At 32.0% G+C, this 72,089-nt stretch overlaps 4 protein-coding genes across 12 annotated transcripts; 2 read left to right on the top strand and 2 right to left on the bottom strand.

The window, feature by feature from the left end:
* Positions 1 to 19,482: 19,482 nt before the first annotated feature.
* On the bottom strand, positions 19,483 to 20,781 carry LOC110648997 (18.1 kDa class I heat shock protein). Of its 2 annotated transcripts, none has more exons than XM_021803392.2 (2): positions 20,226 to 20,781; positions 19,483 to 19,726 (listed from the first exon to the last, which is right to left on the bottom strand). In XM_021803392.2, the coding sequence occupies exons 1-2, from the start codon at positions 20,733 to 20,735 to the stop codon at positions 19,685 to 19,687; spliced, it is 552 nt and encodes a 183-aa protein (XP_021659084.2). In that variant the 5' UTR covers positions 20,736 to 20,781; the 3' UTR covers positions 19,483 to 19,684. The 2 variants fall into 2 exon arrangements, with proteins under 2 accessions (XP_021659084.2, XP_021659085.2); XM_021803393.2 differs by having other exon boundaries at positions 19,483 to 19,717; positions 20,226 to 20,762.
* A 22,919-nt stretch (positions 20,782 to 43,700) lies between these two features.
* Positions 43,701 to 48,236, top strand: LOC110642359 (uncharacterized). 4 transcript variants are annotated; one of them, XM_058147071.1, is made up of 4 exons: positions 43,701 to 43,803; positions 43,942 to 44,060; positions 45,117 to 47,698; positions 47,780 to 48,236. In XM_058147071.1, exons 3-4 carry the CDS (start codon positions 45,152 to 45,154, stop codon positions 48,074 to 48,076), a joined length of 2,844 nt encoding a protein of 947 aa, XP_058003054.1. In that variant the 5' UTR covers positions 43,701 to 43,803; positions 43,942 to 44,060; positions 45,117 to 45,151; the 3' UTR covers positions 48,077 to 48,236. The 4 variants fall into 4 exon arrangements, with proteins under 4 accessions (XP_058003054.1, XP_021650061.2, XP_021650062.2 ...); XM_021794369.2 differs by having other exon boundaries at positions 43,703 to 44,060; XM_021794370.2 differs by having other exon boundaries at positions 43,703 to 44,060; positions 45,114 to 47,698.
* On the bottom strand, positions 48,123 to 49,337 carry LOC110642360 (uncharacterized). 4 transcript variants are annotated; one of them, XM_021794371.2, is made up of 3 exons: positions 49,077 to 49,327; positions 48,556 to 48,768; positions 48,123 to 48,482 (listed from the first exon to the last, which is right to left on the bottom strand). In XM_021794371.2, exons 1-3 carry the CDS (start codon positions 49,107 to 49,109, stop codon positions 48,228 to 48,230), a joined length of 501 nt encoding a protein of 166 aa, XP_021650063.2. In that variant the 5' UTR covers positions 49,110 to 49,327; the 3' UTR covers positions 48,123 to 48,227. The 4 variants fall into 4 exon arrangements, 1 of the variants encoding a protein (XP_021650063.2); XR_009148868.1 differs by having other exon boundaries at positions 48,123 to 48,976; positions 49,077 to 49,337; XR_009148869.1 differs by having other exon boundaries at positions 48,123 to 48,786; positions 49,077 to 49,337.
* A 4,561-nt stretch (positions 49,338 to 53,898) lies between these two features.
* LOC110642354 (phosphatidylinositol:ceramide inositolphosphotransferase 1) lies at positions 53,899 to 59,994 on the top strand. Of its 2 annotated transcripts, none has more exons than XM_021794363.2 (12): positions 53,899 to 54,444; positions 54,599 to 54,688; positions 55,617 to 55,703; positions 55,787 to 55,855; positions 56,675 to 56,755; positions 58,338 to 58,409; positions 58,572 to 58,632; positions 58,718 to 58,820; positions 59,149 to 59,244; positions 59,334 to 59,380; positions 59,481 to 59,608; positions 59,701 to 59,994. In XM_021794363.2, the coding sequence occupies exons 1-12, from the start codon at positions 54,412 to 54,414 to the stop codon at positions 59,776 to 59,778; spliced, it is 945 nt and encodes a 314-aa protein (XP_021650055.1). In that variant the 5' UTR covers positions 53,899 to 54,411; the 3' UTR covers positions 59,779 to 59,994. The 2 variants fall into 2 exon arrangements, with proteins under 2 accessions (XP_021650055.1, XP_021650054.1); XM_021794362.2 differs by having other exon boundaries at positions 59,695 to 59,994.
* Positions 59,995 to 72,089: the final 12,095 nt, after the last annotated feature.

The following is a 72,089-nucleotide window of genomic DNA, read 5'->3' as shown; positions in this document are numbered from 1 at the left end:
GTGAAACAAGGTAGGAATTTGAGCTTGCTTATTTGAACTTCAATGGAGGTTTCTAGGTGTGTTTCGGCTGGGTAGGGAATGAAGAGGGGTTGCTGCAAATTTTGGTAAATTTAGTATTCATTTAGTCTTTTATTTAGTTAGTCAAAGGGTGGTTAAATTGTGATTGGTCCAAATAACCTTAATGACATCACCATGATGCCATAATTAAGCTTTTTTCCTCATTTTCTTTCCTTTTCTCCACTACTCATTTTCAATTTGATTTCTAGTAATGTTTATTCATATTTTATGTTATATTAATTATTTACTCAACTGGACAAGTCGGCCAAAAATCACATCGGAAGGCGAAATGACCAAAATGCCCTCCGTTTGGCTTAACGGGTCAAAATTGTCTGTACCGATTGAAAAATTTTTCTAGGTATTTTCTTGGCATTCTAATGCCATGGGAACCTCAATTACCCTTCTCTGGAGTCCCAAAAATTATTTTATAATTTTTCCCCCGGGTCTAGGGCTCTTCGTTGCGAGAACCGCAACTTCCCTCCGGTTACCCATCGCTAGGGCACCGGCTCATTTGACTTGGTTGTATTTTATTTCTAAAATTTTTACTAAATTTTTCTTATTAATATTTGAGTTAATTAGGGTTCCTGACTTTAGTTTAAATATTTTTCCGGACGTTCTAGCTGTCCGGACCGACACCGGTCACCGAAACAGTAGGATGTACGGAGTGGTTATCGGGAGGGTGTTACAATAATGGCTGATCATTTTATTTATCTTGTTAATTAATTTTAATTAATTTGGAAGATACCCAAATTAATCAAAGCCCATTTCTTATTTTAATTATTCTATCTGCATTTGGCTTGGAGGTGAGGCCTAGTGTACTTAGTCATTAATCAAGCCTAGTCCACTGCTTCCTTGGCCCTTTAGAGACCTTCGAGACTTTGGACCATGACCTGATCAAATGGCTCAAGTTTTAGATTTTGATCTAAGCCAATTTTTTTTCTTTCTTTAAAGCACTCTAACCCTTTTTCCTACTCTATTAATTTTTAAATAATTTTCAACCATTCTAAATGTCCTTGAAGTGTCTCAAAATGCCTCTAAATCCTTTAATTCATCATCATAGTACTTATCACTACCTCTACATTGCATGTATTCAAAGGAATAACAAAAAAAAAAAAATAATAAATAGGTGTCTATACTCATTATAAGCTGATGCTGGGGAGTGAGGCAGAGGAAGATATGAAAGATGCTTTTATATGTAAAAAAAAAAAAAAAAAGTGATGAATGGGAAATTTTTAAAATACAATTATTATATGTACAATATTTATATTATGACCATTAATCATAGTGGGTTTCATTATAATTAATAATTAGAATGGATTTGTTGTATATATTACTATTGTACCAAATAAATTTTCAGGATTTTTGGAGTGAGGAATCCTCTTTTGTGGTAGGGTTGAAGGGAATATGGAATCATACTGTTGGGAGTTGAGAGAGAAGATTATCAGCTTCAACTTATTCCCTGCAATTACATAATAGAAAAATGAATTAATTATGATTGCACATATAACGATTGTATTCTAAAATTTCTTCCATGTATTATTTAAGGACACCCTCATATTTCTGCATAAATTGCGAGTCCTTGTCAGAGTAAGAAGGTTGAACATGTGTTGAAATTAAACAGCTACGAAAACTGAAGGACAAGAAATATCATGACAAATTTGAGAATTTTTTTATTTTTCTTAATATTTGCATTTCAACCATAACCCCTTTACTTTTATTTTTTAAATCATCTTAGAAGTTATTAAAAATGGTTTTAAGGTAATATATTCTAAATATAATTACATTTAAACAATTAAATAACAATTGAAATTATTTAATTTTTACAATAATATTTAAAATGTCAAAAAAAAAAACCTCAATGCCAATTATTATAATTAAATGTCATATATTAAATGTTAATATTTAAAACTATATACTATGTTGAAAATTTGGGAATTGAACATGTCCCTCTAAGTATTGAGTATAATTAATGACAACATTTTCTAGTTAATAGAAAATATGTAAATTAGATTATTGTGATGATTAAAATTTCAATATTAAATGTTAATGGTCAATATACATACTTATATCTCTTAATATTTAGGATTAACCCATTGAATACTTAAATTAAAATTATAATTTATTAAACACCTAAACTTATAAAAATTATAATAATTAAATACAAATTAACTATATCATTGATGACTTCTTAAGAAAGTCAAAAATAATTCCACTTATTGCTAGCTGATTTTGCTAATTGTGCCCTAAATTTTTATTTGTAATAGTTATTTTACTGATGGTAAATTTTCACTCCTATGTCATATATAGTTACTTTGATGTCGTTCTCAATATGATGTCTTAAATGTATTTGTGCTGTTTTTAACAATAAATCTGTTGCTCATATCTTCTTAAGGGTAAACTACAATTTAATTTCTAAAATTCGATAAAACTTACAACTTAATTTGTATATTTTCAAAATCAAGCAATCTAGTTCTTAAGATTTTACAAAATCTATAATTTAGTCCATGGTGTTAGAATTTCATAAAGTTATTATTAATTTTAGTAAAAATGACTAAAATGTCCTTATTTTTATTTTTAATTTGAAAACAATTTTGTCCCTAAAGTTTTATTTTTTTAATAATTTAGTCCTTGAAGTTTTGTTTTATTAATAATTTAGTCCTTATATTCCACTAACTTAGAAATGTTAAATTTAAATTATTAAAATATAGATTAATTACTTTAAAATCCTTAAAAATTTTGATTAGTTACAAAATTATCCACATAAATTTTACAAATTGATCCTTATATATTATAAATATTTATAAATAAACCCTTACAATTTTGTAAAATTCTATTTATGTTATTATTTTAATTATATATATATATATATATCAATTTATAATATTTTCATATATTAGATTATACTGTGGTATATATAAAAGAAAAAAAAATTTAAATATGGAAGCAAATTGTTATTAAAATAAAACTTTAAGGACGAAATTGTTTTCAGATTGAAAATAGAGTTGAACATATTTTGGTATCTTTGCTAAATTTAATGGGAACTAACCATGATTCCAACGATAGAGACTAATTTGATGTTTATTAAAATGTTAATAACTAGATTGCTTGGTTTTAAAATTACAAGAACTAATTTATAGGTTAACTAAATTTCAAATTACTAATAAAATAAAATTTGAGAGACTAAACTATTTTCAAATTTAAAATAGAGTTAAAGGGCGTTTAGTAAAGACTCAATCATTTAGCAGCAGTGTTCTGGTAGCCGCATATATGTTGATGTGAAAACCCAAGTCTAGCTCTCCACTTTCCCTGCATATATAATTTGAAAAATAAAACTCAATCATTTACCACTCATAACACGCCTCCACCAAATCTAGCATTTCAAACTAATAGGATGAACATTCAGCTTCTTCTCAGAATTTTTAGAAATCCGACTCCCAAAAAGCACGAACCCAACGGCGTGACTGCCGATGGCAACATGAAAAAAGTCATTGTTAAAGGACAAAACTGCAAGCATCACCAAGTAAGACAGTCCAGAACGCATCGTGTACATGCCAGTCCAAAAGAACCCTGCAACGACCTTATTCGTCCCAAGCTTGATGATGATACAAAAGTTAAACCACTCCACGATCACTGCGAGAGTGAAGATGAAGATCAAGGCCAAGGAGTACACGCCAAAGCTCGAATCAAGCCAACCATTGAAAAGAATTTCAGTTTTGTGGCGCTACTAAAAGGTCATGTCCTTGATCGCTTTATAGTGGACGTGAATGCTGGTGGTGTTCCAAGCCTTTATCACTGAAGATACAGTGGTGCCATGGTGTGGCATCGTCATCTCATCTCCCATTTTTGTGAACATGTTGGTATGCTTCGGGTTGGCGAAGTGGAGGGTATAAATCAATAGCTAAAGAGTGGAAATTCTAAGGATGGTGCAACAGTGATTTGGTGAAATTCCTTGCTTGATACTAACACTTTTGCGACTTTCTTTGTACAGTCAAAGAGAAAGGCTTGTAAGGTCCTGAAGTACATTGCCTTTTTACGTGTGATAAAAAGAAAAAAGAATTAATAAGAAAGGGGTACGTATGAACTTAGTTACCAAAGGGGTGAAAAGCTACTGAGGTGGAAATTCTTGGAGATGGGATGCTAGTATGACTAGTGTTCAGCAGTGGACGCTATTATAAATAACGCAAAATGGGGTGTAGAAATCTCTATAATGTGACATCCATCAATGCCTTGTCGGTGCCATCAATCAAGCGAGATTCTCTGTGGCAGAAGTACTTGGATGCTAATATTAGTAGCGTGCCATCAATGAATCAAGAGAATATTTTCTTGGCACTTTAGTATTAATAGCGTATAGCAACAAGTATATCACTCTTATTAAGGCCCAAAAAAGAGCATATTTTCCTTTCAAGATGTTGGATTTAGGTGTTTTAATCCATATTTTAATAATAATAAATAATTAGTATGCTACTAATTATATGGAAAATGTTTGTGTTAAGATTATAGGTCCCAAATTTGAAATTGTAAAATTGGTTCAAATCAAGGATGGATACAAATAAGAAAAGGAAGCAAAGCTCTATGTGATCATACAATGTAATTTTTATTTGCTTCATTCTTTGTGAATCTCTTATGATTATTTGTATTGGATCAAGTTTATGTGCTACTTGGAAATTTCTATTTGACTTGGCTTTTTACCTAATTCTTAACAAGGGGGAGTTAAACTAAATTTTCATTTTTCAATGATGCAAAGTTAGTTTTGAAAAGTGTTTTAGTTAAAAATATATTGAATTAGCTTTCCAACTCTTCAACATATCAAAAATCTAAGTTCTAGGTCAAAAGTTAAGTTTTTTTCAAGTCTTTTGAAAAACAGGGCAGAATGAACTTCGGTAGCCAAAGTCAACTTTTCAAAAGTGATATTTTGGCATAATGAACTTCGGCAGCCAAAGTATGAAACCTCAATAGCCGAACTTGGGTTTCTAAAAGTCGAAATAATGGGTTTTAAGTAGTTAAACGACTATTTTAGTATTAAATGCACCTCCAACAGTCATTGTTTTACTCAAACTATAAATTGAACACAAAGCTATTTAATCTCTTTCTCTCTCTAGAACTTGAGCCATATCAATTAATTGTTTAAGAGTTTGTCTTTGAGTTGTGCATTCAATATTCACAGGAGAAGATAATTTGGAGCTATGCATGTGCCCAATGTATTACATCAATAAATAAATATAGAAGCTAATTCCCTATACAACTATCTCAATATCAATAAATAAATATAGAAGCTAATCCCCTATACAACTCTCTCAATCCAAATCTCACTAGCGAGACACCTCTCAAGCCAAACTTTCGCTTAAATCCAAGTGCAGGGGTCAGCAAGATCAGCTAAAAATCATTCCATACCCTGATCTTTCATATCCATAAAGGCCAGGTTCTAACGAGATTAGCTCAAGTCGTGATTACCTGTCCAATCCATATCCATCATATGCTATATATAACACACACAGTGCATCCTCATCCATGTTTTGATGATAATAAGCAATTAGTGTACTACTAATCTACCATGAAAGTATTTGTATTAAGATTGTAGGTCTCAAAATTGTGATATTACTTCAAAATCAAGATTAAAAGAGTGCAAGAAATTGAAGCAAAGATCCTGAGAGACTCTACAATGTAATTTTTAATTTCTTTATACTTTGTGAATCTCAATTAATTGTCTTTTTTTTTTAATCTATTTCTTGACCTAGAGGGAGTAAAATGAAATTTTTGTTTTTGAGAAATACAAAATTTTTTTTTCTGAAAATGTTTTTGATGGAAAATATATTGAATTAATTTTTCAACAGTTCAAACAGATCGAAAATTGGGTTTCGGGATCAAAAGTTATGCATATTTTAAATATTTTTACCTTTTAGTCCAGAAAGGACTTTGGCAGTCAAAGTGAGAGACTTTGGTAGCTGAAGTCATGAATTTAAACTTAAGATTTTGGCGCCCCAACTTTCGACAGCTGAACCTAGATTTTTGCAACTCGAAATAACGAGGTTTTAAGTGGTTGAATAGCGATAATTACATATAATGCACCCCCAATGTCATTTTCTTGCCAAAACTATAAATAAATACCATTTATGATTGGATAAAAATTATAACAATTGATTATTTGAGATTTTATTGAGTTTTAAATCTTTTCCTAATTTTCTCTCTCTAAAACTTGAGCTATTTCAATTAATTTCTTGAGAGCTTGTTGTTGAGTTGTATTTATTTTGTTATGAGAGTGAGATTGAAGTTGTTGAGTGTATTTATTGTATCTTAAGTGTATTGATTGTATTTTGAGTTTATTAGAGCATTAAGTTGCTCTTGTGTAAAAAAAGTTTGTTCTTCACTCAAAGAAGAAAGATTAATGGAGTTAACTCCCAAGGAGGGCCTTCAGGAAAAGACGTACGCTTGGGATAGCCGAACCTCTATAAATCCTTGTGTTCACCTTCTTTCCTTTCTCTCTTTCTTGTGTTCATTTTTTAATAATTTCTCTTAGCCACAAAAAATTTCAATTAGAACCCAATTCACTCTCCCTCTTGAGTTATTATAAGAGACAACAAGTGGTATCAGAGCTAGTCTCTATTAAACAAAGATTTAACCATCTTGGAGTAAAGATTAATGGCAATCCTCAATACACAAGAAAGACAATCAATGGTAAGACCTTGCCTCTTTGATGGCAATGACTTTCTTTTTTGGAAAAATAGGATGTGTTATTTTCTTAAATCAGAAGGAGTACATTTGTGGGATGTTATTGAAAATAGACCATTCACCCCAACCAAAGTGGTAAAAGATGTACATGCAGCAAAACTAAAGGATGAATGGAGTGAGCAAGAAAAGAGAAGTGTAGTTTTAAATGACAAAGCAATTCATGCTTTGTTTTGTACTCTAAGTAGAAGTGAGTATAACAAAGTGAGTATAAAGTCTACCGCGAAGGAGATTTGGGATGCTTTGGTGATTACTCATGAGGGCACTAGTCAAGTAAAGGAGAATAAGATGGATTCCCTAATCTATCGGTATGAGTTGTTCAAGATGAAATCAGATAAGACAATAAGTCAAGTGTATGATAGATTTGTGGAGGTCATTAGAGGAATTAATTCCTTTGGAAAGACATTTACAAATAAGGAGCTAGTAAAAAAGATTCTAAGAAGTCTTCCTTAGGAGTGGCTACCAAAAGTAACTTCACTTAAGGATTCCAAAGACTTGATTAAGGTATAACTTGATGAACTTTTGGGAAATCTCATTGATTATGAGATGACTCTCAAAATAGAACAAGTGGAGGAATCAAGGAAAGCCAAGAAGAACATCACCTTTAAGTTGTCTTTCAAAAACTCAAGTGAAAAAGATGAAGAGTTTGATGAGGAAGAGTTGGCCTTAGTAACAAGAAGAATAAAGAAGATGCTTTTACAAAATAAGAAGTTCATTCCAAATAAGAATTACAAGAAGGACAAAGATGAGAGTAGCAAGAAAGATCCCATTATATGCTATGAATGCAACAAACCGAGTCACATTAGAATGGATTATCCCAAGTTAAAGAAGCCTTCAAAGAAGTTTAAGAAGAAGGCAACATGGGATGAATCAAGTGACTCTGAGGATGAGGAGATTGATGATGACATTACCAAAATGTGCTTCATGGCAATAGAGGAAAGCTCAAATGAGGTAACTCTAAGTAATGATGTTGAATTTTGTTATGATGAACTTGTTAATGCTTTTAAAGTCATGAATGATGAACTAGAGTTAGGAAGGAAAATAAGACCTCATCTAAGGATGCTAGTCCTTTAGACAATGATATGCAAAAATTCTTAAATGAGCTCTCTTTAGAAAATGAGAAGTTGAGAAATGAAATTGTTGAGTTAAAGATTTCTCTTTCCAAATTTGCTAAACTTGATGCAATTTTGGACTCGCAAAAGTCTCCTAGCATCAAGTATGGAATTGGCTATAGCAAATTTACTTAAACAAATCTTTCCAAAACCATATTTGTTAAAGCTACTAGTTCTAATAAGCTTAGGACCCAAGAGTCTAGCCTAAAGGTGTCTAATCCTAAGAGGCAAGAGCCAAAGATATCTAGTGGCAATGCACCTAAGAAGACTCCACTTCATCAACATGTCCCTAGACAAAATGTAAATAAGGCATATACCATTAGGAGATTTGCATCTAAGCCAAACTTCTGTAGGGGACATGCTACTAGGCCTCATAACCATCATCACACTCATCATGCCTCATGCTCACAATCATATGATGGACACAAAAAGAGTGATCACATGAGACCATATGCACACTCTTATGCATATAGATCAAGAACAAGAAGGTTCAATGGTCATTGTCACTATTATAGTAAGTTTGGTCACACTAACTATAGGTGTGCTATTAGGAAAGTTCATCTTGGATATGGTAGAATGTTTGAATTTAATAATGATCGAACTACTAACCCCCAAGGACCCAAGTACATTTGGGTACCTAAAGTTGTTGGAATTGTTTTGTGTAAGTGTGCTTGAAATCCTCAAAGCATGAAAATAAGTGTTACTTGGATAGTGGATGTTCAAGGCACTTGACCGAAAATGCCAACCTCTTCCTTTCTCTTAAAAAGAAGGATGGAGATTGGCAAGTGACCTTTGGTTACAATGGCAAAGGTAAAATTGTGGGGATATGTAAGATTGGTAAGGAAAACTCTTCTATTCTTGATAAAGTTCTTTTAGTGGATGATTTGAAGCATAACTTGCTTAATGCCAGTCAATTTGTGATAAGGGTTATGAAGTTATATTTGAGTCAAAATCTTACTTTGTTTTTAGGATGTGTGATAATAAGATGTTATTTGTTGGTGAAAGTGAAAATGTTAATGTTACTGATTTGCATGTTTTGTCTAACAAGGATGTCAAGTGTTTTGTATCTATTAGTGATGACTATTGGACTTAGCATAGAAGGCTTGCACATGCTAGCATGGATCTTCTTATAAACTTAAATGAGGATGAGCTAGTTGATGGGCTTCCAAAGATAGAGTTTCAAAATGACAAAGTGTGTAATGCATGTCAAATGAGTAAGAAAGTCAAGAGTTCATTTAAGTCAATTCATAAGGTATCTACTTTTAGACCTCTTCAATTATTGCATATTGATTTATTTGGTCCTACTAAAGTAGCTAGCTTAGGTGGCACACATTATGCATTTGTAATTGTTGATAACAACTTGAGTATACTTGGGTTGCATTCCTTACTCATAAGGATTAATGTTTTGATGTTTTTGAAAGTTTTTTAAAAAAGGTTTAAAATGAAAAAGGTTTTCTGATTTCTTCTATTAAAAGTGATCATGGTAGAGAATTTAAAAATGAAAGATTTGAAAAATATTATGACTTGCTAGGGATCACTCATAATTTTTTTTCTCCAAGGACTCCCCAAAAAAATGGTGTTATTGAAAGAAAAAATATAACTCTTTTAGACATGGGGAGGACTATATTAAATGAATATAACTTGCCTACTTATTTTTGGGAAAAAGCCATTAATATGGCTTGATATATTTCAAATAGAGTTTTGATTAAACATATTTTAAAGAAAATTTCTTATGAGTTATGGAATGATAAGAAACCTAAAGTAGGTTATGTGAGAGTTTTTTATTGTAAGTGCTTCATTTTGAATACCAAGGATATTTTAGATAAGTTTGGCTCCAAAACTGGTGAAGTTATCTTTCTGAGGTACTTTACATCTAGTAAAGCGTATAGAGTCTTCAATAAGAGAACCTTTGTTATTGAGGAGTCAATGCATGTTGTATTTGATGAAGCTAACCCCTTTGATCCTAGAAAGGATGTTTCTAGTGATGATGATATTATAAGTTACCTTTATGAGTTAACCTTTGGAGATACTAAATCTAGTGGAGATCAAAATCAACTCAAGGAAGATCCCTTGAATGCTTTGGGAGATGATGAGGTTGAGCTTCAAGAGCAACAAGGTCAAGTAGTTCCATATCAAGGAGTTCAACAAAACCCATCCAAATATTAGACCTTCAAGAAAGATCATTCCAAGGACCAAATCATTAGTGAAACATCAAAAGGGGTAACAACTAGATCCTCTTTTAGAAACATTTTTAATAATCTTGCATTCATATCACAAATAGAACCTAAATCCATAGATAAGGCCATTAATGATGAAGGTTGGATACTTGATATATAAGAGGAATTCAATGAATTTGAAAGGAACAAGGTTTAGACCTTAGTTCTTAGGCCTAAGAACCATCCATCAATAGACACCAAATGGGTGTTTAGAAACAAGTTAGATGAAGATGGTAACATAACTAGGAATAAAGCTAGGTTAGTAGCCAAAAACTATAACCAAGAGGAGGGCATTTACTATGATGAAACCTTTGCTCCCATAGCTAGGTTAGAGGCCATTAGAATCTTGCTTGCATATTCATCATACATGAATTTTAAACTTTTTCAAATTGATGTGAAAAGTGCTTTTCTAAATGGTTTTATTGATGAGGAGGTGTATGTTGAGCAACCTCCCAGTTTTAAAAATCATGAATTTCGAAACCATGTTTTCAAATTAACTAAAGCCTTGTATGGTTTGAAATAAGCTCCTAGAGCTTGGTATGAAAGGCTTAGTAACTTTCTTTTACAAAATGGTTTTTCAAAAGGAAAATTTGATACAACATTTTTTGTTAAAAATCATGAAATGGCATCCTTATAGTGCAAATATATATTAATGATATTATATTTGGTGCTACTAATGAGTATTTATGTGAATAGTTTTTTAACACTATGAAAAGTGAGTTTAAGATAAGCATGATGGGAGAACTTATTCCTTGGGCTTCAAATCAAGCAAGCTAAGGATGACATCTTCATCAACCAAGCCAAATACACTAAAGAGTTCATCAAGAGGTTTGGGATGGAGAACAGAAGCCAAGTAAAACTCTAATAAGCACAAAAACCAAGCTTGACAAGGATGAAAAAGGAAAATCGATTAATGAAAAGCTCTATAAATGTATGATTGATAGTCTCTTATACCTCATGACTAGTAGACCGAATATTATATTTTTCATATGTTTATGTGTACATTTTCAATAATGTCCTAAAAAGTCTCATTTGTATGTTGTTAAACGCAATCTCATTTGTATGTTGTTAAATGCATTCTTAAATACTTGAGTGGCACTTTGCACTTAGGTTTATGGTATCCTAGAAATGTATCTTTTGATTTGTGTTCCTATTCAGATGCTGACTTTGTCGGAAGCATCCTTGATAGGAAGAGCACCACAGGTACTTGTCAACTCTGAGGACATTCTTTAATTTCTTAGTGTGGTAAGAAACAAAACTCAATTGCACTTTTTATTGCTAAAACTGAATATGTGGCTACAGATCTTTATTGTAGCCAAGTTCTTTGGATTAAACAATAATTAAGAGACTTCAAAGTGTCTCTTAATCACATTGTGATAATACAAGTGCATTCAATTTGGCCAAAAAACTCCATACAACATTCTCGAACCAAGCATATAGACATTAGACATCATTTCATTCATGATCATGTGTTGAATGGTGATGTTGTTCTTGAGTTTATTGATACAAATAACTAACTTGCTGATATCTTTATAAACCCTTGTGTGAAGATAGGTTTAATTTTATTAAGAAAGAATTAAGTATGCTTGATAGCCTTGATGCTTGAATTTGTGATGTTATATATATTTCTTTTGCATATGGTCTTTTGAAATTTTTTGTTTTATTATTTTATTTTTGCTATTTTAGGTTTTGTCTCAATGTTTTTAAGAATTTTATGTGTAAGGTATTTTCAATCTTTCAAAAAGAGAAGGTTCTAAAGCTGTGTTAGCCTTATAAATGTGTTTTTGATTTTTTCAGTTAGTGGCACTTTTGGCAACTGAACTTATCCCTTTTCATAGCCAAAGTAATTCAAGTTTTTGCACTTTTAGGCAAAATCGAAAGCAACAACTGAAACCTTGAAGTTCGGCTTGCGAACCTTTTAAAACATTTTTCTAAAAAATGTGGCTTATTGATTGCGGTAGCCAAAACTTCGTGTTCCGGCTGTCGAACCTCCTTTTTTCCTTTTTTAAAAACTAGGTAGTAGTGACTGTGGCAGTCAAAACTAAATATTCTAGCTATTGAACTTGGACTTTTAAAAGCCCCAAAATCCCCTTTCTTCAACATTTCGGCAGCCTTTTCTTCTCTCTCTCTCTCTCTCTCTCTCTTGCTCACCTCTCTCTCTCTGACCCTATTTTCTTCAAAACCCATCAAATCTTCTTCCTATAAAACTCAAATTCATCTAAATCCACCAATTTTGATAGAAATATTAATCTTTAAGGTTTTACATTTTAGATTTTCGCAAAACCTAGGTATTTTTCTCAACTTTTTCATTCTTTCTTAAAATTTTTTGTTTTAAACCTTATATGTATTCTTATTTCTTGTATTTTATTATGATAATTGTTAGTTTTGGTGCCTTGGCCGTGGATTGCTCTTTTTTTTTTTCCTCTTTTAGGTAATTTTTTTTATCTCTATTTTTCTTTGTATGGTTTTTGTTGAAGCACTTTTGTAATTGATGAAAATGGGTAGTATACTTGTATTGTGCTTATCTTCATGCTACTTGTATTTTCTATCTTTTATGAAACATGTTGCTACTATGAACACAATGTTGCTCATTGTTAAGTTAGATTATTTTTTTTAATTATTTTAAGAAGAATTTTTTTAAAAAAATTTTGGTTGGACTTAAGGATTCATATTGATGTTGTTGCTGTTGGTGTTTGGAAGATTTTACTGATATGAAAATGAATTTCCTGTTTCTTTGAGACACATATTATGTTTTGCTTGATACAATTTTCTCTTATTAGAGATTACATTAAACCTTTTGATTCTCTCTCTCTCTCTCTCTCTCTCTCTCTCTCTCTATATATATATATATATACTTTTTGTGTCTAAAAATTGTTCTTGGATTCCCATATGAATAACTTCTATCGATTTTTCTTTGGATTTGAACATGATTTGTTTGAACTTCTTGGCTTTTGTCTTTAAATGTATTTTGGCTTTTAATATCAATTGTGATTTGCTTTATTCCTTGGGTTTGAGCTCAATAATAGTATTGGTTTTTTATTTTGAGTTTTTAATCAAAATTTCCTTGTAATTATCTAAAAGATAGATTTTCTAAAAATCAATTTCTACTCAAAGTTCAACATGCTTTTTGTGATCATATTTTATAAATACTTTGAGAAATGTTTCTATATCACTTTTTGTTATTCTTATTTGCGACTAAAGCCTATCATTCTCTTGCTCAATTATTAAATCCTTTGACTCTGAGCACTATGCTTTTGTTCTCTACTTCTAGATTGAACATATACCATACATGTGTCTTGAGTTTCTTAATAACACAATTATACTCATGTTAGGATTTAAATCAAGTATATTATGCCCATTTGCTTTGTTACCTTATAACCACCTTAATGATATTGTTTTTTGTGCTCAAATGTAAACTTCTTAGCTTGAGTTTCCCTTGAAGTGCATTGTCTTGGAAATGCACCTTCTAAGTTTGCCATTATATGAAGTGTTATTGTAATCTTCATACATTGCCATGTGTTTCTAAATCTTCACATTGGTTATACAGTTACTAAGATTAGATATGCTTCTTATGAAAATAGTTGGTTGGTTTGAAAAGGTCTTGCACTATTGTTTATGTTGAACTACATTGTTGGCATTCTATACACCTGATTGAGTTATATTCCCTTAAGTTGACATGCCTTAAGTTGACATGATTTGTTTTTGATACACAATTCTCTGTTTTTATCTTGTGAGATAATATTTTATGGCTATTGTGACTTTTTATGGCTATTTTGAATTATTTTGGCTATCTTCTTAATGAATGGCACATTTTATAGTGTTTTTAATTTGGATGTGTTTTTTTGTGTGTGCTTTATGGAATGCTCTATTTATTCACCTTTACTCTTTGCTCTATGGGTCAAAAGAGGGCATGTGGTAAACAACCTAGGGGAGAGTCTAGTAGAGGTCCTCCACATACCCAAATCCCTCCAACTTTTGAGTTTGACATAGTTACTAGAAACTCTAAGAAGTATGCTCTCTTTTCTAGGCGATTTGTTCACCCGAGTAAAGTTTGTTATCCATTTCACTATCCATGGGTTTCTTGCTCCCTTTGTTGCCCAAGGGTGAGATTCTCTGATTACTACTCCTGGTCCCACCAGAGAGAACTTAGTTAAAGACTTTTAGGCCAACCTCCATACTGTCCAACAATCTAACCCAATCACTCTAATTAGCTAGGTTAACCATACTAGGTTGTTGTCTCTCCTGCTATTCTAGCTCAGCACCTAGGCATCCCAAATGTTAGTGTAGTTGTGTCTGACACTCACCAGTGGATTATCGAGTCTTACACTCCTAAAGACCAAGTTAGCATTGTTTCTTAGGGTAACCATACTGGTGACCCTGTTCGCCTTCATCCCTCGAGCAGGTCATAGGTCTGACCTTACTTATACTGATATGTTTGTTATGACTTGTCTCTTAGAGTGCCATCCCCTTAACCTACATGTTCTAATCCTTCATACTATGGTGTTTGCCCTTAGGCACTCCATGGCTTATCTCAGCTATGGTTGTTTTATCACTAGACTTCTTAGGGCTCTTAAAGTTGATCCTGGTATAGACCATACCTAGAGATTATGGTTATTATACCATGAACACCCTTCTACAGATGGGACTTACTGTTTACTAGGATAGTTATGAGCATGCTAGGAGGGACCTCTCTACATCATCTCAATGGCCATAGACACATAGATCATAGCCTAAGAGCACAGCAGCTAGAGCCTCTTCAGATCAAGTTGGTGCAGCTACAGCCACAGTAGGAATCAGTGGCACAACCAACCAGGGTGAGTCCTCCCAGACTTCTCATGACATATATGATGCCTTAGCTTTTATGGAGCTCAGGTTTGTCCAAATAGAGGATAGACTGCAGCGGATGGAGGACCAGCTTCACCATCAGCAGTTTGTGGAGGAGCAAATGGCCCAGATTTTCTCACTTCTCTAGCATATGGCATCTGGCGTTCCTCCATTAGATACAACTGCTCCACCACCTCCAGAGTCTTGACCTTCTTTTGTCTTAGATGTTCTTTTTGTACATCTTTCTCTTTGGTTAGTATTTTAATGATGCCAAAAGGGAGAGACATGTAGCTAGTGGATGTTTTCTTAGATCTTCTGGATGTTTTAGTTAGCGGATATATAGTTGTAGGTTTATAGCTGATCATACATGTTGTTCTTAGCCATTAGCTATTTTGGCTTTTTGGATGATGATTATTTCTTTTGGCCAATTTATGATATATTTATGTGATATATTGATTCATATATTGGCTTATTGTCTCTCTTATTAGACTGTGTTTGATCTAGTAATGTTTTTTGCATTAACATTCATTTAGAACTCATGACATCATGTTATTGCATTCATTGAGTCAAAACCTCTCTTATGTGCTCTTCTAATTTTATCTATTGATGCATAAATTATTTTTGTAAAGGGAAGCACCCTAAGGGGGAGAATTTTTTAAAAAACACACATTTCATTTGTGCTTAATTTCTTTCATCCACTAATTGTTTTTCATCATAAAAAAGGGGAAGATTGTTGGACCTAGGGGTCCTAATCTATGTTTTGATGGTAATAAATAATTAGTGTACTACTAATCTACCTTGAAAGTATTTGTGTTAAGATTATAGGTCCCAAATTTAAAATTATAATATTGCTTCAAAATTAAGATTGAAAGAGTGCAAGAAATTGAAGCAAAGATCATGGGAGACTCTATAATGTAATTTGTAATTTCTTTATAGGGGTGTGCAGTTTTCGGTTTAAACTGAAAAATCGAACCGAACCGATTAATTCGGTTTAATCGGTTCGGTTTTAAAATTTAATCGGTTCGGTTCGGTTTATAATTTTGATAATTTCGGATTAATCGGTTCGGTTCGGTTATTTTCATAAAAAAATAAAAAACCGAACCGAACAGAAATTATTAATATATATAGGAAATAAAAAAAATCGAACCAAATTGAATCGAACCGAATCGAACCAAACCGAAATCAAAGAAAACCGAACCGAACCTTAAGATTTTTGAGTTTTGATTTCTAATTTTTTTTTTGTTTTTATGTTTTTATTATTTAGATTTAATGTTAAAAATATGAAATTTTATAAATTTCGGTTTGATCGGTTTAAAACCGAACCGAACCGATATTTATCGGTTCAATTCGGTTTGGTTTTCTCTTATCAATCGGTTCGGTTCAGTTTTTAAAATTTTTGATTTTCGATTTTCGATTTTATCGGTTCGGTTCGGTTCCAAACCGAACCGACCGTTTGCACACCCCTATTTCTTTATACTTTATGAATCTCAATTAGTTGATTGTGTTGGCTCAAGTCTAGATATTTTCAAAATTTCTTAATTTCTTTGTTTTTACCAATTTATTGACCTAAGGGGAGTAAAATGAAATTTTCATTTTTGAGAAATGAAAAATTCATTTTTGAAAATGTTTTGATGGAAAATTTATTGAATTAGTTTTTCAACGGTTCAAACGAATCAAAAATCCAGTTTCGGGACAAAAAGTTATGCATGTTTTAATTATTTTGCCTTTTAGTCCACAGAGGACTTTGGCAGCCAAAGCCATGATTTTAAACTTAAGATTTTAGCACCTCAACTTTCGGCAGCCAAATTAAGGGACTTTGGTAGCCGAACCTGAATTTCTGCAACTCGAAATAATGGGGTTTTAAGTTGTTGAATGGCTATAATTGTATTTGATGCACCCCCAACAGTCATTTTCTTGCCAAAACTATAAATAAATACCATTTATGATTGGAGAAAAGTTACAACAACTGATTATTTGAGATTTTATTGAGTTTTAAAGCTTTTCCTAATTTTCTTTCTCTAGAACTTGAGCTATTTCAATTAATTTCTTGAGATCTTGTTATTGAGCTATATTTATTGTGTTCTGAGAGTGAGATTAAAGTTGTTAAGTGTTTTTTTTTTTTTTATATATCTTAAGTGTATTAGAGCATTAAGTTGCTCTTGTGTAAAAAGAGGGTTTGTTTTTCGCCCAAAGAAGAAAGATTAGTGAAGTTAATTCTTAAAGAGGGCCTTGAGAAAAGGACATAGGCTTGGGATAACTGAACCTGTATAAATCCTTATGTTCACTTTCTTTCCTTTCTCTCTTCCTCATATTCATTTTTCATTAATTTCTCTTAGCCACCAAAAATTTCAATTAGAACCCAATTCACCCTCTTCCCCCCTCCCCCCCCTCTCCCTCTTGGGTTGCTACAAGAGACAATAGTAGTCAATGGAGGTAAACTATTTATGAAATTTACAAAGGATTTCAGTGATTTGCTTGGATCTTTATGTGTGTGTGTGGCTTTTGTTTTCTGGGGCTTTATTTGGATTATATTTTTGCCCCATTTACTGCCTTTTATATGTTTTAGATCAAAGATTTAGACGTCGAAGAGATGTTAACTTAAAAGCAAGCATAAGAGAAAGAAGAAGAATACTCCTTCTTTGGCATGGTGTGTAACACCCTAGGCGAATCCCACATCGACAAAACACGGGAGAGATGCTGGGTTTATAAGATGGAGGTTCCTAACCCCTATTGACGCGTTTTAAAACCGTGAGGGCTTCGACTCAGAGCGGACAATATCACTAGTGGGCTGGGCCATTACATTTGTGGTATCAGAGCTGCTCCGCGTGCAACCTTGAACGATGGTGGGGCAAACCTCAGCGAGGACGCTAAGTCCCATAAGGGGGGTGGATTGTAACACCCTAGGCAAATCCCACATCGGTAAAGCACGGGAGAGATGCTGGGTTCATAAGTTGACAGTTCGTAACCCCTATTGACGCGTTTTAAAACCGTGAGGGCTTCGGCTCAGAGCGGACAATATCACTAGTGGGCCGGGCCGTTACATTTGGTGGCGTTGCCTAGGATGCTTGGTTCAATTGTGCTTTTGTTTTGTGATTATTTTTGTTCAGTTTTATTTGCAAGCATTTTTTTAAATTACGGTAGTTGGCTATGAAACTGATGTTAGTTGATATGTTTTGTGAGTGTAAATTGAATGAATAGTTAAGCTTTGACTTTATTTTAGTGCTTGGTTGTCAAAAAAGTGAAGGAAAATATGAGTTTTCTTTTCATTTGCTTTAATTTTTTAAATTGAATTTAAGTTTTGATATTTATAATTTTTTTTTTTTTGATATTTTAGTTATTCTTTTGGTCATAAAAAGTTACTTTACTCATTCATTTAATAGTAAAAATGACATTGTTTAAATAAAGCTTGATTGGTTAATTTAAAAACTTTAAGGCCCAATTAACCCTCAAACTTTGTTTAGAGGTTCAATTGACTATTTAAAAATATTTTAAAGGCTAATTTGAGCCTTTGACCTAAAAAAAAAAATCTTAGTAAATATATGCAATGTATAAAATTTTTTCTAATATATAAAATTGTAAAATGACTAAATATAAGAAAATAATTAACTTTTTTTATTACTGATCCAACTTAACATATTGCAAACTTCTCTCTTTAGTTTTCTAGAGAGAGAATTTTCTCTATATTTGTTATCTTCTCAAGGCCTTCAGTCCTTGCGTTTTCTATCGTCTTTCGGTTGTCCTCTGCCCCTTTTGGCCAGAGGAAGGCTCTTCCTTAACCTGGAGTGTGGGTCTCTCCCTCCCCATCTCCAGGTTGGGTTGTCGATAGTTTTTGTTTCATGTATTTTGGATTGAATGTCCAACAATTCTTGGAGAAAAACTTTCTATGGACTTGCTCTATTTTTCATCTGTTTGTTTACTGCTCATCTAGGTTGTGAACCACTTTTCTTCATGCATGGCATATCTGGGACTAACTAACTGGTCTATTAGCACATTGTCTCACGTTGGCTAACTTGTAGCTGATCCTTAAGGCTATATGAGAATGAGAAGCCATGAGCTCTGTTGTGCTCCACCACCGCAAAGGATGCTGGTGCTGAATCTGGTCCATGGGGCTACTGAGATCGAGGCTCTGATGGCCATTAAGGCTTCTAGTTTTGGTTGAAAATCTTAGTTCAAAGATGGGCCTTGATGCACTCTTTCTTTGCTTGCTTGTTTTTCTACTCTCATTTTGTTATTGAAAGTTCTAATGAAGCTAATCTTCTGTCTTTGCCCTAGCTCTTGGTTGTTTTATTAAGGGCCTCTGGCTTTTTTTTTTTTTTTTTTTTTTTAAGCTTTTGTTGCCTGATCTCTAGATGGCCCTTATTATCTTTTAGTCAGCCTAGGCCTGTAATCTATACTGATCAATGAATTTACCTTTTGGCCAAAAAAAAAAACACTTAACGTATCACAAGTAACATTTATTTAATCAATGCATTTTAGCTCTGTAATATTAGAGTTTTTTTTTTTCAAATTTATGAGGCCTTGAATTTAAATCTCAATAAAAATTAATTAGATAAAAAAATAACATTTATTTAAAATATAGAAAATATACTTAATAATTGAAGAGAGGTCATAGTATTTCATGAACACAAATCTTAGCCTAATTCATCTATGAGGAAAGTTTCAATTGGGCTTGAAAACTCAAGGCCGAACATAGCTTTTTAAATGGAGGACGTCAGGCCAGCCTTTAGGGCTGTGAATAGGCGTCGCCTGATATTATTTCAATCCGTTGATTACAACATTACAACCCTGCGAACACTGAAAAAAAAAATAATAAAAAAAAGGAGTTGATATTAATTGAAGAACAGATGATGAATCCTCTGGATGTTGGAGAACCCACCATGAGAATACAACACACACATAGATAGAGAACAAAAAGAGTAGCTTGGATTGCATAATAAATGAATAAATTAGGTAAAATCATGCATAGAATTCCCAAAATTCAAGTAATTTAAAGATTTTTATAAATTTTTTTAATAAAATTGAAAGGTATTTTAAGATTTTTTTAATTATAAAAAACCAAAAAAAAAAAACTTTTTAAACTATCTAAAATAACAGATTAAAATCTTAAGTATCCAAATCGATTAATTAAATAATGAAAGGTTTAACTAACTATTAGCAATAATTAAAATTTACATATGTAGAATTATTAAATAATTAGAAGTATTATATACGATTTTAATACTATATGTATATATATATATAACGAATATTTAAATTTAAGATGATAATTAATTTTAGATTATAAATTTCAGACCTTGGTGCATGCGGTGTTGATTACTGGTATTTGTCTACTGCAACTGGGTTTGTCGATCACTTGTTCCTTGGGGACGCTGACCGTGACAGCTCCATTAGCAAAACAAGCCTTCGTTTCTAAAGGCTTGGTGTTTTCAGGCAACCTAAATCGTTTCATGAATTCGCCGCTGTAGCTCACCACATGCCATTTTTCTTCTTTCTTTATGCACCTTTTGCCGCTTATTCTCAGCACGTTACCTTCATCAACATACACCGTCACTTCTTCTTGCTTTAACCCTGGAAGTTCCAGCTTGTACACCCATGCATTTGGTGTCTCCTTTATCTCCACTTTAGCATTGATGAACGTAGTCGTTTCAGTGGGGACACTTTGCAGTGATGAACCTGGAGAAATGCTGATCTGAAAATCGTTGCATCTTGCACCCATCTTTGTAATTATGTGAGATCGATCGGACTCTAGATAATGATCAAATTTACCTTGGATATGTTGTTGATGAAAATTGAGAAATAACATTGGTATTTATAGAAAAGATTAACATGAAGGAAAGTATTGCAAACAAGTGTGTATAGTGGAAATGCTTTATTCTACGTGCTATTCTAGACATAAAGTGGGTGGTGGCGGGACGAATCCCTTTAAAGAAAGTTGAGAAATGGGCATAATTTGGATGTGAAAGCATAATTTTTTTAATTAATAATTTTATTAAAAAATTAATAGGAAGAACTTAATAATATATATCAAACTAATCCTACTACTTTCTTTTGCTTTGTGAAATTCATTAATCATTTTATTTTTTTTATTTTAGAAATTAAAAGAAAATAAATATGCCATAATTATAAGAGACTATACATCACATATAAACTTTAATAATATCGTGACATAACTATCCCTCCTCACTCACAACCGGCCAAAAAGGAAAGGATCTTTGCTTTTAGAGGTAAGAAAATCATGATCGGAACAACGAAACCAAAGCTATAAAACTTGGTTATGAAGCTTTTGCCATGTCCTCGCTTTTTTTTTTCTTTTTTTTTTTATCAACAGACTTTTTAAATATACTCAACTTAAAGTGTATAATTTTAAATAAAAAATTTTGATATAACATCAATTCAAAAAAAATTATATAAAGAGTTCAGATACTTAAATCATAAAGTATGTCACGACCCAACCTATGGGCCGGACCGGCACTAGGACCTGGGCCAGCCTAAAGCCCCCGAGGCCCGTAGTAAGCCTTAACTATTCATTAACCCAACTCTAAGGCCCATTTGGGCCCAATTCCAAGAAAACAAACGGACAGAGTCCGGCCATAAAATGGACTTTCCAACGGGGAGTTTTCGACTCACCCGACCTGTAAACACAATAAACAATCCATTGGGGAGCTCAGCTCACCCTCCACATACTCATCAACATAATAATAAATGGGAGCTCAGCTCCCTCATCCAATCCATCAAAACAGACTTAAAATATTAAGTTTACAGGTCCAACATGATAATAATATTACAGACCAAATTCAAATAATTACTGCTAACACATGCGGAAATTCTAGGAGTAATTAAAATTACACAATATTGATAAACAACCTGCGAGGTAGAAAAGCAGGTTAACCCAGAACAAAATATCCTCCTGTGGCCTGTAAAAATTTTTGAACAGGAGTGAGCGTTCGACTCAGAGAGTAAAATATCAATCTTAACTATAATCTCTATAACTATCTGAAACTAATGCAACCTGTAGAGTGAAATGCAACATCAACATCATATTCACATCATAGCATCAAAAATGTAATTTGGAGCACTCACGCACCCTGTAACATCATTCATAATATATGGGAGCTGATCCCCTATACAGCTCTCTTAATTCCAACCTGGTGCCAGCGAAGAACTCAGCTCGGACTTCCACTTAATTACCAAATCGGGGTCCCAGCGAAGAACTCAAGCCGTGTCTACCCGTCCTATCCATAGTCCACACCACATCACACGCACGCACACTGCTCCAAATTATCACAACAACATACATGGCACTTTAACATTTATCAATGCATCATAAATCGTGCCTAGAGTTTAACTACATAAATATATGCATATAAGTGATGCATGGGCATGCTAAACATATAATAATATCGAAATTACAATTAAAATTAATATTTTACTCACAAACTTGACGACAAATTACTGTGGTGGCTGGGCGGAGGAAGAAGGCTGTCCCGGCTCACCTGACAATTACATTACATCTATTTAATAAATTTGACTCAATATAAACAAAGAAAAATATCAAGTACGTCCTAAGTCGTGTAGAAAATCGTGAGTCTCCCTATACCTAGGACCTACCCAACTCGCAAAGGGCTAAAAACGCACTTCTATATTCACAATCCATATATCAACAGTTCAATCATATCACACAGCCCCTCCTGGGCCCATCAAATCAATCATCCATCACAATACGCAAAATTTCAATTTAGTCCTTATTATTGATCATTTTTGCAAAAACTGCCCAAACAAGCTCTAAAAATTATAAAACTTTGCCCCGCGGTCCTTAGCAATATTACTAAGCTATTGCAAAAAGAATCGTAATTTTCTAAGCTACCACGAATATTTTATGGATTTTTAATCCTATTTAAGCACTAGAAAATTACGTAAAAACTAGGTTCGGGTTTACCTTTGCGATTCCGACTTGAGGGACGCTCGGGACGTCGACAATGGGGGCTAGCCAAAACCTCGGCCCAATTCGAGACTTTTCCGTAGCAGTGCATGCGGAATTTTGCGAACCGATCAATCGCCGAATTTCGCGAATCGAGAATACCTACGAAGCCCATAACACGGGGTTAGTACATAAATTTTTCAGAATTTTCTAAGCTCATTTAATGCTCGAAAATACACCTGCGAAGTTCCGTGGGACCCACCGAAAAAGCGGTGTCGAAAAATTCAAAATTTATGTCGTTGCGAAGCTCTCGGCGAATGGAGCGTCTTTGGTGGCCTCGGTTTCCTCGTGGGATTCACGGTTTTCGAGAAATCTAGCCCAAAAGTCGAAATAGGCTAAAATCTTCCTGAGCAAAAATCGGACAATCCGCTCGATGGATTTCGGCGTTCTTGGTGTCTATGGAAAGCTCTCGCCGAGTAGATGATTTTGGACACAAGACCCGGTCCAATTGGTGGCCGGATCGGCCGGATTTGGCCGAGGAAGTCGCAGCGGCGCGCAGAGGACGTTCGCGGCGTTCGGCCGTTTAGGCGGCCGGCCATTGGTGTGGCGGCGCTGACTATCTTGGCCGGGTGAGTGCGGTGGTGGCGGCTAGGGCGGAGAGAGAAACGAGAGAGAAGAGAGGAGAGGGCGTCGCGCGCGGGAGGAAGAAAAAGAGAAGAGACCGGTCCGATTCGACCGGTCCGATCCGGTCCGGTTCGATTCGACCGGTTCGATTCGAAATACAAAATTTTGAATTTTTACTCTGCCTCGGGACCGAAAACGAGGTCCAAAAATTCCGAAAAAAATTCCGTAAAACTCAGAAAAATACGTAGACTCCAAATATATTTTTAGTTTTGCCACGTGGTCTTTAAATTAATTTTTAAAAATCATCAAAGTTTATATTTTCAGAAAATCGAACCCGATTTTTAAAATCCGAAAAATCTCAAAAAAATTCCTAAAATTCAAATAAAATTAAAATACCAAAAATACTCATAAATAATAAAATTTTGGGGTGTTACAAGTATATATATATTAGCTTATTAGTTCAAGTAAAATGATTTTATTTATTGTTAATTATATTTTTTTTATTATGCTTTACATTTTCTTTAATAAAAGTTATTTTATTAAGAGATTTTTCTTATCTAAATTCAATCCACTATAAACTTAACATATAAGATATACAATAAAATCCACTTATTCATAATAGACCAAATTTAAATAAGAATTTCCTATTTATTAAGTGTAAATTTTCGCTAGTGTTATATATGATTAGTTTCTCTATGATGTCTTAAATCTATTTGTGGTGTCTTTAGCAAAAAAAACAGATGCTCACATATTTTCCTAAATTCTATTTCTGTTTCGTTCATATTTTATGGAATATATTCGATTAAAAATCAGTAAGTATAATTTAAAAATAAAAATTAATATAATAAATTTTAATTTCAAGAATAAATAATAAATTAAATAAATTCCAACAGAGAAAGTAAATGGGCTGGGTTTCACTAGTGGTCCTTTTGCCATTCAAATGGATTTGACTAGGTGGTGACACCCTGACCTAACCTACATTGAGCAGGGATTTTTTTATTTTTTTATTTTTGGTAAGGTTGAATATTATTGAATTATTAGTTTAATAATAAAATAAAAGATATTATTATGTATTTTTTACATTATTAGAAAACTATTTTATATATATATATATATATATATATATATATATATATATATATATGGATTTTTTTAGTATAATTAATTTTAATTAAAATTAAAATTTAAATTTTTAAGGGTTTGAAAATGAGTTCAATATTAATGAGTTGAAGTTATTAGTGGAATATGTAAAAGCCTTTAATAAATTACTAGTCTTTGTACGTTGTATATTTATTTTCATTTAATATTTAATTAAATTTACTTATTTATTATCATGATAATAAATGAAGATGATTATATTTTATTAATAATTAAAATTTATTTATATTTTAAATTTTTCATATATTTAATTTTTTATTTTTTTAAATCATACCTTTTTACTATATTATCTATATAATTTATACATTGAGAAATAATCAACCTTCTTTTCAATGGTATGTGAGTGAGATAAGACTCAATTAATCTTAGAGTCAAGTATTTAGAGTGTCTGATTTTAAGTAGTGATATTTTTTGTGTGTCAATTAAGAACTTCTTCGGCTTGAGTTAAAGGATTGGGTGTCCTTCAGGAGTGTTCTTGATAAGTTGAATAAAGGGTCTAAGAGAGACACCAGAGGTTTTGTATATCTGTTGAGAGAGAGGTGAAAAGTCCGTTTCATAATAGGATGGTGAAATCATCATGCAAGGAGAAGCCATTAGTAAAGCTATTTTAAAAAAATAATTAAAAAAACAAGATATGAATAGAGAAATTTCCGTACCAAATCTCAAATTTGATAAATTCTTTCATGACAAAAACAAGCAAGTTAATAGGAACCCAATAACAGTACCGAATGAAAGTGAAAAATGAGATGTCAAGAGGTTGAGGGGGAAACCACAGAGTAGCTAATATCATCACAAGAAATACCACGCCAAGAACAAAAATCTCCACACGCATCATCCCATTCAAGAAGCAATAAATCGACTTTAATTAGAATAAAGCATTTCGATATTTTTTTTAATCTTTTTCTTTTAATTTAATTAACTTATCAAATTAAAATAGAACAATATTAAAGAAAGGAATTATTTTTTCCTCTTGTTTTCATGCATGGCCTTTTATTTTAATGGTAATTGTTAGCTTAATTGTATTTATATTAGGATTTAATAGTATTTTTTATTACGTGTTTTCTATTTTGATTAGTCTTATTTACTTAAAATATATTTATTTATTTATTAAATTAGAACTCTAATAATTAATAGAGTTATCATTAAAAAAAATTAGAAAAACAATATTATAAAAAGAATAAAAATTATGCAATGAACAATAAGTTTCAGTAGTAGTAAGACTTTACGAAACTTTTTAATAAATTAAAATGAAGTTCTGAATTAATAAATAGGATCACTCTTACATAATATTCAAAACGTTGATTTTTATAGTGCTTGAGTCCTACTTCACTTTCGTTTTATTTTCAAGTAAATTGATATTCTAAATAAAAAATCAATTAATTAATTTTAGTAGCTAATAAAATTAGTCTTTTATTGTCAAAATAGTGAACTATTATGTTTATGGGTATTTTTAGTAATTCTAATTTCTCCCTCTCCTTCCCACTTTTATATAATTAAAAACAAGTTTTATATATTTTATATTATAAGTTTGTAAATATTTAAAACAATTATAAAAATAAATTAATACAAGTGGGATTCATGTTTAAAGTTTTTATTAATTTTATTTTAATAAATAAAATAAATTTTAATGAATTAATAAAATTTATAGAGTTTAGATTATAGAATTATTATATTAGAAATTATAATGAATTTTTTGTATAAATAGAATTATTATTAAAATTTATTAAAATTTTAATTTATATTAAATATAGTAATATTTGGTATTAAAATTATTTATAAATTTAGCAACTAATTCGCCATCTTTAAAAATTATTAGCATCCAAATAGTACATGTAATCTCTAGTTGCAAAAAATATTGGCGACAAATATGCTATTACTAAAAGTTATTAGCAAAGCTATTATATGTGTTGGTGGCATTTTTTGTTGCTAAAATATATTAGTAATGATGAATTCTTGTATTTGTCACTATAAATATATTATTTAAATTTTTATAATTAATATAAATAATTAATTAATGTAGTTTATAATTTTTTCCATTTTAAGGGCTTATATATATATATATTTTTTTTTTCCTTAATTATTAGTTTTATTGTATTTAGATTAAGATTTATTAATTAAGAAAATTTACATAAATTCTAAATTAATTTAAATAATAAAAATTTAAAATAAATTAATATTTTTAAAATAATAAAATATTTTTGAATTATTATTATAATAAATCAATATGGGTATTTTTTATCAAACTGAATATTCCCCTCCTTCATATAGTTATATTTTTGTAACATTTGCGTTGCACATATGTTTTTATTAATTTTAATAAATTATTATTTCTATAAATTCATAATTTCCAGAATATAATTATTTTATTTTATTTATTTATTTTTTAAAATAATAATTCAAAATTAGTAATAGATAAAAATTTTATTATTATATTGAAATTTCGTTAAAAATAATTATCTTAAACCATGAAATAACTATGCTAAGAATAAGACCGAAAATAATAAAAAAAACTAATTTATGCTATTGTGTTATACATCATATCTTCAAATGATTATTCTTTATGATGTGATATATATATATATATATATATATATATATATATATATATATGAAGTATTCTCTCTTTTTTTTATTTATATTTGAGAATTAAAATTAAAAATTTTGATCAATCATTATTTATGAAACATAAAAAATTTATTCCTAATATATAAATAACATGTTGATTCCTAATATATTCCACTGACACATTTATGAATTTGCCTCGAATTAAATTCTCTGCTCGATTTAAAAATAAATAAATATTTTTAGTAATTATGAATTTTTCTAATATTTGATTAAATATTAGTTAATTTTTATTAAATATGTCACGTTCAAAAAAAGCATAATAATTTTTAATATCTCATAATTTTAAAAAATTGTGCATCTCTAAAATATAATATCAACATTAATAATTTATATTAAATTTATATTAGATAAAAATCTGAAATTATTTTGTAAAAACCTAGTATGATAATAACATTTTCGCTCTACAATAATAATAATAATAATAATAATAATAATAATAATAATAATAATCAAATGTGTAAATAAAAGAGAATAAGAGAAAGAAACATAAAATGAATTAAAAAAAATCCTCAAATTCTATTCTGCTTGTAATAATTAAATAAATATTTATTATATACATTCATAGGTTATGCTCTAAAAATTATGTATTTAAAATCTATTATTTATCACAATATACAAAAAAATCTCAATTAATATATAATATATTAATGATTATTATTTATTTATTTTTTACTTGTGGATAGGCAATTGAAACTTATTTCTTCTTCTTAATAATAATAATAATAATAATAATAATAATAATAATAATAATAATAATAATAATAATGAAAATAAATAGTATATTAATACTTTAATTACAATTTAATTAATTAAAAATTAAAAAATAAAAAACCACATTTTTTAGTTTAAAATATATACGAAGCAAAATTTTAATATAGTTTTAAAATACATTATTTGTTTTAGAGGTTTAATAGTTAATTTAATTTGATAATTATAGATAAAGTTTAAATTTGTGTTTGAATAAAAATGTTAAAGTTAATTTTACAATATAAATAATTAATAAATTAATTTTTTATTCATATTTTATATATATAAATCAATAATTGATTGTAAATTGTAGATTATAAGTAAAGCAGCAAATTCTATTTTTATATGAATTAAAATATATAATTTGCTTGTGAACCTTAGCAGCGCAACAACACTGTAGAATAACTGAATGTATCAAACTTGGCTGTCCGCTCTTGACTCGTGGGTGCTGACTGCAGACCGCAGACTGCAAACTCTATTGTCAGAGATGGGTCTCCATCAGGAGTCAGTTGCGTTCCCAAAATAAATGAGCAATAAAATTTGTCTGGCTTCTCGTTGCTTTCCTCAGACCTTATTTGCCTCGCTGATACTGATAATTATATTGCAAAAACGGTAAATCCTTTCAGTTCAAACTCCCAAGTTACAAAGGAGCAAAATTCTGGCTAAAAAATTTTGCTTTTCCTAAAGCTTGGAGGGAAATAATTTTTTTATTATAAAGTATTTCTTAATAATATATATTTAGTTAGATTATTGTTTATATTATGAGTTTTTTTTTAATATATATATATATATATATATATTAACTAAAAATAACTATATTTGAGTTGAAATGTACTAATTTCAATACAAATAAATAAAACTTCAGTTAATCGCTGGATTCTAAGACATTATAATTAGCCAATCGCAGCGTTAAGTAGAGAAGAAGGTGGCATAATGCGCAGAGATAAGAGATATTTTAGTCTCACATAGCCTTGGGTTGGCGTTGGCATGTCTAAACTAGTGAACTCCTTCGCGTTCCACACCCTCCTACCATGAAAAAACACATCCAGCCAACTAAAACACATCCAGCCAACTAGAACACTAACATCATAGGTTTCCAAATGTATTGACTTTTTCCATACCTGCACAAAATATCTGTAATCCAAATCTTTGTACACGAAACTCAAGAAGAGGGAAATTTGACCCTAAGCCTGTTTGGAGAAAAAAATTGATGTCCTCTACCCCTGTGTCAAAGGGTAGGTGAAGCAAAATCAAAGAAATTTGGCCCGATAATACTGCATCCAGTTTAGACATTTGGAGATCAAGCTAAGCATAGAATTCTATCATTCCATCTCTCAATTTGACTGGAGGAATATGATAAAAAATGAATCAAGAACCATAAGTTGGCCTAGGGAGAGCTTTATTTGGATTTTCTCCATGAAGAGTATCAGTTAGTTGCTCTACATGAGGTTATGTGATCCCATCATTAGAGTCTGTTGAAGTTGTCATCAGCAGGTTTGTGATATCTGTCAAATCCTCTTAAGAATCAATTCTTAATGAGGAATATGTTTCATTCGTTAAGCGACCAACTAAAATTGCCATTTGTTGGTAAGAAGGATCACTAGCTACTTGTTGTTTGTCTTTTCTAGGTTTGACTTTATCTTCCTCCATAGTTTCTGAAGATGAGATACTTTAGAGGGTTGAGCAGTAGATGAGGAAGGCTGAGCTTTTAGTTTAGGCTTTTCTTGAAAAGGATTATGAAATAGTGATTGAGGATAAGAGTTTGTCTGATAGAATGGCTTATAAGTAGAGGGTGAATAAAATGAAGAAAAAGAATTATATTTAGAAGGGGGAAGAAACGGATTGTGATGATCATAGTCAAATGGTGTTGGTTTCCTTTTGGCTAAATATGCTTCTATCTGAGCAATTTGAGCTTTTAAGTTTTTTATTTATGACTTCTTTTGATCAAATTCATAGCCAAACCTTTTATGCTAAAGTAAGACTCTGAGGTCTTTATCAAGTTGATTGATCTTGGACTGAAGATTAACATAAAGTTTATTGACTTGGGCTGATAAATTATCAACATTTGCTTCAGTCAATTAGGCTTGTCCGACTATCAGGTCCATTTTTGAGTCAATTTTTTCCAAGAAAGCATTTTGAGCCTTGGCATTTAAAGTTTGCCAGTTGAGGACTTCATCAGCATGAGTTTATGGCTTAGGTTGTTCGTCTCAGCTAACAACAGATGTTTGAATAAATAGCCCGGATGTGAGCTGTTGTGTTGGATGTAACACCTGTAACACCCCAAAGTTCGGTAGTGCGTTCTACTGCTCCGGTGACCAGTGTTGTCCGGACAGCTAGGATGCCTAGAACTACACTTCAATATGAGTGGAGAGACATAAAATAATGAAATACAAGAAAAGAAAATACAAGAAAAACAAAGGAAAAACAATAGCAAAGAAATGTGATCAAGTTAAGCGAGCCGGGAAACCTAGCAATGGTGATCATGACAGGAAGTCACGGCGTGGACCGTTGACTAGCCCTGGACTGCGGGGAACCCTGGAATACATTTTTAGGACTTAAATAGAACCTTATTGAAGAATAAATATCATAAGAAATATCAAAGAAAAATTAAATAAATAGTACAAAGAAAAGTGAGAAATCGAAAAAGCATAAAACCCAGAATCTGAAAAATCGGGAACGTAACCCGAACAGGGGTATTATGGTCATTTGACATCCCGAATTGTCTTTTGACCTAAATGTCCATTAAAAATAAATAATATTACACTTAGAAAATAAAATGAAAAATTAGTTTAGTGGTACCTAAAGTAAATAGCTAAAATCATGGGTTAAATGTGGAATAAGTGGGAGTTAAGTTTATAAAATGATTAAATTTGTGAGTGGACCACTAATGCATAAATTAAATACATAATAGGGCAGCTGTAACTCCACTAAATCAGCAGAAATAGTCATCTTCTCCAAAACAACCAAAGTTGCCGAATTGAGAGGAAATGAAAAACACCATGGCCATTTTTCATGCAAGCTCTCTTAACCTCTCATTTTCAACTCCAATCCTTTAAGTTCCTTCACAAAAAATGGTCTACACATCACAAGGAAGATATTGATACCAATTTTGAGAAGTTTGGTGAAGGTTTAGCAAGTTACAATTAAAGGTAAGTTTGCATTTTTGAGAATTTCTTTGTTAAAGTTTATGTTCATGTTATGGGTGTTAGTTTGGTGAAGGAAAATTTTGAGTTTGAAGGGTTATTGTTGTTGTCATTTTGGACAGCCATGAGTCACGTTTTTGATGAGGTATTTGTGCATATAATTGATGAGAAATCATGTTAATCATGGTGATTGAGTAACTTAGTGAATTATTTCATGTTTATATGGTGAATTATGCACTTTGATGAGAATTGGTATATGGGACGGCAATGTGATGTTGAAGAATGGTTGTGGCAGCTTGTGGACACTTGAGTAATGGTGTATATTGAAGGAAGTGTGGGCAGAATATTGACCTAGAAGGTTGATGAGATGTATGTAGATTGATATTGTAAAGTGTATGTAAAATTTGTAATGGTTAGGTGTGTTTGTAATGGTAATTAGAAATTGTAATTATGAATGATATTTGGTGTGTTGAGGGTAATGGTAATCTGCCCAAAATAATGTTAATGTAAAGTAGATAATGCTTTTGATAATGTACCAAAACAGATTGGTAGGGTATGGAAGTAAACTTTGCAAGTTAAATGTGTGTTTGAAGTGGGGTGTGAAAGGCATAGTGAGGGCAGTGTACATTTTAGCCTATAACCTTAAATGTGTAACCTCAATTGGTATGAGACCAATTTGAGGTGAAACTAGGCACAAAATGTGCCAACTTTCATTGAGAAACCATGCCAAAATTCTGCTTGCAAGGTGACCTAAAAAAATGACCAATTCGGATTAGGTGCAATTAGGACCTGAAAAATGACCAATTGGGCAGCAGTGAGTGTTTAGGCCATAACTCACTCAAACCAGGTCCAATTGACCTGAAATTTTGACCAAGAATAGTTAAGACCCATACCTACAAGTCTTATGAAGACACCAAAGCCCAGAAATGACTATAAGCAAGTCAAACAACTTGCACAAGTTCGGGTCCAAAAACTGGCCGAACCAGAATTGACCAATTTGACCTAAAATTGACCTAAAATGGTACCACTTGACCAGCAATAGTGTAATGACCATAACTTGGTCTACTTAACTCGGATTGACCTGAAATTTTTCACCACGTGCAATAAGACCTAGATCTACAAGTTTGTAGTTTTGACCGAGACCCGAAAACCGAGGGAACTAGATCGTCCGGTTAGGTCAAACCAGTGTTCCGGAATCCAGCAATTTGCATTAAAATGCACTAAACAAGGAAATGACTTTGGTAAAACGTACCAAACCTAAAACCCTATCGAATGTGACATATTAACGACACTAAAACCTAATTTACCTAAAACGCAATGAGGGTCGGTATATTAGGTGATTAAGTGAATAATTGAGTTCAGTGCATTATTTACCAAACACCATCGATAGAGACAGTTTAATTTAGTACTGAAACACTTCAAATTGTGTTTCTCAGTTACCAAAGACTCAGGAAAAGGGAAGGAAACACTGAGTCCAGATCAGAGAGACAGTCATCAGAGGTTTGTGCACAACTAGTTTTTAACTGATTTTGTTTTGAATATTTCATATGATTAAATGATATATTTTTCTTATGAATTATGTTTAACAAGCATTGGATTTAATTCTATGATTATTGAAAATTGTTATTGTATGTATGAATTTGGCTTTGTGAAATGGTATTTTCATAAGTATTAAGCATTGTTATGGATTAAGTAAATTATGTTTTGGAAAATTGTGATAGAATATGTTTTGAATTGTGATGGTAATATTCATGGAAAAAAAATGAAAACTTTATTATTTGAATTGTGATGAGCATAAAAATTATTGAATATTGGAATTGACTTTGAATCGAATTATATTGTGATTTATGCTCGCTAAAAGAATTGTGATATTGTTTTATATCTCACTATAGATGCTTGACTAGGTTATTACCCGTCTCTCTCATTTGTTGAGAAGACAATGGAGTGAGTTGTGTTTTGATTACCATGGTACGTGCACAGGCTTAGATTTTTCTCTGATTTGAGGTTAGATATAAGTTTATTTTATCGTTATGGCCCTTACGGAAGATTCATTATTGTGATGGTACTGTGCACGATGATTCGACCTCCCCGACCATAGGGAGTTATAATCAGATTCGACCTCCCCGACCATAGGGAGTTAGAATCACATTGAATATGGCCCTTTCGGATTAGTCTTGCATAGTTAGTGAGATAAAGATTGATTTTTGAGATACAACATGGTTTTTGAGATGCATAATGACTTTTGAGATCTGATGATTTTTGAGATACAAAATGATTTTGAGATACAGAATGGCTTTTGAATGGTAAGGAATGGTGATTTCAATTATGGTTTGTGTGTAATTGATTTTGTTGGAATTACTTAAATGGATAGTCAAGATTTGATAAATTGAATTTTGTGCTCCAAGTTATTTATACAAATGATTTACATTATTGGCAATGAATATTTTGAGTTGTGAAATTTGATCAGTATTCAGATTCTCAAATTATTTACTGTAAAATTTGTCAATGTATATTGTACTATGTTTTAAATTATAGTTGTGCACTGAGTTCACCACTCAATGATAGCTTTGTATCTTTGTCGCAGTAAGCGAGCATAGAGCGATGATTAAGTTGCTTTGAGGATACATTCAGATCGGCTCGGTATATCATAGATATACCAATGTACATAGGTTTTGATGTAAGCATGTAATAATATGTATGTAAATTATTTGAGCAGTTGTATAGAAACTCTTGTAAAATATTTTGGTATGTAATTAAATGTAAATTATCGTGAATGTAAATCTGAGATTTCATTTACTTAAATAGTTTTGTATTATATTTCTTGTATCTCAGTCTTTGAAAAATCACTATGGATTTGAATTGAGAAATATGTTGTGTTGAGAAATATATTGGAGTTGAGATTTGCAAATACATATTGAAGTGCTTTTTCTGAGTTTTTCAAGAACTGTTTTATCCAAAATACGAGATGGCACTCTGCCAAAAATTTTCTGAGAACTCCAATTAAGTCAAATGTGTCGGTTTTATCACTTGGTTCAAAAAGGTTTTTAACACCTGTAAATAGTGCTCACCACTGTAAAAGAAGTAAGAAAAGTTTTGAAAATCCCTTGTAGTGTATTTAATGGGTTATCAGTAGACGGAGTTGGTAATTCATTAGGTATACTACGGGATCATGTTATGCCTTACAGAGGGGTAGGGTGTGACAACACCACTATTTGTATAGCCTGGTATATTTTACTGTTCCGGTGACCGGTGTCGGTCCGGACAATTAAGGATATTAGAACCACACTTAAGACAACTAGAGAAGCCATAAACACAAATAATTAGTAATGTTCAATTAGTTAAGTATAAATAAGAAAAACATAACATAAGAAGTTAAATGAGCCGAGAGTCACAGCGATGGGTGACCGTCTCGGGAACGACTGCGAAGCCATTTTAAACTCAAATTTCGAACCGTAAAATGTGACGCTGTGGTCCTTAGGACCATTACGAACACAGTGGAAAAGAGAAAATCACGAAAAAGAACTGTTAAGCCAGTCAAATAATTAGGTCAGGGAGCCGAAAGAAATATGGAATTATTTGCAAACCGGGTTGAACAGGCGAGGGGCAATTTGGTCAATTGACCCCGAGAGCTGACTCCTGACCTAACTGTCAAATAAAATCGGAGAAAAGAAAATTTCAAAATCGAGAATTAAATTAAAGAACTAATAGAAAAAAAAAAAAGAGAATGGAAAAGTTAAAAGGTGATGACATCATGCATGACCTCATGCATGATGCCATAAAGAATATAATTAATAAATTTACTTAAATTGATTTTTGGTCTTCTTAAGATATAAAAGAAAAGAAAAGAAAAGAAAAAAAGAAATAAAGTCATCTTCATCTTCTCCCAAAAACGTGAACCATCTCACTCTCCCTCTCCCATACCAAAACCTCCATTAAAGCTCAATTTTGAGCTTGCATATTATAAGATTTCACCATAGAAAAGTAAGCCACCATAGTTAAAGCTTGTCTGGGCAACTTGAAAAGAAGTTTGAACAAGGAAATAAAAGAGGAAAAGGAATGAATTGAGGAAGAGGAAACTCCAAGTTGAGGTAAGCATTAGATTGAAATTTAATGTTTAAATTTATATGATTTGGGTTACTTTAGCTTAGAATTTTAATTTAAAATGAAAAGAGAATTATTGTTGAGGGACCATATAGGAAATTTGTCCAGCCTAGGTAGGGGTGAGAATTGCATGATTTTGATTGAGTTAAACATGTTAAGATGCTTGAACGAGTTGAAAGATTGTGTTTATATGCTTTGAATTAGTTAATTACAATGGATTAGAGTGGTTAGGGATTGAGACCTAGGGTTTTGAGGCAAAAATTTGAAGAAATTTGTAAATGGTGTCTTTGACCTAATGTGAAGTGAAAAATGGTCATTTGTGACCAAATGAGGTGTGTTAGAAGTGTTGGAATTAAAAACCAATTCGGATTGGATAAGGTCATATGCTGGCAGCATGACCAAAATTCCATTTGAGGGACCAAAAATGAAATTTTATAAATCCAATGAATATGGGACCAATTGGGGATGAAAATAGGCACTAAATGACACAATTTTCATTTAGGAAGCATGCCCAAAAAGTGACTAAAACCTAGTGAACAAATTGATCAAAGTTGAAAAATTGCAGGCTACTATTGCACAACCTGACCAAATGATAAGTTTTGTTCATTTAGTCATAACTCGAGCTAGGCAGGTCGAAATGACCTGAAATTTTACCAGTGCTTAGATGAGATATAAATCTAAAACTTTCATGAAGAATACAAATCCAAATTATGCCATTAACTAAATCAAATTACTGAGCAAAGTTGGGTCACTAAATCTGCAGACTGCAGATTTTCCATTTGAACAGTAAAGTTTCAATGGCTATAACTCTCTCTAGAAAACTCCGATTTAGGTGATTTTTGAACCGATGAAAACCTAAGGCATAGTATAACATTTCATATAAAGAAAGTTAGACCAAATTATGGACCTAACTTGATCAAATTGCTGAACAAATTTGGAACTAATAATCTGCCAGAACAAAATTCTGCAGCATGAACAGTAAACGTAATTTGCTTATAACTTGAGCTACAAAACTCTAATTGGGGTGATTCAAAAAGGAGAATAAACTTAAGACAATAGGGAACATTTTCTATGAAGAAAGTTTTGCCAAATTCCAACAGTAAACTGACCAATGAAACAGTAAAATTAGGGACACCAAAACTGAAAATTTGGCCATTTTGCCTAAAAGACCTAAGTTTTGAGAAAATGACCAAAACTTTAGTGACCAAAATGTGGTATGTGGGTAAAGTTGGAATTCCCATATCTATTAAGCCTTAGAAAGTCAATAATTTGACTTAAATAGTATAGTGAATAGTAACTCCAAACACAAAATTTTAAGAATGTCGAGTTTAGCACGTTAGAGCTAGGTAAAAATAAGGCTAAATTTATTTTTAGATTTATGTTAAATTATGATACCGAAACATTATAAAATTGTGTGTTTCAGTTGAAAAGAATACCGGGAAAGAACCCGAGGAACCGAGTCGAGGCCAAGAGGCGACTCGCTTGAGGTTTGTGCACAACGTATACTTTTTATAATCATCTTTTGTATACTATTTTGAATAATGTGAAATATTGGATTATGGCATTCTTATAATGTTTGATTTAAATTGTTAAAAGTTATTATGTATATTGAAATGACAATGTTTAGAAAATTGTTAAGATAAGTTTTGAAACCACAGTGTCATGACCATATATTTGAACACCTCACTAGCATGACTAGTGGGGGTAATTAGTTTCGAATTTTGATTCCTTCTCTGGAGAAGTGTCGAGTTGTGCCAGTAGAAGAGGATGTGAATGGATATCCATATATTTGAGCTAGCTAGCCTTGTGATGTGATTTTTCTTTAGCCTCTGGCTATTGAGATTCTATTTGTTTCGAATGGCATGATCTAACTGTGGGTTTTATGAAATGTGTTTTGATACTTCGAAATGAACTTGGTTTGCATTAAAATTTCATAATTCATATTTTGTGTTTAATGCTCATGTTTAGTCAAATTTTTGAATAAATGTGATTTATATTCTGCATAAAGATTATTTTAGTATGTTGTGCACTTCTGAGTCCTAGTACTCAGTGATAGCTTTTATTGCTGTCGTAGATTTAGAGACTAGAGGAGCAACAGACTGAGCTGCTAAAGATTGAGAATCATTCAGCTTGAAGTCTTCGGGTATAATTTATACCCTAACTGTAAATATTTCTTTTGATGTATATATTGCACATAAATATATGGACATGTAAAAATGGGTCTTGAGTAGTTTGTATAAAATTTGTATAAAGTTGTAATATATATTGTAGTTTGAAATTCTCTTAATGTAAATTTTGTAATGATGTATCTAAATTGTTTTGTCTCTAATGAAATATGAATGGAACTATTTTATTTCATTTGAATAAAATGGATTGCTAGTATTTTGATGAACATTGGATAATGGATTTGAAATTTGAAAGTTGATAAATGTGTTGAGAAATTGATTGAGATTGAGTATGAAATTGAAGCAGTTATTGAGAAAAATTTTTAGAAGTTCTTTTTACAGGTATTTGAAGAACTGTTTTCTCAAAATACAGAGGGAACTCTGTCAAAATTTTTATAAAATTTGTGGAAAAATAAAATGAACCAAAAATATTAACTAGTTTTAATTTTAACTAAATATTTTAAATACTTATTAGAAAATGCTCACCACTTATCAAAAATAAGAAAATTGTTTTAAAATCCCTTGTAGGGTACTTAATGAGTTATTGGTAGGTGAAGTTCGGTAGTTCATTAGGTATTCTACGGGATCTTGTTATGCCTTACAGAGGGGTAAGGTGTGACACTGGATCAATCCGATGCCTGAGTAACGAAAAATCTAACTTATATATGTCTTCTTGTGAGAAAATCATACGGGACTGTACAAAAGGAAGCACTGGAGGTGGTGGAGCAGGAATCCTTTTCTCTTTCTCCCTTTCTTTTCTCAAGATTTATAAGGCAAGTTCATAGATTAGTAAAGGATTTTTCCTTTGAACATCTTTATGAATACCAATCCAGGGTCCTGAATCTAGAGAGGAGTCCTTTCTAGCTTTTAGGGTCTTACAGGGGGAATCTTGCTTCTTTTTCCATTTCTTGTGACTGCGATAATTGTCATCATCATCATCCTAGTGTTCTAGGTGACAGTCACATCTTTCTGAACCTGGAGTATCCTAAATGAAATGTCCATGGATTTTATCTGTGTAGACTGGCCGTCCATCTACCTAAAAGGAGTAAACATAAATATTTTCTCTTTTTTCTTGCACTAGAGAGATCATCATTGTTTGGAAGATTATAAGAGTTTGTAAAGTGCTTTCTGGTTCCTTGAAAACTGTCTTGATAGTACCATTTGCTTGCCTGTGAATCGTGGACTCTGTCACTTGGATAGGTCGGGAATTATCGTGCAACTTTTCATAGTTGGTAAACTATTCTCGTGGAATAATCTTTACCAAATCTTCTTTAGATAGTTGTCGAGGAATTTGAACAATAGTGGGTGTAGTTTCTGTGTTTGCAAGGATGAATAGAGCATCAGAGGATACCCCTGGCTAAGATTAATCTATGACATTATCTTGAAGCTTATAGATTATCTGGTGGTGTAAGTTAACTACCATAGAGGAGATAGTCTGTTCTGCCCCAATAAGATAGACTTAAACTTTTAGTGCCGTGGAAAGATTATGGTCTTGAAGAGACATGTTGTAGTTGGGGAATAAAGTAAGAATCACACTTCTAGCGCAGAGAGTGGATATACAGGTACCAATCACAGCATATTTATAATTGAGGAATTTGGTATCTAATAAAGACAATCTAGCTGTCACTGGAAGACCTCGTTTGCCATGGAGGGTGAGCACAAGGCGAACAACTCCATAATGGAGATGAGAATATCCCTGTCTTCTCCATGAAGGGATACGGGCTGGAGGGATTTCAAGAGTCACATACTGTTCTGCAGTTGTGAATTTTAAGAATACACTGATCTAGATGTGAAATCTGAACATACTCCTTATTAGTCGTTCTTCTAGAGGATATAAGAGTTCTAATGCTTCTAGTAAAAGATCCAAAGCGCTTGTAAATATTATATGGACTTATCGGAGAAAGAAGAGATTCTCCAACCTATGCGCTATTAGGGATATGTGAAATTTCAACTAGGTTGTCTATTTTAGAGACTAAAGTTCGTCTACAGGAAGGTCATAGAGATAGAGAAGAGGCAAGGTTGATTGGATTAGAGGAAGAGGATGAAGAAGATGAAGTTGGCTCAATAATAATGTTTGAAGATGGTATTAGTGCTGTGTAACTCATGGTTAACTGATTTTCCTTACTCATCTCAAATTAAACCTTATTCATATCCCCTCATGGACAGAACACTGGCTCTAATACCATCACTGGCCGGGAGCCCCTAAACCTGAGTTAAGCATAATAATATTCATGCAGCGATGAGATATTGGTAGCCATTCTTCTGGAGGATATGAGAGTTCTAATGCTTCTAGTAAAAGATTCAGAGCACCTGTAAATATTATATGAACTTATCAGAAGAAGAAGAAAAGATTCTTTAACATATGCACCATCAGGGATGTGTAAAATTTCAATCATATTGTTTATTTTAGGGGCTAAAGTTCGTCTACAGGAAGATAATAGAGATAGAGAAAAAGTGAGGTTGACTGATGAAGAAGATGAGAACAAATCAAAGTTGAGAGAAAAATTCTCTTTCCAAAAAGAAATATGAGTCTATCATTTATTAGGATTTTTTCATTCAGTATTAGAATTTGCACCTTGTAAATGAAAAAAAAAAAAAAAAGAAATTGAAGGCAAGTACTTGAGCTTTATGTTTTTCCCAATTAAAATCACTGTTTTGGCGATTTGGCTTTAAGGAAAGTTGGGAATCAGAGATCGCCCACAAAGACTTTGAATGCATACCAATATTGGAATACGACAATCTTGAAAGAGTTGGCAAAGATTTAATCATAAGAAAGGGAAAAAAAAAAAAAAAGGCAAAAGATTCCCATAAACGAGCATCCAACAAAATTCAAATGTTGATGCCAATAATTTCAGCATCTGTACTCTCTTTTTTGCCAATAATTATATTAAATTTTAACTTTTTTTGTGTTTTTTTAATATAAAATTTTGTACTTATTTAAATAAACTTTATATTTAAATAAACTTTATATAAAATAATAAATATTATCATATTAAACCAACTTCTAACCAAATGTTATAATGTCCATGATAATTAAGTTTTGTTTTAATTGAATATAAAATAATAAATAAGAAATTGAATTTTTAATATTTTATATTATAATGTATGGATTATTAGGTAATGCAAACACAGGGCTCCACTCTTTGAAAATTGTTTTGTTTGATAAGACTCTTTGAAAATTGTTGATCGGCGTGCGCCGAAGTCTATAGTGTTGTGAGCAGCATGTCTAATTCATATGAATTTGGCAACCTTATTATTATTATTATTATTATTTTTTTTTTTTTTAAGAATTTGCTGAATAATTCTTCTCATTGACTTGGGGTAGCTAATACCCATATTGAGTCATTATTGTCATATAATAATAATATGAGTGAATGCAAGCTTTTGTTGTAAGGCATTCGATTTTTTTTTTTATTTTATTTTAATTAAAATTCATTTATAGCATTCGATTTTTTCTGTTGTTTTTGATCTCTTGAAATAAACAAACAAATAACGAAATTTTATATATATTAGAACGACAATTTGTAAGATAATTTATGATAGAGATGTTCTTTTTGAAAAAAAAAATATGGTGAAAATCATACTTTTTTTTTTCTCGCTTAACTATTGGTTATACTGATTATTTAGAATAATATTTATGGGTAATATAAAGAGCTATAAACTTGATTAACAGGTATGTAAAATAAACTAAGTATAGTAACCAATTAAAAATTAAGGCAATGACAATGCAATTAAAACTAGATGAAGTAAGCTAAACAATCAATCACTTAATTAATAAAATGGCGATTTCAAAGTTTAGAAATATAATATATTCAAATTAACGAAGTATTTCTCTAATCAATTTAATAAAATAGATAAAATGTTTCCCTAATAAATTAGAATCCAAGTATAAGAAGGGATTTTAGAGAGACAATTCACATAGACTTGCTGAGTTGGAGTACCTTTTTAAATTCTTGTGTGTTTGCGCGTTTAAATTACATTGCCCCATGTATTTGCTTGGCTCAACTATGCCGTAAACTTGGAGCAGACTGAGCGATGAAAATTGTAGTTACACGTACACGACCTCGTGTACAAGCTCGTGTAACTCTCTGACTTTACGCTTCATGTTGAATATCCCGTGTAGAAAGAAATCAATTCGTGTGTTTGCGAAGCCTACAGTTACACGACCCCGTGTACTGGCTTGTGTAACCATCTGAATTTGTGCCTTTAATATCATTGGCTCGTGCAATTGAGAGCAACTTGTATATTTGCAGAGCTTGCAACTACACAAGCCAAGACACGACCTGTGTACTTATCCGAGTACATTATTTCTTCTTCAGCCTTTAACATATTTTTTTTCCACTTCTCCAAAACAGTTAATACTCTTCTCCAGCACTCTATTATACTTGAAATTAATAAAAAAAAAAAATTATGTGCAACATATATATATAGTAAATTAAATTAAAAATAAAAAAATATAAAATAACTACATACAAAGCAAAATGGATGTTAATCATGATCTAAAATGTTTATATAAAATGAATGTATCACCAATTATAATAATAATAATAAACTACACATTAAAACAATATAAAAATTCTTTTTAATAAGTAACCCTAAATTTATTTCGTGACCATTTTGAACCGTATCAAATTGAGTATAAATTTATTAAGATTTAAAATAAATAGAGGATTAATATAATTCGATAATTGATAATAATTTAACTAATTAAATTATATAAAATACATGATAATTTTTTTTCTTTTCCTAAATAGAGCTTCAACTTTTGAAAAAAAAAAAAATATATATATATATATATATTAGAGCTTCAACTAAAAAAATCTTAAATTTATCTAATATAATTTAATTTAATGACTGAAAGAATTCCATACCTAACAGACTAATGATTAAGTCTTCAATTCTCTTTGAAAAGAATAGATCTTAAGCTAGATTATTTAAAAACCAAAATTCAATTAATTAGGTTGTTGGACTGAACAATGCCACCTGACCGAACGGGTCTTCAAGAAGTGAAGAACTGTAGTAGTGTAGTCCAACAATGGCGAAGTTGGCCCCGTGCTAAAACCACTTCGTTTGGAAAAATGAAAAACTCATATAATTAAACATTTTTAAATATGTTTATAAATATAAAATACACTCCTCTTTCCATTTTCATTTATGACATTTAAATTTTACACGATAATTAAATAATTTTATTTTTATAAAAATATGAAAAAATAATTAATATTTTTTAATTTTTAAATATAATAAATAATTTCAAATAAAAAAGAAATTAGCATTATAAATTTTCCCATTATTCTCCTTCCTTTTGAGTCTTTTTCAAGTTATAGAATTCTCCTGAAATCAAGTTGTTATAAGAATGGCCTTATCTATTTTCTTATCTATTTTTTTTTTCTCCCAATTTTTAAATCCCGCGGGCAAAGCCTTTTGTTAATTATAATTAATCCGAAACATGCAGCAGAAAAGACAAAAGTTTAGAACGCGAAATTCGCGCTCCAATTCATCCTCATCTCTCTCCCGCGAAAATTAACGAAAAAAGATAACAAAACGTACCATCATTCTTTATGATCTACCTAAAATATCCCCGCAGATGAACTAGACCGCACCGCACCGCACAAAGCGCGAGAGCTGCTGACGTAACGCTCATGGCCCCCACACTCTGTATCTTCGGGATTCGCTACAACTAAGCAAAGAAGTCTCATATGTGGGACCCTATATAGCACCCTATATATGAGCATGTGCAATTATGAAATATTAGAGTCATTTTTAAAAATTCTTTTAGAGAAAATTAAAAAAAAATAATATTTACATGCGTTAATTTTTAAATGAAGAACAATTTTTTTTTTTTTTAATTTAACTGCATTTTGAAAAATAATTGTAAATTTTTTTATTATTCATAATAAAAATTTATTTTTTAACTATTTTTTAAAAAATAATGATTTTTCTATAATTAAAATTATATTATTATTTTTTATAATTAAAATTAAATAATTATTTAAAAAATTTATTTACACCTATAAAATAAATAATGCATATTAAGGAATTAAAAAATTTTTGAAATAATATAAATTATTAAATATATTTTATAATAATTTATTTTTTATTCAGAAAAATGTAAATAATTTTATATTTTTAAATTAAAATTGTTTTATTATTAATAGTGAATAATTTTTTCATGTGTTTTTTTTTTAATTTTTATAAAAATTAAAAATAATTATTTTAAAAAAATAAAGAAACTATTTTCCACGACTAAACTTATTTTGCTTTTTATTATCAAAAAACACTTACTTTGCTCTTAACCGTCTGATCGAAAACGAAACGCCACCCTCCCTTACCGCTGAGACTCTCTTCGCTGCCTCTCTCTCTCTCGCTCGCTCGCTCGCTCGCTCGCAGGTGGCTTCGTTTTCTCTGAAACTCGAATCGTTGCTTCTTTTCTCTTTCGGTTTCGAGAATACCAAAAGATTGGTTATGATGATGTAGAATGTGAATGTTCTTGATTTCTGTAGCGGTAATTCTTTTCTTTGCTTGTAGTCTAAGGCTGTTTCGTGATTTCATCACTTACCGTTTTACGTTGCGGATCTTTATCGAGATCAGCGATTTTCTGTTTCAATGTCACCTTCGTGAACCTACATTTCCTCGCTTTTCAGTTGGTACGTTCTCTAATCCCTTGAAATCTTCGCGATGAACTTGCTACGTCTTGGTAGTTGGTACTGCTGCGTTCTTATTCGTTATGTACGTTTTGTTATTGTTTTCTCAATTTTGATGTGTTTGGTTCTTGAGAAAATGACGAAATAGAAAATCATGGTTTTATAGTGGTCAGATTAAAGTATTTTTTTTTTTATTTTCCATGGGGAATAATAATAGCTGACTTCACATTATTCAATGAATTGACTGAGATTTGCGGTACTCTAAAAACTGAAAATGAAAACAGAACCTGAAATTTGTAACCAGGTCTTGTAAATGCCGGTTTAAGTTTTGTTTAGATCTGTGACTTTCCCGATTCGATTATGAGTAGTATACCGGAAATTGTGTCTATATTTGGAAAATGATCAGAATTATGAAATTTAGAAATCAATTGAAGCTTAGAAAAGCATGAAGTTTCAATCAAATTGTGAAGTGAAATATCAGAGAGTGAAATTTTCACATAAGTTTGTGTGCGTGTTTGTGTTAATGGATTAGCTATAATTAAATGATTGTGACTATTGTTTTCAACTTTTTTCTCCCCTTTGATTCACGGCTTCTAATTGTCCGTTGAAAAAGACTGGAATTTTGCGAATGATCTAAATGGCCCTATATGTTCTCTGAAATGTTGAATTAATGTCAGTTTGAACTGTGAAGCTCTTATCCAATCTTGAACATAATGTGCAACGGGAACGGAAATTAGTAAATTTCAGCACTTCTTTCCCTATTTTGGGCAATATTTTAGGTTTATTTTCGACTATCCTTTGTGTTTTTCTTCTCTGCTTCTGTTGCCAAGGTTTGTGACTAATCTTGCTTGCTCAATTGTCTTTCTTGTGCCATGCTTTTAAAAATTAGGGATTAATAATGGAGCAGTCGCATTTTCTTCTTCACATTTACTTGTTATATTCTTAGTTTGTTGCTGAGAATACACACACATTGTTGCTGAGAATACAATTTGCGAATTGTATGAAAAAGTGCAGTCCTGGAAGAGTGGCTAAGAATTTTCTTGCATTATCCTTTAGCAGGCAAAGTATGTCCGTGAAACTTGCAAATAGTTAAAATGTTGTCAGGAATAAGACCAACTAATACATATTCAGAACCGTCTAGCAAAATGGGATTCAGCAGTGTAGGTGTACAAAAGAGTTCAAAACAGCAGCAGAATTCCAAGATAGTGAAGGATGTGGTTCTTCCAACCCAAGTAAAGCAGAGTATAAAGCATCAAGACAAGTTAAAAGCTAAGAGTTGTACTATTAAGCCATATGATGATCCGCCCCGTGAACTAACACAACATTCAAATTCCAGGACCTTGGTCCAACAAAAAACTTCAGGGAATTGTCAGCAGCTGTCTGTCATGGTAAGGGCAACAAAAGATGATGAGCTTATCAAGTATATGTCAAATCTGCCTTGTTATCTCCAGCGTGTGGAGAAAACAGAAAACATCCAGGATAAGGCTTTAAATGTTGGGGTTTTGGATTGGTCCCGTTTAGAGAATTGGAAATGCAACCAAAAGGACACCCTGGTGGAAGCGGGCAATAATGCATCCTTGCCTAGCAGTAATTTGTCAACTAAAATGATGACTAGATCATCTACTTTCTATAGTCAAGCTCGCAATGAGACTTCTGCCTATCAAAGCAAGCAGCATCCCTCTCTTTCTTGTAGAAATAATTCTTCTCATAATGATGGCATTTCTCAAGATGCCAACTCATCTGTCCGGGATGCCATACACTTTCAGGATGTGGCAAATGCTGCCAAACGCCATTTTGATGGACACAAGAGAGCATTGTGGAACAAGAAGTCTTTTGACAGAAATAGTTCAGATACTGCTTTTGAGAAGGGGAGAAGAAGAGAGTTGCATGATAGAATTGCTTCAAAAGTTCAGAATGGGTCATCCAATTCCAGATATAACGGTATGCCATTTGGACCCAAAGAAAGTGATAGAGAGGCCAAGCAGATGGTTGAGGAAATGCAAGAAATGCATACAAAGAGAAAATCTTTTAAACATAAGAAAATTCCAAACAGGGGAGCTTCATCATCAAAGCTGAGATATTATGACACTTCACCCAGTGCAAAGGAAAAGAAGAATGTCGACGATAGTAGAACAGAGAAGAGAATGGAGCTGCAAGAATCAGCTATTGATTTTCCTGCTCAACATCAAGCTGATGAGAAGAAAAGAATCATTCACTTTTTTACCAAAAAGTTCTCGCACAATAGCTTCCAAGAGCAACCAAGAACATCGTTGGATGAGAATGTATCAGAAGCATATCAGAATACCTTGTCAGATGGCTTTTCTGATGAGGTTTTCTCTTCAGAACTCCAATATGACATTCCTCACTCATGTCCACTGCCTTCTAGAGCTGAGATTAACATTGACCAGCAGGAGATGGCACCTGGTGTAATCAATACTCGGCATGCGGAGCTGTCATCCAATGCAAGCAACAATGTTAAGTCGTCAAATGGAAATCTAGTCGAAACTTTAAAGATATCGGACCAAGATACATCAGAACTGGCAGCTAGAAAAGGCAGACATCCATCACCAAATCGCCGATTTAGCTTCAGCTTAGGTCAGATGACCAGAAGTTTTAGCTTCAAGGAGAGTTCAGCTGTCCCACGGTTGAGCTCCACATATGTTTCAGTGAAGTCTGGTCCTGTGATATCTAAAGCTTCTGCTGGTTTGGATAATTCAAGCAGAGAGAAAGCAAGTTGTCATAGAGGTAGATCCAGCCCTTTGAGAAGGTTACTGGATCCATTACTGAAGTCCAGGATTTTAACTCCAACTGGTTCTGCTGAAACTGATCAGCCATTAAGAGGAAGCCTGAATTCCTACAGCTTTAAGCCTATTAACACCACTGAATCACTTCGGACTGAAAAGCATGAGGCATCAACTATACAAGCTCACCTGTTGATTACAAAAAGGAATGGACTTCCTTTGTTCAGATTTGTGATCAATAATAACAATATTATTATTGGGGCGCCTGTGAAAAATTTAATGTCACCTGGGAAGAATGATTCAGGCTGCAACTATGCATTTTATGCCATTGATGAAATCAAGAAAAAAAGTGGCAGCTGGATAAATCAAGGTATTAAAGAGAAAAGTTGTGGCTTTGTCTATAATGTGGTTGGCCAGATGAAGATTAACAGCTCTTCCTTGGATTTTTCTGGGCAGAACTCCAATACCCAGTGTATGGTAAAAGAGTCTGTGTTGTTTGGCGTTGAGCTAAGACAGACAGGTCAGGTATCTCCAAAGTTAGTGCAAAACACGGAGCTTGCAGCTATTGTTGTCAAAATGCCTGGTGGAAACTTAGGCTTTGACAAGCGGCAGACTGATAAAGAAGAAAATATCATAGAAAAGGGCTTCTCATGGCACTTGCTGGACAATGAAAACTCTAATAGTTGTACAGTCATACTTCCTGGCGGTGTTCATAGTTTGCCAAACACAGGAGTTCCTTCACCACTGATTCACCGATGGAGATCTGGTGGATCATGCGACTGTGGAGGTTGGGATGTTGGTTGCAAACTCCGCATCCTCTCCAGTGAAATCGAACACCATAAGCTTCCAAGGACATCCAATGCTTGCCTCACATCGAATCGTTTTGAACTTTTTGTTCAGGTAATGCTTGTGTTTTACTTGAGAATTTGTCTTTACATTCTTATTGGTATTGTCAGTTATATAGCCAGCTTATTTATACAGGGAGAAGCCCAACTGGATAAACCCATCTTTAGCTTGGCACCAATTGAAAAGGGAAAGTACTCGGTTGAGTTCAGTCCATCAATTTCTTTGTTACAGGCATTCTTCATTTGTGTCACAGTGATAAGTTGCCGGATATCATCTGATCTTGCTGAACTGAGTAACGTGACGGAAGAAAAAGTACTTCAGGATTCCGAAAATCTAAATGATGTAATGAAGAAGATTCGCACCACTGTCCTGGGGAAAGTACCTTTGAAATACACTCCAAGCCCACCTGTTTCACCTGCTGGAAGGGTCTAGCTTTTGGCCAGGAGGAGCTCTTAAACAATAAACAGAGATCCTGCTGTAGTAGAAGTCATATTTGGCTATAATAATTTTGTATCAGTTCTGTTACATTACCAACATCACCCTTGTATAAAGAAATAGTGCAAACAAATATACACCTCTGAAATTAAGATGATATAGTATTAAAAAGGTTAAAATTTCTATTATAATGACGGGAAAGTGTCTCATCAAGAAATTCATGTGAAACATAGAAGCCAATTTCTATTGTCTCCCTTAGCCCAAAGGGATTGTATAGAAGCCAGGTCCCCATTCCTGAATGCATTACAAAACCGAGCATTTGCTGCCAGTACTGAAGCTTTAAATTGCTATCCTCCTGGAGTACTCGTAGACTGTCCCTGCGTTTTGCAGCTTGGGCATAATTCTATTCATCAATGGCAATCTGTCAGTCCCGTGTTAAGGCTTTGCTCATCTAATATGATGCTTTCACCGCTTACCATTTCCTCCGAGTCCTCACTTGTGACTTGACATGCTCTTAGTGACAACAACCGGGAAGTTTTAGCGAAGAGTGCTGCTTTAATGTGCAGCTTGAGAGGAAAACAATGTGTTGCAGGTGTAGTAGGCGAAAAAAAGTGGTTGTCCTTGAGGTGGGGAAGCCCGTCGAAACTATTAATGCAAGAACATGGCAGCCGCCTATCAATATAATTTACCTACAACAACATTGCAAGCTACAGCATAGTCTAATGTAAATTGAAGAAAACAGTATCACTGTTGATTAGAAAATGGATGATCAAACATTCACCCATGAATTTTAATTTGAAACTTCGTTTTTCCTTGCGTGAAATGTTAATATGAGATCATGTTTCGTCTAGATAGAACTTTTCATCTCTGATTCTCAAAATGAAGACAATCCAAAATCTGTTGAGCATGACAATATAGTAGTTAACAAAATTTCAAGTGAAAGATTCTATTTATTAACTAATGGAAACGAAAACATGGGAACTGAAAAGGAACTCACTTTGAAGCAAAAGTTAGATCCACTGAACGCCATGATTAAAGAGAAGAACTAGAAGAGTTGGGGTTTTTATCTGTCAATGCAAGTTTGAGTCTTCTTCCGGACATGAGAGGATGAGGTTGGTCTCAGCGTCAGCTCAGGAATGAAAAAGGATGGCTAAATGTGGGCTCCTAGACTAGCCTTCCAACACAAGTTCTTTGTTATGGTCTCCAAAATAGGGAAGCAGCTGGGCCTTCAACAGGCTACAGCCTACAGCTGCCATTTCAATTTTCACGTAATTGCTGAATTTCTACTTAATGCCTAATTTCACCTTTATATTTAGGCTCTATTTGGTAATTTTATTATTTTAACAACTATTAACTATTTTACTAATTATTAAATTGACTATTAAAAGTAAAAATAACAATATATCTTATTAACTTTTAATATTTTTTTAACTTTTAAAAATTTAAAAGAATAACTTTTTTATGAGTCTCTTTTTAAATATTTAAATATTAATATAAATATTATCATAATAATATAAATAAAAAAATAATTAAAATATTAAATATTATCTTAAAAATTACTGTCAATTAAAATTTTAATGGGAAAATTAATTTGTTTTATTTTCAATTTTTTATCTAAAATTAATTCAGAAATTTTGAGAAATTAATCTAAAATTTTTTATTTTTAGTTAAAATAAACTTCAACTAAAAATTTTAAATTAATTTAAATAAAAAATTAAAAATAGATTAAATTTAACATCTTAAATATTTAGCCGTTGAATTTCTGATATTTTGGTAGATCCTATAATGGAAGAAACTTGGGATAGAAAGACAAATTAAGAAGTGATTAATTGGTTGATTTTGATAACACCAATTTCATTTTCAATCCTACAAGAAGACACGTGTTGTCGACTAGTTGAGCAGTTGATGTTATAGGGCACATGTTGGATGTTTCCGTACCGTAGCTAATGGGCGTTGTAGTTGGACAAATCAGCTTAATTTGTGCAATTTTGACCTAGTAATAGACACCATCTTGGAATTTCAAATTCCATTTTCTCAATAAATTTAAATAAAATTGTAATAATATTATAATAACATATACACACTAACCTTCATTACCTAATTAATAATTGTTAATCACTAATCCAAAGCTTTTCCATGTGCTTAACCATCTAATTTAACCTCTTGTGCCTCAAAATAAACTCTAAAATTGTTTTGAAAAGATTATAACACTTTTATCATTCATGTTATATGCTTTATTTTATTGCAAGTAAATATAAATATTTTCGCATTATTAGCACTTTAAGGACAAGGTTAACGACGTTAAATATTGCTCGGTTGGCATGCTAACATTAGTTTTACATTGACATAATGTCTAGCGTTAAATTAATGTATGAAACTAAATATTATTTTTAATAATTATTATTACAAAAATAGAAAAATTAAAATAATTATAAAAAATACTTTTAAAATTATTTTTAATCAATAATTGAATTAAACCAAAATTAGTTATAAAATGATATTTTGTGCCGCAAGATCCGTACTCGTACTTTCATTTTAAATTATATATATATATTCACACCGCAAATTTGGAAATTTCTTTTTCAATTGAAAAGCAACTTTGAAGTCAAGAAAATATTTTTAAATTTTTGCTTTAATTCTCTCAGTCTGACATACAAATTATTTTTCGACCCTGGTACGAATATTAATTTGGAGACATATTTGCTTTAATTTTTAAAAAAATTAACATCAATTAAAATTTAAATTTAAAATTTTATAATTTTGAAATAATTAAATATTATTAAGCTACAGCATTATTAATTGTTTTTATTGAGTAGGGACAGATGGATTATTATTATTATTATTTTGCAATTGGCGTCGAATAAAATTGATGCTTCGAAGGGGAAATCTTTTAGGAAAATTCGATAGGCACAAGTGCACTTTGGGAGGATTTGTTTGGGTGTCGTCTCAATTTTTTTTTTATTGAAATATATATTTTTGTGGGTGTAAATGAAAATATTAAAAAAAAAAAAAAAAAGAAAAGAAGAGTAGTTAAATGATGAAAGGTGCTTGACATGTAATTTTGTGGTGGCAGAGCCGCGCATGGATTATAATATGCCGATGAAAGAAACAAATGAAGCCAGCAAACAAAAACACTTGCCAGAGTTGGCTCTGTTTGTGCTTCAACCCTTACAATATTCGGATTTTTAAAAAACTAGTCTCTTTCTTTAGATTCACATCTTCGCTGGTATCGTTATCTTTCGGTTGTTTCTGTTTAAAGGTTTTCCCCTATTTCAAGCTTTGGGAATATGTTTATGGATATCACAGTTGTCCACCATTTTTCCTTTTCCATGGATTTTTCTTTTTAAATTTCAAAAATAATACATGTGATTCGAATTTTAAATATTAATTATTCATTATTTGAATTTATTTTATATAAATAATTAATTATAAAATATATATTTTTTATAATAATATTTATAAATTTTATATATTATATTTTAAATAAATAAATTTTAAATATTTTATTAAGTTTTAAAATTCTAAAATATAAATTATTATTAAAAAATATTTTCATATAATTTATTAATTAAAATTTATAAAACTAAATTGAATTAAATTTATATATTAAATATATTTATCAGATTCATTTTTACGTGTACCTATTTTTACCATAATTAGTAATTTCCCTCCAAGAAATCTCAAATTTAATAAAATTATAAAAAAATAAATTGTTCAAAGCGAGTGAGGCTAAAAAAAGGAAAAGGAAAAGGAAAAGTCTCAATCACGTCAATAAAAGCCGCCTCGGCCGTTACATGTCCTAACAATCTATTCATTTAACCAACCTATTGCTCGGCCCGTCGGCAATAACGACCGTTGACCTTTGACTCCCATGATTCCGCAATTCCATAATCCTGCCCTTTTTTATTCAAAATATGAAATGTAAACCATATTTTCAATGTTTTTCTAGAAGGAACCCTAAATTTAAATAATTTTATAAATTTATTTTTATCTACAAGAGGCATATCAAAATATAAAATATTACAATTAAAGAATTTTAATATTAATGGCTCTCTAATTTATTTGATTAATTTAAATGAAAATGCTATAACTGAATCAATACATTTTGGTTCATATTCACAGGCACTCTCGTTAAAAGAGGGGGAAAAAGTGTAAGAGACATAATTTCCAACGCATTGAGCCAATAAAAAACAAAAGGGCCACTTAAGAACAATGCCATGGTTTTAACGTACCACAATCATTTTTTTTTTTATTTAATTATTATTATTTTTTCTTGTATCAATTCAAGTTGTGGGATCCCAAGGAAAGTTGAGGGAGGCCAGCCAGCCAGCCAACCTCAAATAAAATCCAGGGCACACCGCCAACTCAAAAGAGCTTCTTATATCATCTGGACAACGACATCGACATGCCCAATTAGCATTTGGATTATCTTATTCTGTCTCATTTATTAAAAAAAAATTAACCAAAAATTATATTCATTATTTTTAATTTTTTTATAAAAATAATTATTCGTTAAAAAATTCAAAATTTTAATTTTTGTGATAGAATTATTTTTTGAAATTAAAAAAAAATAGTGGAAAAAAGGGTGATTTGTGGGAAAGAGACAGAGGGCCACATGGCATGGAAATGGTGTTTAATTATGATTGGTGTATGGAACTCATTAATTAAATTATTATAAAGCTTGTTTTTCAAAATTTGAATGCCTGAGGAGGGAGTCCGTTATCCTCGTGTACGGCGCCACGCCCGCCACGCCCGTGACTCCTGACTAGGTTCTCTGCTCGAAAATCAATCCTTTTTTCTTCTTTCTTTTTATTTTTTTTTAATGAAATAATATTTTTTTATTATTAAAATTTCATTATCACATTTTATTATTATATTACAACCTAATAAAAGTCATAATTCAACTTATTCGATTGTAATTTTAATTTAATTATTAAAAATAATTTTTAAATATTTGATTTAATTTAAATTTAATTAATTATTTTTAATTAATTTAAAATTTAATTAATTCAATTCAAAATTATTGCATATTCGTTAAAATCAAATGATTTTTTTATGATAAATCAACAATAAATTATTGCATATTTTGTCATCACAATTTATAAATATAAAAATATAAAAATTAGGAAGTACTGAGAGCTGCAGGCCATAGCCGGACCCCGGATCATAAACAAGTCATAACTTCTTATTTGAGAATGAAATCAGCGTAAAAGTTTGAGAATTAAATTAATAAAATTAAAATATTTAGTTAAAAATGAAAACTCATAAAGATTTGAAATTTTTTAGTTATTTAAACTCTATTTATTTTGTAAAAAATAACTTATATATAAAAAATAATAAAAAATATTTTTTTTAAAAAAAATTTTCATGAAAAATATTTTTTTAAAAAATATTTTTTATTATTTAATTATTATGTTAAAATAATGGTATCCATCTAAATTATGTATGTATAAATATTTTTATATTTTAATAAAATTATTAAAATTTAAAAATAAAAAATAACTAAATTTTCTCCCCATTTTCCTCAGTGCTATAAACATTAAAAAAAATTAGTGAAATAAATAAAGGCTTAGTCTTAATTTAATTATAATAGTAATATATTTTTACAAAGTATTAAAGGTAAATATGGAAGGAATGACATGATTATTAGTAAAATGAAAATATAAAGATTAATTAGTTAACAATTATAATTTTTATTTTAATAATGATAAATTTTAAGGATTAAATAAAATGTTAAAGTGAAAATTAATTAAGTTAAATGGAAGGTAATTAATTGTTAAAAGCACGTTTCAAGAGTACCTTTAATTCATGAATGTTCTCCAACTTTCCTAGCAATAGCACAAACAAAAACAAGAGAAAGGGTCTCCGTCCGGCGGAAGGAGAAGAGCAGTTTCCAATCCCATCCGTCTTTCGTATGCTTGAATAAAAAGCCCTCTCTCCCTCTTGGTTTTTTCAACTGTCTCTCCGTGTCTATCTCGCGTTTCTTAGCACAACACCGATCCCCAAACACCCAAAGCGACTTTTCTCTCTTCTGCTTTCTTTTCAAATTCACGCGTTTTTCTCTTCATCCTTCTCCTTTCATCTTTGATCCGCAGGCGTCTTACTAGATCTCCCTTCTCGATTCCCTTTTGATCGCTTCTCTTTCTTGGGTTTTTTTTGTTGCTGGGTTTCAAATTTTTTAATCAAAGAGGGAAATTTTGACAACTTCATCACTGATTGCATGAGTGTTTTCTGAAGATTAATGATGTTGACCTTACCAGTTGGGCTGTGAAGTACTATGGAACTGGTGGTTACTCGACGACGACAACAACAACAACAACTACCGCAACAAGATGACGATTTACATTGGTCGCGAGGCTTCAAAGGTTTTCCTGTCTTCTCTTCTCTTTGTTTTTTGGTTCTTTATTTTAAAAATCCCATCGTTTTAAGTTCAATGCTAATTGGGTTTTACTGGACGTTGTTTTTGTGATTTGGGTCTTTGATTTGATATTAACATAGTTTTCATTTTCTGATGTGAAGCTGTGGAAGAGAATTTGTGCCGAGATTACCACAGAGATCAATCTACTTTTCGAAAATTGGAAATACATTCTTGCCGGTCTAATTTTTCAGGTTTCCTTACTTCTTCTGAGAAATTCTTACTACAGTATGTTCTTCTATTTTCAATCTACGAATATTCCATTTTTTCAGCCCCCCAATTTCTTTTTGGGGGCTTGAATGCAACCAAAACTCGTAAAATTTTAATTGTGCTTAATGCTGGACTTCTTTGGTCAAGTTGGATTGTTTCCTCAATCACATGTTAACTTGATTCAACTTCCAGGGCGAGCGATGGAACTTGCTTTAAGCTTTAATGATAAAGTGCAGGATCCGGTAGAAGGTTATAGTCACTGTTCCTTACATGGTCTGATATTAGGAGAAAGCTTATGCTTTTAGCATAAGATAAAGTCCCTATCAGTTCATATGGGTGACCTCAACTTAACTATGAAAATTTTCCTGGTTGAATGTCATTATTTTGCGTTTTTATTATTTTATTTTTCTTTCGGGATGAGGGGCCGGGTTGGGGGGAGGATATTTAACTTTGCAGATTTACACTAACATGTGGTGTGCTATTTTTGAGTGCCTGCAATATCTTAGATGTATGAATTTTTATAATTCAGGGATATGCATAGTGTGCCAACACTTGTAATTCATAAGCTTTTCCATACTAAGATGTTCAAAACTGTCTTTCTCTCTTTCTTTTTTAGCTATGTCTTCCATTGTATGTAAATTGTAATAATTAAAAATTAACAATTTCTATGCATTTACGGAGATCCCAAGTCGTTAGATTTGTCTTTATTTATTTATTTATTTATTGTTTTCAACAAGATATTCGATCTTTTGTTTTCATATTTATTTTTTTTTGTTTTTAAGTCATTAATGCACGTTCACTACTTACATGGTTTTTTGCTTTTATGTTATCTTCTTTCTTCTTACACTACTTCCCTTTTGTTCAATTTGTTATTCATGGCTAATGTTTCCAATCTATGTCACTTGTCTGCAGTATATACATGGTTTGTCTGCCAGAGGAGTTCATTATCTACATCGGCCAGGGCCAACATTGCAGGACGCAGGGTTCTTTCTCCTTCCGGTTTGTGTCTGTTAATAGCATTTTTGCTTTACTTTCAATTGTAGGAAGCATTCTTTCCTGTCTAAACTTAATGTAATTTTTAGGAGCTTGGACAAGATAAAGGCTACATTAGTGAGACGTTGTTCACCTGTATCTTTCTATCATTTGTACTGGTATGGTTCTTCTTATGTTTTCAATTTGTCAAATCCTTTCTCTCTCTTTCTCTGGTTTTTGTGTTTGCAAGGAGTTGTTCCTGACTGGTTATATTTTTACCATCTCTGTCATCAAGATTGCTGAAATTGAGGATTCTTAATTTGAAATCAAATACAACTGAAATTTGCATGTGGTTCTATTTCATGAATTACATGGATATCAGGAAAACATAATCAGATGCGGCTCAGTTCAAGTGTAAGATTGGCATTGGGATTGAACTTGAACTTGATCATAAAAGGCCTTAATGAATTTATCTTTGTTGTACTTTTAAAAACAGCTTTGACATTTAAGTTTGGTGGGTCAACCCGGGAATTTGATTAAATAATTGGCCATTCTCCTTGTATAGGCACTGTTTGTACAATTGTAAATATCTTCAGGTTTAGGTTATTTAGCTGGTGGTTTTGGAGAAAATGTGAATGATTTCAAGATCTACCTGGATGCTACAAATTGCTATTCTCCTGTGCTGTGTGGTTTCAACCCATTAAGTGCAACTTCAACCGAAGAGCTGTGCTCAGCTACATCTTGCTTTCTATTAAGCGAGTGCTAGCCATATGTCATTTCATATCTATGATGATTTCAAGTAGATGATTGCTGCTTGCTTGGTTTTTGCTTTTTCCCCCCTTTTAAATGGAGTCTTCATGAACATAAATAGTTGTAAAGTTACATACTATTGATGTAATGTATTCCACTGCATTTTTTGGTCTTGTTTCTGAGTTTTTGTTTTAATATAAAAAAATTCCAATTGTGCATGAGTCCTAACGCGGTATATCCTATTGCAGTGGACTTTCCACCCTTTCATCTGCAAGAGCAAAAAGATCTACACAGTTCTGATTTGGTGCAGGGTTCTAGCATTTTTAGTTGTAAGTATTGATTATTTTTTTTGTGTTTTTCATGTCTGATGGTCTTGACAAAATTGGATTTGAAATTTTGTAATGTGGACCTATGTGGGGATAAAAGATAACAGAAGTTATGCCATTGTTAACTTAAAGCTGTAAATAGAAACAACCACCCCCACCCCTCTACACACACATAAAAGGAAATGAAAAGATGGATTAATTTTTGAGGTTCACTTGAATTTTTTTTTTGCCACCATGAGAGAAATAACCGAAGAAAACATGGGCTTTCATGTTCAAACTGAATAATAGTTGGTGGTTACTAATTGAAATTCCACATTGCTCTTCAGGAATAATCTTGTACTGAAAAACACAAAATATAATAGAAACAATGTCTTGTGTGGTGTAGGCAGTAGTGGGGCTAGACATTTTTTTAGGGGGCCAATGCTTACCAAACATAATATTATTTTTGAAATAGAATTATATATCTAATAATTGATTCACTAATTTATGAGGGGTATTTTTTTAGAAGAAAAGAAATAAATCAAACTTAAACAATGTAAAACTTACTAAAAGAAATTATAAATCAATCATTAATGAATTTATATTAATCTTTTATGCATATATATATTTATATGACATTTTATTAATAACTTGCATATACTAATAATTTATATTATTTTATAAATTTTAAGTTTACAAATTAATCATTTAGTATTTATTTAATTATAAGATAATTAAATGTGTAGTTTTATTTAATAAATTAGATAATATAATAGTGAAAGATAATATTTATCAGTAATCATAATTATATGAATAAATTGACAAAAAAAAAAAGAACATAATGAGTAAACTTATCTTAAATAATTGATGTTAAAACAATCTTGGGGACAATATTTCTATTTCTTAAAATCTTATTTGATGAAAGTTAAAAACTTTGGAATTCTTTAAGAGGAAACAAAATATAAAACTATATTTTTGAGTTTATTATTGTCATAGAATTTTGAGAGAGAAAATAACTAAAAGTTTAAATGTGACATTATTTTCATTAATTAATTTTGAATAGAATATTGTAAATTATTCTTTTTAAACAATAGTTAATGTCATGTATATTTTATCTGGTAAAATTAAAATTTTAATTAATTGATTTTTTCACTAAAATGATGAGAAATAAGTGGTTCTAATATTTCACAATGACTATAACATGATAAAAACAATTTAAATTATTTTTTGGGGACCAATAACTGAAATAAAAAAAATTCTCTCTAGTTTTAGATTTTTTTTTTTTTGGTTGGGGGGGGGGGGCGGGGGGTGGGCCGCGCTGCTGCTTTGGTGCTTACTATTCTCCCCCCTCCCCCTTACCCTGGTTGTAGGTATCTGTTTGTAGGGGTTGCTAGTTGGGTTGAGGAAAGCTATTAGACCATTTAGATTATCATCTGCACTCCAGTAAAAAGCACGTATTGGTTTGTATGAAATCCTTTTGCAGTTCCAATTCTTGGTTTGATAAATCAATTAACCATATTGGTGTGTATAGGTCTTTTCAGTTGATATAATGTTATTCTGTTTATTGCCAATGCTGTTCTGACAGTTTATCTGGCTTCTGCTCCAGGCTTCTCAATTTCTTCGGATAATTACATTCTATTCTACGCAGCTTCCAGGTCCAAATTATCATTGCCGTGAGGTATGGGACAGCATGGATTGGCTTTACTTACCCTTTCTGTTTATATCTAAAATATTACTATTTCGAGGCTTTTTTAGTTTAAATTTAATTTTATTTGCTCTGCAAATAATAATTTCATAAAAAAAAAGGTTATAATCAGGTATCTATATCTGCTTTTTACAGGGCTCCAAACTTGCCAGGCTGCCACGTCCAGAGAGCGTGCTTGAAGTACTCTTAATTAATTGTCAGTGTCCTGTGTTTTACTGGGGTCCTCTCTTTCTTCTTTGTCAAAAATTTCCTGCGCTAATTAGATTTTGTTGAATCTGCAGTTCCTCGGGGGATAGTGTTTGGTTGTGGTGATTTGATTTTTTCATCACACATGATATTTACCCTAGTGTTTGTCCTCACATATCAGAAGTACGGTACACACAGGTAAAGTATGACTTTAATCATCTTATTGCTACAAAATAAAGAGGGAAAAAAATCTGTTGTGATTTCTTTAGTAACAAGAAGGCCATGTATGAAAAAAAATATCAGTATGGTACCCTTCTTTAAAACAAAACTTTTGCAACGACAATCATGGAAGATCTGAGTACATTAGGTGGGTTCTGTACTACCAACAGTAAATAAATTGGCTGTCAGTATCATAACAGTCTGGTTCTCTTACGTTTTGCTCAAATTTGCCCCTCTTTTCTTTTATTTATTTCACAAATTGATCAAATGCCCTTTCTAGATTGAAAATTTCAAATGGTCTCTGCAGGTTTATAAAGCATTTAGGTTGGCTGATTGCTGTGGTTCAGAGCCTTTTAATCATAGCATCCCGCAAACATTATACAGTTGATGTTGTTGTTGCATGGTATGTGTGGGATACTCGTCCATTCAATTATTGTTCCATGTGAAGACAATTCAGATTTTTAATTTAGTTGTACATTGATGCTTCTACAGGTATACTGTTAATTTAGTGGTATTCTTTATAGACAAGAAATTGCCAGGTCTGTATTTCTAAACTTTTTACTTTTTTAATATTCATTTCTTTACTGTTTTAATTAGCTTTTTAGTTAGAAACTTGACTTTTGAAGTTGTCAACTGCAGAGCTTCCTGATCGGTCTAGTGGAGCTGCATCATTTTTCTTACCATTGAGTACCAAAGACAGAGACATCAAGAACAAAGAAGAGAATCACAAGCTCATGAATGGGAACTCGGTAGACCCTGCAGATAGGGTATGGTGATCTGTTAATCTTTCAACTTTTCTGAGAAACGGCTTCTGCAGTAATATGAGTTATTGATTATTTGCTAATTTGTCCAGAGGCAGAGAACACAAGTAAACGGCAAAATTGTGGAAGATGCCAATGGAGTCCATAATGATGCTAATGCAATGAACGGTGTGTAGATGGTGGAAGCTGTAAGCTATGACTGCAGCGAGGACTGCGTTTTATATCTTTAAGAACCCTTGGGGTGGGGGCCTTCTGTTCCAAGAATGCTGGTAAATTTTGATTTGTATTCAACTAGAGGAAAATGAAAAATGGGTAGCATGTACGAATGTTTAGCAGTCCCGCTGCTTTGTAATGGTTCAAACAATTATATTATCAGCATCAGAATTGTATCATGGAATCTTCCAAGCCTTAAATCTCTCAATGTTTTCTCATAAGCATTTGATGCTGTTGAAACTTTGATGCACTTTCCTTAAAATTTGGCATGGTGAATTGAAGCCGAAGGCTGTTCCCATTAATCATTCAGCTGCAATGGTGTATGATGCATACTGACTAATCCTTGTGTTTATGCCTCTTGCTCTGATGTTGCTCAAGGCAAATAAGTTCACCTTGAAATTTCATAATTTTAATATGAAGAAGTTAAAATGATTGATATTTATATTATTTTAGTTTTGCTAAAAGAAACAAATTAGATATGAAGAGGTAGAGCATCTCAATAATAGCAAGAATGTGGACGAAACCCCACCCACATGTCCTGGCTGAACATCAAACATCTACTTCTAACAATTAGTTGTCGGTTTCTTTTTTTTTTTTTTTCAATAATAATTATTATGATTTTAATAGCAGATAATTTTATCACTGAACTAGGTGTGTTCTTTATCTTCTCAATAAAAAATAATAATTATTATTTTTTTATAATTATATATAAAAAAAGTAGACATAAGTCTGGTTTGATAGTACGGGCCCATTAAGTATTGATTGATGAAAAATCTAGTGGATGCAGCAATTTATTTATATGAGAACATGACTGAAATCATTCTCACGCTTTATTTGATATAAAAAATTTAGTTAATAATATATTCAATGAATTTTTAGGTTAGATAATTATTTATGGGTTCCTAGAAAAGGTAGATATATTCGTCTATAAAGGAGTTGGCAGCCAGAAACTTTTGGTGCACCCTACTCGTGCATGTGCATCAGCCTCCTTGTCCGGATGTAGGTCTTTCCCTTCATTTTTGGATCCATTTTTAGATAGGGTTTGTAGATAAATAAAATTTACTTTTTTAGCTTGTAAATTTGTAGTTATTTGTGAGGGCTTTGTTAATATACTTTTTTTTTGTGGGTTTTGGATGTAGGGATGGTCTCCATTTGTGCTCTATCTAGCTCTAGGAGGAGTAATAGTTTTAAGGGAGGATGGCATCTTAGGGGCCTTTAACCGGCTTTGCCCTCGTGGTCGACCTCCAAGGCATGTTGCCGTTTAGAGCTTTGCCTCTTCACCCTCTGTGAGCTGCTTGCTTAGCCTGCAATACATTTTCTGAGTTGTATGGTCTACTACTCAAAATCTTTCTTGTCTCAATCTATTATTTTGTGGGGAATATGACTGAGTTATGGCTCTCCTAGGACTCCTTTAGGCCTCAGTATTGTTTCTTGTCCTTTGGGTTGAAGAGCTTTGCCCCTGAGCTTTTCTTGGTTTGCATTTCCTCCTCTGCCACATTGCAACAAAAAGATCTGGGTCTGCTTTGGTTTCTTTTAGGTTGCCCAAATAGAATAGGGTTCTCTTGTATTTAGGCCTGAGTTTTATTAGCTTTTGGTCTTTATGTTGTAGACTTAACTCCTTTTAGGTATAACCCCTTTTATATCAATGAAATCTATCTGTTGATAAAAAAGAATCCTCCTTGGCCGATGTTCTTTGCCTTAAAAATTATAGGCCAAATATATTATTTTACCCCTGAATTTTATACCAAAAACTTCATGGCATCTTATATTTTTAAAATGTCCTATTACGCACCTTAACTCTTTAAAAGTGGAATTAATAATTTGCGATCCCCAGTCTAGAGAGAGCGAACACTAAATGCATTGAGATGGACTATTGAGGGTGATGTGGATAAGATACAAAAAAAATATAATAAAATAATTAAGATTATAAAATTACCATAAACATACTATGTTTGGCCAAAATCCCTAAATTTCCTATTGAAATTTCATCACCATTAAATAGAACAATCTCCTCGTCTTCTTTGAATTTCAAACGAAGTTTGGAGAAATTGATTGAATATAGTACAATAAAATTTGAAAACAATATAGGATCAAAAATCAACTAAAAATCCAAAAATTAGTCCACTAATCAGTTCTTTGTGTGCTTCCTTTTACTTCAAATATAGCCGGTTGATAGTGAATAGAACTATATTTAAGACACCTAGAAAAGTCCTAAATGGAAATAAATAGTAAGTACCAGACAGTGAAGTATAAACAAGAAAAACAAAGTATAAAAAGTTAAATGAGCCGATGGTCACAGCAATGGTGGTGACCTTACTGTGAGGTGACTGCTAGGTCAGTCCCAACTCAAATTTTGAATGGGAAATTGTGACATTGCAGTCCTAAGGACCATTGCGAACCTAGTGAAAAAGAGAAAATCACGAAAAAGAGCTGAGAAGCAGATCGAATAATTAAGTCAGGACTCCGGAAGAAATACTAGATTATTTACAAACCGGATCAATCCGGCGAGGGAAAAATTGATCAATTCACCCCTAGAAGTAATGTGATTGTGTAATTTTTAAATTATGATTTGGCAATGAATGGTTTATGTTCAGCTTTTTAAATTTTATTGTGCACTACTGAGTAAAATTTACTCAGCGATAGCTTAATTTTGTTGTCGTAGATAGAAAAAAGGACATAGCAGTAGATGAGCTGCTACAGTAATAGAGGAGCACGGTTTGGAGATTTTTGTACGGGTATTTATTGATACCCGTGTAGTTTATTTTGATGTAAATAGTTTAGTATCATATGTGTTAATGTAAAATTGAGCAGTTGTATAATAAATTGTAATAATATTATCTTTTAGATTTTTATGTCTGTAAATTAAATTGTGCAAATTATTTATTTTGAATGCAATATGCATGAATTTATGAAATATTTTGAGATGACAATTTTTGATTTGAAATTGTGGATTTTGAATTGAATTATTGCTATTGATGTTGGTTTGAGATATTTGGAGCTTGGAGTGTGATTGAAATTCAATTTTGAAGTGCTTTTTACAGGTTAAAATTTTTAGTTTTTCTCAATTACAGTCAGCACAAAATTCCAAATGGAGGGATTCAAAAAGAGAATTAAAGATAAGACAATAAGGAATAACTTTTATGAAGAACATTTAGCCAAACTTCCATAGTAACTAGACCAATGGAATAGTGCAAAATAGGACACTAAAATTATTAAATTGAGTTTTATCTTAAGAGACCTAGAAATTGAAATGGCAACCTAACACAACAAATTAGGCACCCAAAATGTAGTATGTGGGTGTAATGAGAATTGATATACCTATTTAGTGTGGAAAAGTCAATATTTTGACCCAATAGTCAAATAAATAGTAACCACTATAATCAAGAGCGCAAAGAACCCCATTTATGGGATTATATAAGTAAATTTTAAATGCAAATTTCAATTGCTAAAATTTTAGTTAAACATAATTTGGATAAATATTAAAATATCTTAATTGTGTGCTTAAGTGGAAAAAGGGCCTTCCGAGGAAGGGAATAGACAGGAGTGAAATAAAAAAAGACTAATTACGAGGTTTGTGCACATTAAACTTATTTAAGTATTTCTTATTGAAATTTGATTTAGTATGTAATATGAATAGTTTTTAATTGTTTTGGCTTTGAGAATTTTATTTAGAAATTATTGTGTTGCCTACTTTGTAAATAGAAAATTTGAGATAAAATGAGATTTGTGGTTTGTATGAAATATTTAAATATTGTGATTTGAAATTATTTTTTATTAACACTTGGCATGACAGTCCCTTACTATGCTCCTCCTCCACTTGTGGGGTTGAGTTTGATATTTCATTATATTCCTCCCTCTCTGGCTTGCCAGTCTGAGATGAGTTTGGATGAGCACTCATTAGTTAGCTAGTCACATCCCTCATTGATTTCGATTAGTGGGGTGAGTTTGCCTTATCGTGGTGTACAACACGGCATGTTTGAAAATTTTGTGTCAAGGCCTAAGTTGTGTTATTAATTGGCAACACTGTGTTTATTAAATTGTTTGATCAAATTTGTATTATATTAAGCTTTGAAAATTGTGAAATATTTAAATTGTGATTTGTTATAAATATGATTCGAGAATTGTGAAATGTGATTGTGTAATGTTTAAATTATGATTTAGCAATGAATTATTTATGTTCAGCTTTTTAAATTTTATTGTGCACTACTGAGTAAAATTTACTCAGTGATAGCTTAATTTTACTGTCGTAGATAGAGAAAAAGACATAACAGCAGAGTGAGCTGCTACAGTAATAGAGGAGCACAATTTGGAGATTTTTGTATGGGTATTTATTGATACCCATGTAGTTTATTTTGATGTAAATAGTTTAGTGCCATATGTGTTAATGTAAAATTGAGTAGTTGTACAGTAAATTGTAATAATATTATCTTTTAGATTTTTATATCTGTAAATTAAATTGTGAATGCAAATTATTTATTTTGAATGCAATGTGCATGAATTTATGAAATGTTTTGAGATGACAATTTTTGATTTGAAATTATGAATTTTGAATTGAATTGTTGCTATTGATGTTGGTTTGAGATATTTGGAGGTTAGGGTGTGATTGAAATTCAATTTGGAAGTACTTTTTATCGTTAAAATTTTTGATTTTTCTCAATTACAGCCGGCACTCTGCCGAAATTTTTACAGAAATTGTGGAAAATAGAATTTGTCAAACATTTTACTTAGTTTTTAAACTTCAGTTAAAATTTTTAATTCCTACTAAAAATGCTCACCACCTTCAAAAAGTAAGAAAATTGTTTTAAAATCTCTTGTAGTATATTTAATGGGTTATCGGTAAGTGAAGTTCGGTAATTCATTAGGTATACTACGGGATCATATTATGCCTTACATAGGGGTAAGGTGTGACATGTTTTAGTGGTATCAGAGCATGGTTTTGAAATGAATTTTTTACTATGCATGTGAATATTTCCTTTGATAAGTACAACTGCTCAATTGTCCTTAATTGATACATATGACATATTTACATCATGAATATGCACTACGAAGGTCAACCTCTTTGTGTTTGTTATCGGGAAGTAGAAAATTTCTGAAATCAGAATGGAAGGAGATCATTCGGTATAACAATCTATTGAGGCTGAGGCACAAGGGGAAGCCCTAGCACTCCAGAATGTGGGTGGATCAGCCACTCCAACTCCTCCTCAAGCACCGCAGTTTCCTGCTCAGTTTGCACTGCAGATGGCTGCACTATTTCAATAAATTGTTAGGAATCTGCCAACAACAGCCCAGACACAAGCCCCTACAGCACAACCACAGCCCCCAGCAAGACAGTATGAGAAATTGATGAAGTTTGGGGCTACTGAGTTTAAAGGAACTGTGAATCCACTAGAAGCAGAGCAGTGGTTAGAGAGAATGGAACGGGTTTTCAGAAAACTACAATATGCTAAAGAATTAAAATTTGAATATTCAGTTTCACTTCTGCAAGGGGATGCATATGAATGGTGGAAGACTATCGCCCATAGCCTGGTAGAGCCACCAGTCCTCACATGGGTAGACTTTTTGAGAGAGTTCAGGCAGAAATGGGTCCCCGACACCTATGTAGATATGAAGCTGCAAGAATTCTTAAATTTAAAGCAAGGGGACAGGACCATAGCAGAGTATGAGAGAGATTTCTCTAGGCTGAGCCACTATGCTGGAAGCCTAGTTACCACCCCCAGAGATCGGTGCAAGAGGTTTGAGGCTGGGTTGAGGCCTACTTTGAGAATGTAAGTGGTGGGGTTCCGACACCAAAATTTCTCAGAGCTAATATCGCAAGCCCTGGAACTAGAAAGAATTGAGAATAAGGGAATAGTTAAAAAGGGTAGAGAAGAGAAAGAGAAGATTAGAAAGACTACTGATCAAGTTCTTGATAGTGGGTCAGGAAAGAGAAAACATTTTGGAGGATCTAGCTCACGCGAATCGGGTAGAGGTAGATCTTCTGGATAGAAACCACCCCTATCTAGTCAGCAAACTTAGTAGACACCAGAAATACGCTGTCAGATCGACTTTGTGAAACTTGTAGTAAACCACATAGTGGGGTACATTATAGAGCCATAGGAGCATATTTTAATTGTGGAGGGACTGGTCATTTTGCTAAGAATTGTGTAAGTCCACGCCCCTCTAGATCGTTTACTACGTCAGAAGGATCAGCCCAAGTTTCTACCCCAAAGAGTTCACCATCAGTTAGTAGAGGCAAAGGCAGAGGTAGGGGTAGTACACCTGAAAGTCCAAGTACTGTGAATCAGCCAGAACAAGGTGATGGTCCAGCTAGAGTATACACTATGCGACGGAGGGAAGAGGGTGAGACTTCTGACATTGTTGCTGGTACTTTCTTAATTTTTAACTAAGATATATATATGCATTGTTGACCCGGGGTCTACACACTTTTATGTTAGTGCCAGCATTGCTTGCTTTCTTGCTGTCCCTTGTATAAAAATAAATTTTGATATGTTAGTGACTAGTCTTTTTGGAATTAGTTTTGAAAGAGTTTATTAGTGAAAGATATCTCCTAGAATACGATAAATTATTGAATATTGATAGATAAAAGAGTTGTGAAAGTAAAAGGTTAAACAGTTGGTTCAGATGTAATAAAGAAATATTACGAAAATTAAAAAGATTGTTGACTAGAATGGTCAAAGGACCCATGATTAGATAAATAATTCTAATATGACCACAATGGTCAGTCTATAAGGAAACATGAATTGAAATATTAGACAAAACGATAGTAAGAGAAGATTAGTGTTATACAAATAAATTAAACATTGTATTAGATTGTTAAAAGTCTTACATAAACTTAAAGGAAAGAAGATTATACGATTATATAGAAAGGAGAAAAACCAAGTTCTCACTCCATAGGACCACACAAAGTCCTAGAAAGAGTAGATTCGTTAGCACATAGAATTGCTTACCTCTAAAAAGTAAAATGAATTTAAATTCAACGTATGATTGGGAAACTCATAAAGATCTTAGCACATGAGGTGAAGCTACTGAGAAATAAATGTATACATTTAGTTAAGGTGTTATGGACCATTATTTAGATTATGAAGTTGCATGAAAATATATGAAAGACATGAGAAATCAAACGTATAACTATTTTAGGATGGATATTGAGAAAAATTTCGCGGACAAAATTTCTTTTAAGGGGGGGAGAATTATAACACCCCTATATGCATAGCCTGGTATATTGCACTGTTCCGGTGATCGGTGTCGGTCCGAATAATTAAGAGGATTAGAACTATGTTTAAGACACCTAGAAAAGCCCTGAATAGAAATAAATAGTAAGTACCAGATAGTGAAGTATAAACAAGAAAAACAAAGCATAAAAAGTTAAATGAGCCGATGGTCACAGCAATGGGTGACCTTACCAGGAAGTGACTGTGAGGTCAGTCCCAACTCAAATTTTGAATGGGAAATTATGACACTGCGGTCCTAAGGACTATTGCAAACCTAGTGAAAAAGAGAAAATCACAGAAAAGAGCTGAGAAGCAGATCGAATAATTAAGTCAAGACTCCGGAAGAAATACCAAATTAATTGCAAACCGGATCAATCCGGCGAGGGGCAAATTGGTCAATTCACCCCTAGAGGTGACTCCTGACCTAACTGTCCAATAAAATCGGAGAAATAAAAATTTTGAAATATAGAATTAAATTGAAGAAGTTATGGAAAAACAAAAAAAAAAAAAGAAAAAAAAGAATAAAGGAATTATGACATCACTAAGATGAGGTAAGCATGACTTAATATATAAAAATCAATTTAATTGGATTTTTGACCAAGTCAAATTTAAGAGATAAATACATACAATAACAAATAAAAGAAATTAATTTTGGTCTTCTCTTTGCTCAAGTTGCCGCCCCATCTCATCTCTCTCATCTCTTTCATCTCTCTCCACCATTAACACCCACCTCAAGCCTTTAAAAGCTTGATTTTATTCTCTAAATTCCCTAAAATTTGTAATTAAACCTTGCTCTTGCAACTTGAGAAGGAGAATTGAAGAAGAAATTTTGAAGAAAAGAGAAAGGATTTGAAGATTTGAAAAGTGCCAACTGAGGTTAGTATTTATTCTTCAATTTCTCTTTATCTTATGATTTAAATACTTGAGTAAAGTTGGAATTTTATGAAAAATTGAAATTAAATGACAAGAAAATAGACCATATGGAATTCGGCCAGCCTTGTGAACTTGAGGAAATGGTGTGTTTCATGTTAATTAATCATGCAATTAAGTTCAATTGAGTATGTATGTGTGAATACCACACTTTGATTGCATGAATTGAGTAATTTAGAAAATTAGGGTTCTTGAGTTCTTGAAGTTGGACGAAAAATTGGAGGAAATGGTCAATTGATGGAATTGACCCTAATTGAGGTTAGAAATGGTCAATTGTGACCAATTGTGATGTGTTTGAATGAGTGAAAATGAAATGAAATTCGGATTAGTGAATGGTCCCAATCTGGTAGTTTGACCTAGGTCCTTTTTAGGGACCAAAACTTAAATTTTATCAACCCAATTGGTGTGAGGCCAATTGAGAATGAAAATACACATAATGGCACATTTTTATCTAGAAATGATGCCCAAAAAATGACATTAGGATAGTGAACAATTAGGTCAAATCTGGGTAATGTGCACTGCCACTGTACCAAAATGCCATAACTTGGGCTAGACAGGTCAAAATGACCTGATTTTTATGGCATTGAAAAGGTATGACATAGCATTACAATTTTCATGAAGAATACCAACCCAAATTCTGCCCATAACCAAGTCATTTTACCACCCAAAGTTAGTTATCCAAAACTACCAGAATCAATAAAATGCCCAGAAATTTTGGGTAACACCAATCCGGCCAGCCTTAGTTAAATAGTCATATCTTGGGCTACAAAACTCCAAATAGAGTGATTCAAAAAGAGAATTAAAGATAAGACAATAAGGAACAATTTTTATGAAGGATACTTAGCCAAATTTCCATAGTAACTAGACTAATGGAACAATGAAAACAGGGCACTAAAACTAAAAAATTGAGTTTTATCTTAAGAGACCTAGAAATTGAAATGGCAACCTAACCCAATAAATTAGGCACCCAAAATGTGGTATGTGGGTGTAATGAGAATTGGTATACCTATTTAGTATAGAAAAGTCAATATTTTGACCCAATGGTCAAATGAATAGTAACCACCATAATCAAAAGCACAAATAACCCCATTTATGGGATTATATAAGTAAAGTTTAAATGTAAATTTCAATTGCTAAAATTTGGTTAAACATAATTTGGATAAATATTTAAATATCTTAATTGTATGCTTCAGTGGAAAAAGGGCCTTCCAAGGAAGGGAATCGACAGGAGTGAAATAAAGAAAGACTAATTACGAGGTTTGTGCACAATAAACTTATTTAAGTATTTCTTATTGAAAATTGATTTAGTATGTAATATGAATAGTTTTTAATTGTTTTGGTTTTGGAAATTTTATTTGGAAATTGTTGTGTTGCCTATTTTGTAAATAGAAATTTTGAGATAAAATATGATTTGTGGTTTATATGAAATATTTAAATGTTGTGATTTGAAATTATTTTTGATTCACACTTGTCATTACAGTCCCTTACTATGTTCCTCCTCCACTTGTGGGGTTGAGTTTGATATTTCATTATATTCCTCCCTCTCTGGTTTGCTAGTCTGAGGTGAGTTTGGATGAGTACTCATTAGCTAGCTAGCCACCTCCCTCATTGATTTTGATTAATAGGGTGAGTTTGCCTTGTCGTGGTGTACAACATGGCATGTTTGAAAATTTTGTGTCAAGGCCTAAGTTGTGTTATTGATTGACAATACTCTATTTATTAAATTGTTTGATCAAATTTGTGTTATATTGAGCTTTGAAAATTGCAAAATATTTAAATTGTGATTTGTTATAAATATGACTTAAAAATTATGAAATATGATTGTGTAATGTTTAAATTATGATTTGGCAATGAATAGTTTATGTTTAGCTTTTTAAATTTTATTGTGTACTACTGAGTAAAATTTACTCAGAGATAGCTTAATTTTGTTGTTGCAGATAGATAAAATAACATAGTAGCAGAGTAAGCTGCTACAGTAATAGAGGAGCACAGTTTGGAGATTTTTGTACGGGTATTTATTGATACCCTTGTAGTTTATTTTGATGTAAATAGTTTAGTGTCATATGTGTTAATGTAAAATTGAGCAGTTGTACAGTAAATTGTAATAATATTGTCTTTTAAATTTTTATATCTGTAAATTAAATTGTGAATGCAAATTATTTATTTTGAATGCAATATGCATGAATTTATGAAATGTTTTGAGAGAGCAATTTTTTATTTGAAATTGTGGATTTTGAATTGAATTGTTGCTATTGATGTTGGTTTGAGATATTTGGAGGTTGGGGTGCGATTGAAATTCAATTTGGAAGTGCTTTTTACCGGTTAAAATTTTTTATTTTTCTCAATTACGGCCGGTACTCTGCCGAAATTTTTACAGAAATTATGGAAAATAGAATTTGTCAAACATTTTAATTAGTTTTTAAACTTCAGTTAAAAGTTTTTAATTCCTACTAAAGATGCTCACCACCTTCAAAAAGTAAGAAAATTGTTTTAAAATCTCTTGTAGTGTATTTAATGGGTTATCAATTGGTGAAATTCGATAATTCATTAGGTATACTACGGGATTATGTTATGCCTTACATAGGGGTAAGGTGTGACATGTACAATAAGGATTAATCAAAGCATTCAACGAAAAGTAACTGGTGACCATGAAAGATAATAATTGAGAGAAGCTTTAATAAAGGGTAGTGAGTACGATTATATTGATATTAGCCCATGATGTGAAGTATAATGTCTTGGAGGAGACTTCACTAGTTGTTCTGTGGAAGAAATTGGAGAGGTTGTACATGTCAAAGTTACTTACAAATTGCTTATACTTGAAGAAAGAGTTGTACCAACTCAGAATGAATGAAGGTACTGATGTAAGGGACCACCTTAATATTTTTAATAAATTAATTACCCATTTGGCTAGCATTAATGTGAAGGTAGATGAAGAAGATAAAGCCCTCTTGCTTTTAACCTCTCTCCCACAATCTTATAAAAGCTTGGTAACAGCCCTAACAGTTGGGAAAGAGACTTTAAAGGTGGAGGAGGTTGCTGCAGTTATCTTAGATGATGAGAAATTTAAAAAGATAAGTAGTGGCAATGAAGGTGGAGCTTTTATTGCTGGTTCTAATTGTGGTGGAAGCAATTCACGTGGATACAATTAGAGAAGGAATAGTAGATCGAGTTTGAAACCACAGGTAGACCTTGAAGATAGATAATGTTACTACTGTCATGAGAAGTGTCACATTCAATACCTTTGTATGAAGATGAAGGAAGATCTTATAGAGTTTAAACAATTCAAGAAGAGTCGCGAAAAGGAAAAAGAAGAAACTACTACAATTGCAATTGAAGATAGTATAGGCAATGAATGTTTGAATGTGGATGATGATAAGGAAAAGCCAAAAGATTCATTACAAGATGAGTGGTTAAGCCTGCCCATTCCATATATACTCAAAGGAGTGATCTGGTGTGATTGAAGAGAAAGGAGAAAAAGTGAAGCTAACCAATGGGAACAAGACGGAGGTCAAACATGTTGGAAGAGTGAAGATTAAGCTACATGATGAACCTGTGAAATTGTCTGATGAAGTGAGGTATCTCCTAAATTTGAAAGAAATTTAATTTCCTTGAGTAAGTTGGATTCTCTGGGTTATGGGTGTTCAATTCATGGTATAGTCATGGAAGTTAGTTTGGGTGCTCTCGTGATCATGAATAGTGAAAAGATTAGTGTAAAGAATATCTACAAATTGGAAGGAAGCACATTGATTAGAAGAATACAAGTTGAGGTAAGAAGCAACATCAACAATCAAGAGTGCAATGAAGTATTCAAGAGAAAATTGACTTTTATAGAGATTATGAAGACTAATTCTATTTGACTTGGATGTGAAAATTGTTAGAGTCCAATTTCAATTAGAATTAAGATTTAAAATTAATTAGGATAAAGTTTAGTTTAGGAAGAAATAAAATAAGAAATTTAATAGAATTTAAATGATGAAATTTAATAATTAGAGTTTCAAAATGACTATATTTTAGTTGTCTATATATATAATCAGTTTGTTAGTATTGTATTATATTGTAGAGAGCTCACGAAGTGGAGAGGTGTGTGAAATTCTGTGAGTTTTGTTTGAGTAATTTTAAAGGTGAGAAAAATA

This window comes from Hevea brasiliensis, chromosome 5 (genome assembly GCF_030052815.1).
Source record: "Hevea brasiliensis isolate MT/VB/25A 57/8 chromosome 5, ASM3005281v1, whole genome shotgun sequence".
NCBI classification, from domain to species: Eukaryota; Viridiplantae; Streptophyta; class Magnoliopsida; order Malpighiales; family Euphorbiaceae; genus Hevea; species Hevea brasiliensis.
Note: the sequence above shows the minus strand (reverse complement) of the source record. Positions and strands in the feature narration are given on the sequence as shown.

Excerpts from the sequence above, each read along its gene's own strand:
- LOC110648997 (XM_021803392.2), bottom strand. The coding sequence starts at position 20,735 with ATGTTATTTCTCAATTTTCATCAACAACATATCCAAGGTAAATTTGAT. Across the intron at positions 19,727-20,225 it reads TCAACACCGCATGCACCAAG|TGTTCGCAGGGTTGTAATGT; the intron begins GTCTGAAATTTA and ends TTTTTTTTTCAG.
- LOC110642359 (XM_058147071.1), top strand. The coding sequence starts at position 45,152 with ATGTTGTCAGGAATAAGACCAACTAATACATATTCAGAACCGTCTAGC. Across the intron at positions 47,699-47,779 it reads GTTTTGAACTTTTTGTTCAG|GGAGAAGCCCAACTGGATAA; the intron begins GTAATGCTTGTG and ends TTATTTATACAG.
- LOC110642360 (XM_021794371.2), bottom strand. The coding sequence starts at position 49,109 with ATGGCGTTCAGTGGATCTAACTTTTGCTTCAAA. Across the intron at positions 48,769-49,076 it reads GATCTAACTTTTGCTTCAAA|GTAAATTATATTGATAGGCG; the intron begins GTGAGTTCCTTT and ends ATGTTGTTGTAG. Across the intron at positions 48,483-48,555 it reads GTGAGGACTCGGAGGAAATG|AATTATGCCCAAGCTGCAAA; the intron begins GTAAGCGGTGAA and ends ATTGATGAATAG.
- LOC110642354 (XM_021794362.2), top strand. The coding sequence starts at position 54,412 with ATGACGATTTACATTGGTCGCGAGGCTTCAAAG. Across the intron at positions 54,445-54,598 it reads TTGGTCGCGAGGCTTCAAAG|CTGTGGAAGAGAATTTGTGC; the intron begins GTTTTCCTGTCT and ends TCTGATGTGAAG. Across the intron at positions 58,410-58,571 it reads CAAATTATCATTGCCGTGAG|GGCTCCAAACTTGCCAGGCT; the intron begins GTATGGGACAGC and ends TGCTTTTTACAG.